Source organism: Eubalaena glacialis, chromosome 9 (assembly GCF_028564815.1).
Source record: "Eubalaena glacialis isolate mEubGla1 chromosome 9, mEubGla1.1.hap2.+ XY, whole genome shotgun sequence".
NCBI classification, from domain to species: domain Eukaryota; kingdom Metazoa; phylum Chordata; class Mammalia; order Artiodactyla; family Balaenidae; genus Eubalaena; species Eubalaena glacialis.
Window position 1 is genome coordinate 94,756,331 of NC_083724.1, and position 71,018 is coordinate 94,827,348.

Consider the following 71,018-nt stretch of genomic DNA (forward strand, 5'->3'; position numbering starts at 1 on the left):
CCTTCACTGTGCCCCTCTGTAGGCCGAGTGAAGCATAACAAACTGCACTCTTTCTTGGGAAAGCTAGATTTCCTCAGCTCACCAGCAGCCTCTGGAACACGGTTCTAGCAAGTCCAGCATACCATGGAAGTCTGCCTCATCGCCCTATTCTGAGCTGTACTGAGCAAAAGTCTCTGCTTTGAAGTCCTTCGAGGACCTCATACCTGAAGTCACCGTATCTCAAGGAGAAAGACGGCTTGCATTCCAACTTCCACTAAAGCACAGTTTTCTGTGTAACACTTCAGGCTTTGGGGACATGCACAGGGCTCTTAGGAGACCTAGGGCAGTCTATTGTCTAGGCACGTCGCTACATGTACAACACCCTGTGCAGAAAACTTGATTCTGGGAAGAGCCAAGTAGCTAGCTAGGTCTCTTTTGTCCTCTTAGAAACCACAGATACTTACGCTACGTGTCAATCTGGAAACAGGACCTGATGGGACTAGCCTTGTTTCCCATCATGAAAGCTCCTTTTATGCGCCTTGAAGCTAAGTGAAAAACACTGTTGGTGTCGGGCTTATACACACGACAGGCATGGCTGTGAGAGGGAAAAAGAGGTGTCACGAAGAAACATGGTATTCCAGTTTCTGAGTCAGAGCTGATCCTGTCCTGTTCTATAGCTAAAGGGAAACTCAAAGTGAGGCCTAACTTCGAAGGAGGGCCCTGATATGCCTTACAGCGGGTTAGGCGTGCAACAGCTTCCATGAGGCCTTAGTCGCTCTCCTGCTTTAGTTGAACGCTAGTAAGCTTTTCAGGCCGCCTAGATCCCTCGCGGCAGCACTCGTTTCCGTACAAGGATACTGAGTACCCGCAGGCTCCCCTGGGCTTGCTGGGCCGCACTCAGACCCGTAGGCCCATCAGGGTGCCCCTGGGTAGGCCGAGTGAAGGGTAACCCGCTGCACTCTTCCTTGGGCGAGCTAGATATCCCCAGCTCACCAACGGCTTCATCAACACGGTTCTAGCAAGGCCAGCATACCATGGAAGTCGTCCTCGTTGCCCTAGTCTGAGCGGTACTGAGAAAAACTCTCTGCTTACAAGTCCTTCTAGGACCTCATCCCTGAAGTCACCGTATCTCTAGGAGAAAGGCAGCTTGCACAGCAACTTCCACTACAGCACAGTTTTGTGTGGAACACTTCAGGTTTTTGGGAGAGGCACAGGACCCTAGGAGACCTAGGGCAGTCTGTCATCGAAGCAGTTCGCTACACGCAGAGCGCCCTATGCAGAAAAGTTGAATCAGGGAAGAGCCAGGGAGGTAGCTAGGTCTCTTTTGACCTGCCAGTACCCACAGACACTTATGCTGCGTGTCAACCTGGTGATGGTGCCTGATGCGACTGGCCTTGTTTTCCCACCTTGAAAGCTCTTCTTCTGCGCCTTGAAGCTCCCTTAAAAACACTGTGGTTGTCAGGCTTATACTCACGGCAGGCATGGCTGTGAGAGGGAAAAAGAGGTTACACGAAGAGACAGGGTATTTCAGTTTCTGAGTCAGAGCTCATCCTGCCTTGTTATGTAGCTAAATGGAAACTCAAAGTGAGCCCTAGCTTCGAAGGAGGGCCCTGATATGCCATGCAGCGGGATAGGCGTACAACAGCTTCTATGAAGCCTTAGTCACTCTTCTGCTTTAGCTGAACGCTAGTAAGCTTTTCTGGACTCCTAGACCCCTCGCGGCAGCACTCGCTTCCCTACAAAGGCACTGAGCACCCCCAGGCTCTCCTGAGTCGAAGATCAACATTCAGACACGTAGACCCTTCGGAGTACCCGTGTCTGTGCCGAGTGAAGGAGAGCATGATGCACACTTCGTCGCGGGACCTAGATTTTCTCAGCTCACCAATAGCCTCAGGAACATGATTCTAGGAGGTGCAGCATGCCATGCAAGTCTGCCTGCTTACAGTAGTCCGAGCTGTACTGAGAAAAACTCTTTGCTTACAATTCCTTCTACCACCTCATAGCTGAAGTCAACCTACCTCTAGGAGAAAGTCGGCTTGTGGTCCAAGTGCAACTAGAGCACACTTTCTGGTATAATGCTACAGGCTTTTGGAAGATGCCCAGGAGCCAGGACACCTAGGGAATTCTTTCATTTAGGCAGTTCGCTACACGCAGAACACCCGGCATAGGAAAGTGGATTCTCCAAGACCCAGGGAGTAGCTAGGTCTCTTTTGACTTGTTAGAAAGCACAGATGCTTCTTCTGCGTGTCAACCTGGAAATGGCGGCCTTAGGAGTCAAGCCCTGTTTTCCCGTCTTGAAAGCTCCATTCAAGCGGCCTTAAAGCTACCTGAAAAACACTGTGGTTGTGGGACTTGTATTCACTCCAGGCATGGCTCTGGAAGAACATGAGTTATCTCGAAAGAAAGCGGGTGCTTCCAGGCTCTGGTTAGGAGCATATCCTGCCCTGCACTAGAGCTAAGGGGAATCTTGACGTGCACTCTACCCTGGCCTACAGCTCTGATTTGCCATCCAGAAGGGTAGTTGTGCAGCCTTTTCCTTGAGTCCTTAGTCACAGTTCTGCATTAGTTTAAAGGTACTAATCTTCTCAGGACTCCAGTCCCACTCGTGCCAGTACCCGTTTCCGTACAAGAACTCTGAGTACCCCAGGGCTCCCCTGGGCTTGCCGGGCCACACTCACACCCGTAGGCCCTTCACTGTGCCCCTCTGTAGGCCGAGTGAAGCATAACAAACTGCACTCTTTCTTGGGAAAGCTAGATTTCCTCAGCTCACCAGCAGCCTCTGGAACACGGTTCTAGCAAGTCCAGCATACCATGGAAGTCTGCCTCATCGCCCTATTCTGAGCTGTACTGAGCAAAACTCTCTGCTTTGAAGTCCTTCGAGGACCTCATACCTGAAGTCACCGTATCTCAAGGAGAAAGACGGCTTGCAGTCCAACTTCCACTAAAGCACAGTTTTCTGTGTAACACTTCAGGCTTTGGGGACATGCACAGGGCTCTTAGGAGACCTAGGGCAGTCTATTGTCTAGGCACATCGCTACATGTACAACACCCTGTGCAGAAAACTTGATTCTGGGAAGAGCCAAGTAGCTAGCTAGGTCTCTTTTGTCCTCTTAGAAACCACAGATACTTACGCTACGTGTCAATCTGGAAACAGGACCTGATGGGACTAGCCTTGTTTCCCATCATGAAAGCTCCTTTTATGCGCCTTGAAGCTAAGTGAAAAACACTGTTGGTGTCGGGCTTATACACACGACAGGCATGGCTGTGAGAGGGAAAAAGAGGTGTCACGAAGAAACATGGTATTCCAGTTTCTGAGTCAGAGCTGATCCTGTCCTGTTCTATAGCTAAAGGGAAACTCAAAGTGAGGCCTAACTTCGAAGGAGGGCCCTGATATGCCTTACAGCGGGTTAGGCGTGCAACAGCTTCCATGAGGCCTTAGTCGCTCTCCTGCTTTAGTTGAACGCTAGTAAGCTTTTCAGGCCGCCTAGATCCCTCGCGGCAGCACTCGTTTCCGTACAAGGATACTGAGTACCCGCAGGCTCCCCTGGGCTTGCTGGGCCGCACTCAGACCCGTAGGCCCATCAGGGTGCCCCTGGGTAGGCCGAGTGAAGGGTAACCCGCTGCACTCTTCCTTGGGCGAGCTAGATATCCCCAGCTCACCAACGGCTTCATCAACACGGTTCTAGCAAGGCCAGCATACCATGGAAGTCGTCCTCGTTGCCCTAGTCTGAGCGGTACTGAGAAAAACTCTCTGCTTACAAGTCCTTCTAGGACCTCATCCCTGAAGTCACCGTATCTCTAGGAGAAAGGCAGCTTGCACAGCAACTTCCACTACAGCACAGTTTTGTGTGGAACACTTCAGGTTTTTGGGAGAGGCACAGGACCCTAGGAGACCTAGGGCAGTCTGTCATCGAAGCAGTTCGCTACACGCAGAGCGCCCTATGCAGAAAAGTTGAATCAGGGAAGAGCCAGGGAGGTAGCTAGGTCTCTTTTGACCTGCCAGTACCCACAGACACTTATGCTGCGTGTCAACCTGGTGATGGTGCCTGATGCGACTGGCCTTGTTTTCCCACCTTGAAAGCTCTTCTTCTGCGCCTTGAAGCTCCCTTAAAAACACTGTGGTTGTCAGGCTTATACTCACGGCAGGCATGGCTGTGAGAGGGAAAAAGAGGTTACACGAAGAGACAGGGTATTTCAGTTTCTGAGTCAGAGCTCATCCTGCCTTGTTATGTAGCTAAATGGAAACTCAAAGTGAGCCCTAGCTTCGAAGGAGGGCCCTGATATGCCATGCAGCGGGATAGGCGTACAACAGCTTCTATGAAGCCTTAGTCACTCTTCTGCTTTAGCTGAAGGCTAGTAAGCTTTTCTGGACTCCTAGACCCCTCGCGGCAGCACTCGCTTCCCTACAAAGGCACTGAGCACCCCCAGGCTCTCCTGAGTCGAAGATCAACATTCAGACACGTAGACCCTTCGGAGTACCCGTGTCTGTGCCGAGTGAAGGAGAGCATGATGCACACTTCGTCGCGGGACCTAGATTTTCTCAGCTCACCAATAGCCTCAGGAACATGATTCTAGGAGGTGCAGCATGCCATGCAAGTCTGCCTGCTTACAGTAGTCCGAGCTGTACTGAGAAAAACTCTTTGCTTACAATTCCTTCTACCACCTCATAGCTGAAGTCAACCTACCTCTAGGAGAAAGTCGGCTTGTGGTCCAAGTGCAACTAGAGCACACTTTCTGGTATAATGCTACAGGCTTTTGGAAGATGCCCAGGAGCCAGGACACCTAGGGAATTCTTTCATTTAGGCAGTTCGCTACACGCAGAACACCCGGCATAGGAAAGTGGATTCTCCAAGACCCAGGGAGTAGCTAGGTCTCTTTTGACTTGTTAGAAAGCACAGATGCTTCTTCTGCGTGTCAACCTGGAAATGGCGGCCTTAGGAGTCAAGCCCTGTTTTCCCGTCTTGAAAGCTCCATTCAAGCGGCCTTAAAGCTACCTGAAAAACACTGTGGTTGTGGGACTTGTATTCACTCCAGGCATGGCTCTGGAAGAACATGAGTTATCTCGAAAGAAAGCGGGTGCTTCCAGGCTCTGGTTAGGAGCATATCCTGCCCTGCACTAGAGCTAAGGGGAATCTTGACGTGCACTCTACCCTGGCCTACAGCTCTGATTTGCCATCCAGAAGGGTAGTTGTGCAGCCTTTTCCTTGAGTCCTTAGTCACAGTTCTGCATTAGTTTAAAGGTACTAATCTTCTCAGGACTCCAGTCCCACTCGTGCCAGTACCCGTTTCCGTACAAGAACTCTGAGTACCCCAGGGCTCCCCTGGGCTTGCCGGGCCACACTCACACCCGTAGGCCCTTCACTGTGCCCCTCTGTAGGCCGAGTGAAGCATAACAAACTGCACTCTTTCTTGGGAAAGCTAGATTTCCTCAGCTCACCAGCAGCCTCTGGAACACGGTTCTAGCAAGTCCAGCATACCATGGAAGTCTGCCTCATCGCCCTATTCTGAGCTGTACTGAGCAAAACTCTCTGCTTTGAAGTCCTTCGAGGACCTCATACCTGAAGTCACCGTATCTCAAGGAGAAAGACGGCTTGCAGTCCAACTTCCACTAAAGCACAGTTTTCTGTGTAACACTTCAGGCTTTGGGGACATGCACAGGGCTCTTAGGAGACCTAGGGCAGTCTATTGTCTAGGCACGTCGCTACATGTACAACACCCTGTGCAGAAAACTTGATTCTGGGAAGAGCCAAGTAGCTAGCTAGGTCTCTTTTGTCCTCTTAGAAACCACAGATACTTAGGCTACGTGTCAATCTGGAAACAGGACCTGATGGGACTAGCCTTGTTTCCCATCATGAAAGCTCCTTTTATGCGCCTTGAAGCTAAGTGAAAAACACTGTTGGTGTCGGGCTTATACACACGACAGGCATGGCTGTGAGAGGGAAAAAGAGGTGTCACGAAGAAACATGGTATTCCAGTTTCTGAGTCAGAGCTGATCCTGTCCTGTTCTATAGCTAAAGGGAAACTCAAAGTGAGGCCTAACTTCGAAGGAGGGCCCTGATATGCCTTACAGCGGGTTAGGCGTGCAACAGCTTCCATGAGGCCTTAGTCGCTCTCCTGCTTTAGTTGAACGCTAGTAAGCTTTTCAGGCCGCCTAGATCCCTCGCGGCAGCACTCGTTTCCGTACAAGGATACTGAGTACCCGCAGGCTCCCCTGGGCTTGCTGGGCCGCACTCAGACCCGTAGGCCCATCAGGGTGCCCCTGGGTAGGCCGAGTGAAGGGTAACCCGCTGCACTCTTCCTTGGGCGAGCTAGATATCCCCAGCTCACCAACGGCTTCATCAACACGGTTCTAGCAAGGCCAGCATACCATGGAAGTCGTCCTCGTTGCCCTAGTCTGAGCGGTACTGAGAAAAACTCTCTGCTTACAAGTCCTTCTAGGACCTCATCCCTGAAGTCACCGTATCTCTAGGAGAAAGGCAGCTTGCACAGCAACTTCCACTACAGCACAGTTTTGTGTGGAACACTTCAGGTTTTTGGGAGAGGCACAGGACCCTAGGAGACCTAGGGCAGTCTGTCATCGAAGCAGTTCGCTACACGCAGAGCGCCCTATGCAGAAAAGTTGAATCAGGGAAGAGCCAGGGAGGTAGCTAGGTCTCTTTTGACCTGCCAGTACCCACAGACACTTATGCTGCGTGTCAACCTGGTGATGGTGCCTGATGCGACTGGCCTTGTTTTCCCACCTTGAAAGCTCTTCTTCTGCGCCTTGAAGCTCCCTTAAAAACACTGTGGTTGTCAGGCTTATACTCACGGCAGGCATGGCTGTGAGAGGGAAAAAGAGGTTACACGAAGAGACAGGGTATTTCATTTTCTGAGTCAGAGCTCATCCTGCCTTGTTATGTAGCTAAATGGAAACTCAAAGTGAGCCCTAGCTTCGAAGGAGGGCCCTGATATGCCATGCAGCGGGATAGGCGTACAACAGCTTCTATGAAGCCTTAGTCACTCTTCTGCTTTAGCTGAACGCTAGTAAGCTTTTCTGGACTCCTAGACCCCTCGCGGCAGCACTCGCTTCCCTACAAAGGCACTGAGCACCCCCAGGCTCTCCTGAGTCGAAGATCAACATTCAGACACGTAGACCCTTCGGAGTACCCGTGTCTGTGCCGAGTGAAGGAGAGCATGATGCACACTTCGTCGCGGGACCTAGATTTTCTCAGCTCACCAATAGCCTCAGGAACATGATTCTAGGAGGTGCAGCATGCCATGCAAGTCTGCCTGCTTACAGTAGTCCGAGCTGTACTGAGAAAAACTCTTTGCTTACAATTCCTTCTACCACCTCATAGCTGAAGTCAACCTACCTCTAGGAGAAAGTCGGCTTGTGGTCCAAGTGCAACTAGAGCACACTTTCTGGTATAATGCTACAGGCTTTTGGAAGATGCCCAGGAGCCAGGACACCTAGGGAATTCTTTCATTTAGGCAGTTCGCTACACGCAGAACACCCGGCATAGGAAAGTGGATTCTCCAAGACCCAGGGAGTAGCTAGGTCTCTTTTGACTTGTTAGAAAGCACAGATGCTTCTTCTGCGTGTCAACCTGGAAATGGCGGCCTTAGGAGTCAAGCCCTGTTTTCCCGTCTTGAAAGCTCCATTCAAGCGGCCTTAAAGCTACCTGAAAAACACTGTGGTTGTGGGACTTGTATTCACTCCAGGCATGGCTCTGGAAGAACATGAGTTATCTCGAAAGAAAGCGGGTGCTTCCAGGCTCTGGTTAGGAGCATATCCTGCCCTGCACTAGAGCTAAGGGGAATCTTGACGTGCACTCTACCCTGGCCTACAGCTCTGATTTGCCATCCAGAAGGGTAGTTGTGCAGCCTTTTCCTTGAGTCCTTAGTCACAGTTCTGCATTAGTTTAAAGGTACTAATCTTCTCAGGACTCCAGTCCCACTCGTGCCAGTACCCGTTTCCGTACAAGAACTCTGAGTACCCCAGGGCTCCCCTGGGCTTGCCGGGCCACACTCACACCCGTAGGCCCTTCACTGTGCCCCTCTGTAGGCCGAGTGAAGCATAACAAACTGCACTCTTTCTTGGGAAAGCTAGATTTCCTCAGCTCACCAGCAGCCTCTGGAACACGGTTCTAGCAAGTCCAGCATACCATGGAAGTCTGCCTCATCGCCCTATTCTGAGCTGTACTGAGCAAAACTCTCTGCTTTGAAGTCCTTCGAGGACCTCATACCTGAAGTCACCGTATCTCAAGGAGAAAGACGGCTTGCAGTCCAACTTCCACTAAAGCACAGTTTTCTGTGTAACACTTCAGGCTTTGGGGACATGCACAGGGCTCTTAGGAGACCTAGGGCAGTCTATTGTCTAGGCACGTCGCTACATGTACAACACCCTGTGCAGAAAACTTGATTCTGGGAAGAGCCAAGTAGCTAGCTAGGTCTCTTTTGTCCTCTTAGAAACCACAGATAGTTAGGCTACGTGTCAATCTGGAAACAGGACCTGATGGGACTAGCCTTGTTTCCCATCATGAAAGCTCCTTTTATGCGCCTTGAAGCTAAGTGAAAAACACTGTTGGTGTCGGGCTTATACACACGACAGGCATGGCTGTGAGAGGGAAAAAGAGGTGTCACGAAGAAACATGGTATTCCAGTTTCTGAGTCAGAGCTGATCCTGTCCTGTTCTATAGCTAAAGGGAAACTCAAAGTGAGGCCTAACTTCGAAGGAGGGCCCTGATATGCCTTACAGCGGGTTAGGCGTGCAACAGCTTCCATGAGGCCTTAGTCGCTCTCCTGCTTTAGTTGAACGCTAGTAAGCTTTTCAGGCCGCCTAGATCCCTCGCGGCAGCACTCGTTTCCGTACAAGGATACTGAGTACCCGCAGGCTCCCCTGGGCTTGCTGGGCCGCACTCAGACCCGTAGGCCCATCAGGGTGCCCCTGGGTAGGCCGAGTGAAGGGTAACCCGCTGCACTCTTCCTTGGGCGAGCTAGATATCCCCAGCTCACCAACGGCTTCATCAACACGGTTCTAGCAAGGCCAGCATACCATGGAAGTCGTCCTCGTTGCCCTAGTCTGAGCGGTACTGAGAAAAACTCTCTGCTTACAAGTCCTTCTAGGACCTCATCCCTGAAGTCACCGTATCTCTAGGAGAAAGGCAGCTTGCACAGCAACTTCCACTACAGCACAGTTTTGTGTGGAACACTTCAGGTTTTTGGGAGAGGCACAGGACCCTAGGAGACCTAGGGCAGTCTGTCATCGAAGCAGTTCGCTACACGCAGAGCGCCCTATGCAGAAAAGTTGAATCAGGGAAGAGCCAGGGAGGTAGCTAGGTCTCTTTTGACCTGCCAGTACCCACAGACACTTATGCTGCGTGTCAACCTGGTGATGGTGCCTGATGCGACTGGCCTTGTTTTCCCACCTTGAAAGCTCTTCTTCTGCGCCTTGAAGCTCCCTTAAAAACACTGTGGTTGTCAGGCATATACTCACGGCAGGCATGGCTGTGAGAGGGAAAAAGAGGTTACACGAAGAGACAGGGTATTTCAGTTTCTGAGTCAGAGCTCATCCTGCCTTGTTATGTAGCTAAATGGAAACTCAAAGTGAGCCCTAGCTTCGAAGGAGGGCCCTGATATGCCATGCAGCGGGATAGGCGTACAACAGCTTCTATGAAGCCTTAGTCACTCTTCTGCTTTAGCTGAACGCTAGTAAGCTTTTCTGGACTCCTAGACCCCTCGCGGCAGCACTCGCTTCCCTACAAAGGCACTGAGCACCCCCAGGCTCTCCTGAGTCGAAGATCAACATTCAGACACGTAGACCCTTCGGAGTACCCGTGTCTGTGCCGAGTGAAGGAGAGCATGATGCACACTTCGTCGCGGGACCTAGATTTTCTCAGCTCACCAATAGCCTCAGGAACATGATTCTAGGAGGTGCAGCATGCCATGCAAGTCTGCCTGCTTACAGTAGTCCGAGCTGTACTGAGAAAAACTCTTTGCTTACAATTCCTTCTACCACCTCATAGCTGAAGTCAACCTACCTCTAGGAGAAAGTCGGCTTGTGGTCCAAGTGCAACTAGAGCACACTTTCTGGTATAATGCTACAGGCTTTTGGAAGATGCCCAGGAGCCAGGACACCTAGGGAATTCTTTCATTTAGGCAGTTCGCTACACGCAGAACACCCGGCATAGGAAAGTGGATTCTCCAAGACCCAGGGAGTAGCTAGGTCTCTTTTGACTTGTTAGAAAGCACAGATGCTTCTTCTGCGTGTCAACCTGGAAATGGCGGCCTTAGGAGTCAAGCCCTGTTTTCCCGTCTTGAAAGCTCCATTCAAGCGGCCTTAAAGCTACCTGAAAAACACTGTGGTTGTGGGACTTGTATTCACTCCAGGCATGGCTCTGGAAGAACATGAGTTATCTCGAAAGAAAGCGGGTGCTTCCAGGCTCTGGTTAGGAGCATATCCTGCCCTGCACTAGAGCTAAGGGGAATCTTGACGTGCACTCTACCCTGGCCTACAGCTCTGATTTGCCATCCAGAAGGGTAGTTGTGCAGCCTTTTCCTTGAGTCCTTAGTCACAGTTCTGCATTAGTTTAAAGGTACTAATCTTCTCAGGACTCCAGTCCCACTCGTGCCAGTACCCGTTTCCGTACAAGAACTCTGAGTACCCCAGGGCTCCCCTGGGCTTGCCGGGCCACACTCACACCCGTAGGCCCTTCACTGTGCCCCTCTGTAGGCCGAGTGAAGCATAACAAACTGCACTCTTTCTTGGGAAAGCTAGATTTCCTCAGCTCACCAGCAGCCTCTGGAACACGGTTCTAGCAAGTCCAGCATACCATGGAAGTCTGCCTCATCGCCCTATTCTGAGCTGTACTGAGCAAAACTCTCTGCTTTGAAGTCCTTCGAGGACCTCATACCTGAAGTCACCGTATCTCAAGGAGAAAGACGGCTTGCATTCCAACTTCCACTAAAGCACAGTTTTCTGTGTAACACTTCAGGCTTTGGGGACATGCACAGGGCTCTTAGGAGACCTAGGGCAGTCTATTGTCTAGGCACGTCGCTACATGTACAACACCCTGTGCAGAAAACTTGATTCTGGGAAGAGCCAAGTAGCTAGCTAGGTCTCTTTTGTCCTCTTAGAAACCACAGATAGTTAGGCTACGTGTCAATCTGGAAACAGGACCTGATGGGACTAGCCTTGTTTCCCATCATGAAAGCTCCTTTTATGCGCCTTGAAGCTAAGTGAAAAACACTGTTGGTGTCGGGCTTATACACACGACAGGCATGGCTGTGAGAGGGAAAAAGAGGTGTCACGAAGAAACATGGTATTCCAGTTTCTGAGTCAGAGCTGATCCTGTCCTGTTCTATAGCTAAAGGGAAACTCAAAGTGAGGCCTAACTTCGAAGGAGGGCCCTGATATGCCTTACAGCGGGTTAGGCGTGCAACAGCTTCCATGAGGCCTTAGTCGCTCTCCTGCTTTAGTTGAACGCTAGTAAGCTTTTCAGGCCGCCTAGATCCCTCGCGGCAGCACTCGTTTCCGTACAAGGATACTGAGTACCCGCAGGCTCCCCTGGGCTTGCTGGGCCGCACTCAGACCCGTAGGCCCATCAGGGTGCCCCTGGGTAGGCCGAGTGAAGGGTAACCCGCTGCACTCTTCCTTGGGCGAGCTAGATATCCCCAGCTCACCAACGGCTTCATGAACACGGTTCTAGCAAGGCCAGCATACCATGGAAGTCGTCCTCGTTGCCCTAGTCTGAGCGGTACTGAGAAAAACTCTCTGCTTACAAGTCCTTCCAGGACCTCATCCCTGAAGTCACCGTATCTCTAGGAGAAAGGCAGCTTGCACAGCAACTTCCACTACAGCACAGTTTTGTGTGGAACACTTCAGGTTTTTGGGAGAGGCACAGGACCCTAGGAGACCTAGGGCAGTCTGTCATCGAAGCAGTTCGCTACACGCAGAGCGCCCTATGCAGAAAAGTTGAATCAGGGAAGAGCCAGGGAGGTAGCTAGGTCTCTTTTGACCTGCCAGTACCCACAGACACTTATGCTGCGTGTCAACCTGGTGATGGTGCCTGATGCGACTGGCCTTGTTTTCCCACCTTGAAAGCTCTTCTTCTGCGCCTTGAAGCTCCCTTAAAAACACTGTGGTTGTCAGGCTTATACTCACGGCAGGCATGGCTGTGAGAGGGAAAAAGAGGTTACACGAAGAGACAGGGTATTTCAGTTTCTGAGTCAGAGCTCATCCTGCCTTGTTATGTAGCTAAATGGAAACTCAAAGTGAGCCCTAGCTTCGAAGGAGGGCCCTGATATGCCATGCAGCGGGATAGGCGTACAACAGCTTCTATGAAGCCTTAGTCACTCTTCTGCTTTAGCTGAACGCTAGTAAGCTTTTCTGGACTCCTAGACCCCTCGCGGCAGCACTCGCTTCCCTACAAAGGCACTGAGCACCCCCAGGCTCTCCTGAGTCGAAGATCAACATTCAGACACGTAGACCCTTCGGAGTACCCGTGTCTGTGCCGAGTGAAGGAGAGCATGATGCACACTTCGTCGCGGGACCTAGATTTTCTCAGCTCACCAATAGCCTCAGGAACATGATTCTAGGAGGTGCAGCATGCCATGCAAGTCTGCCTGCTTACAGTAGTCCGAGCTGTACTGAGAAAAACTCTTTGCTTACAATTCCTTCTACCACCTCATAGCTGAAGTCAACCTACCTCTAGGAGAAAGTCGGCTTGTGGTCCAAGTGCAACTAGAGCACACTTTCTGGTATAATGCTACAGGCTTTTGGAAGATGCCCAGGAGCCAGGACACCTAGGGAATTCTTTCATTTAGGCAGTTCGCTACACGCAGAACACCCGGCATAGGAAAGTGGATTCTCCAAGACCCAGGGAGTAGCTAGGTCTCTTTTGACTTGTTAGAAAGCACAGGTGCTTCTTCTGCGTGTCAACCTGGAAATGGCGGCCTTAGGAGTCAAGCCCTGTTTTCCCGTCTTGAAAGCTCCATTCAAGCGGCCTTAAAGCTACCTGAAAAACACTGTGGTTGTGGGACTTGTATTCACTCCAGGCATGGCTCTGGAAGAACATGAGTTATCTCGAAAGAAAGCGGGTGCTTCCAGGCTCTGGTTAGGAGCATATCCTGCCCTGCACTAGAGCTAAGGGGAATCTTGACGTGCACTCTACCCTGGCCTACAGCTCTGATTTGCCCTCCAGAAGGGTAGTTGTGCAGCCTTTTCCTTGAGTCCTTAGTCACAGTTCTGCATTAGTTTAAAGGTACTAATCTTCTCAGGACTCCAGTCCCACTCGTGCCAGTACCCGTTTCCGTACAAGAACTCTGAGTACCCCAGGGCTCCCCTGGGCTTGCCGGGCCACACTCACACCCGTAGGCCCTTCACTGTGCCCCTCTGTAGGCCGAGTGAAGCATAACAAACTGCACTCTTTCTTGGGAAAGCTAGATTTCCTCAGCTCACCAGCAGCCTCTGGAACACGGTTCTAGCAAGTCCAGCATACCATGGAAGTCTGCCTCATCGCCCTATTCTGAGCTGTACTGAGCAAAACTCTCTGCTTTGAAGTCCTTCGAGGACCTCATACCTGAAGTCACCGTATCTCAAGGAGAAAGACGGCTTGCAGTCCAACTTCCACTAAAGCACAGTTTTCTGTGTAACACTTCAGGCTTTGGGGACATGCACAGGGCTCTTAGGAGACCTAGGGCAGTCTATTGTCTAGGCACGTCGCTACATGTACAACACCCTGTGCAGAAAACTTGATTCTGGGAAGAGCCAAGTAGCTAGCTAGGTCTCTTTTGTCCTCTTAGAAACCACAGATACTTAGGCTACGTGTCAATCTGGAAACAGGACCTGATGGGACTAGCCTTGTTTCCCATCATGAAAGCTCCTTTTATGCGCCTTGAAGCTAAGTGAAAAACACTGTTGGTGTCGGGCTTATACACACGACAGGCATGGCTGTGAGAGGGAAAAAGAGGTGTCACGAAGAAACATGGTATTCCAGTTTCTGAGTCAGAGCTGATCCTGTCCTGTTCTATAGCTAAAGGGAAACTCAAAGTGAGGCCTAACTTCGAAGGAGGGCCCTGATATGCCTTACAGCGGGTTAGGCGTGCAACAGCTTCCATGAGGCCTTAGTCGCTCTCCTGCTTTAGTTGAACGCTAGTAAGCTTTTCAGGCCGCCTAGATCCCTCGCGGCAGCACTCGTTTCCGTACAAGGATACTGAGTACCCGCAGGCTCCCCTGGGCTTACTGGGACGCACTCAGACCCGTAGGCCCATCAGGGTGCCCCTGGGTAGGCCGAGTGAAGGGTAACCCGCTGCACTCTTCCTTGGGCGAGCTAGATATCCCCAGCTCACCAACGGCTTCATCAACACGGTTCTAGCAAGGCCAGCATACCATGGAAGTCGTCCTCGTTGCCCTAGTCTGAGCGGTACTGAGAAAAACTCTCTGCTTACAAGTCCTTCCAGGACCTCATCCCTGAAGTCACCGTATCTCTAGGAGAAAGGCAGCTTGCACAGCAACTTCCACTACAGCACAGTTTTGTGTGGAACACTTCAGGTTTTTGGGAGAGGCACAGGACCCTAGGAGACCTAGGGCAGTCTGTCATCGAAGCAGTTCGCTACACGCAGAGCGCCCTATGCAGAAAAGTTGAATCAGGGAAGAGCCAGGGAGGTAGCTAGGTCTCTTTTGACCTGCCAGTACCCACAGACACTTATGCTGCGTGTCAACCTGGTGATGGTGCCTGATGCGACTGGCCTTGTTTTCCCACCTTGAAAGCTCTTCTTCTGCGCCTTGAAGCTACCTTAAAAACACTGTGGTTGTCAGGCTTATACTCACGGCAGGCATGGCTGTGAGAGGGAAAAAGAGGTTACACGAAGAGACAGGGTATTTCAGTTTCTGAGTCAGAGCTCATCCTGCCTTGTTATGTAGCTAAATGGAAACTCAAAGTGAGCCCTAGCTTCGAAGGAGGGCCCTGATATGCCATGCAGCGGGATAGGCGTACAACAGCTTCTATGAAGCCTTAGTCACTCTTCTGCTTTAGCTGAAGGCTAGTAAGCTTTTCTGGACTCCTAGACCCCTCGCGGCAGCACTCGCTTCCCTACAAAGGCACTGAGCACCCCCAGGCTCTCCTGAGTCGAAGATCAACATTCAGACACGTAGACCCTTCGGAGTACCCGTGTCTGTGCCGAGTGAAGGAGAGCATGATGCACACTTCGTCGCGGGACCTAGATTTTCTCAGCTCACCAATAGCCTCAGGAACATGATTCTAGGAGGTGCAGCATGCCATGCAAGTCTGCCTGCTTACAGTAGTCCGAGCTGTACTGAGAAAAACTCTTTGCTTACAATTCCTTCTACCACCTCATAGCTGAAGTCAACCTACCTCTAGGAGAAAGTCGGCTTGTGGTCCAAGTGCAACTAGAGCACACTTTCTGGTCTAATGCTACAGGCTTTTGGAAGATGCCCAGGAGCCAGGACACCTAGGGAATTCTTTCATTTAGGCAGTTCGCTACACGCAGAACACCCGGCATAGGAAAGTGGATTCTCCAAGACCCAGGGAGTAGCTAGGTCTCTTTTGACTTGTTAGAAAGCACAGGTGCTTCTTCTGCGTGTCAACCTGGAAATGGCGGCCTTAGGAGTCAAGCCCTGTTTTCCCGTCTTGAAAGCTCCATTCAAGCGGCCTTAAAGCTACCTGAAAAACACTGTGGTTGTGGGACTTGTATTCACTCCAGGCATGGCTCTGGAAGAACATGAGTTATCTCGAAAGAAAGCGGGTGCTTCCAGGCTCTGGTTAGGAGCATATCCTGCCCTGCACTAGAGCTAAGGGGAATCTTGACGTGCACTCTACCCTGGCCTACAGCTCTGATTTGCCCTCCAGAAGGGTAGTTGTGCAGCCTTTTCCTTGAGTCCTTAGTCACAGTTCTGCATTAGTTTAAAGGTACTAATCTTCTCAGGACTCCAGTCCCACTCGTGCCAGTACCCGTTTCCGTACAAGAACTCTGAGTACCCCAGGGCTCCCCTGGGCTTGCCGGGCCACACTCACACCCGTAGGCCCTTCACTGTGCCCCTCTGTAGGCCGAGTGAAGCATAACAAACTGCACTCTTTCTTGGGAAAGCTAGATTTCCTCAGCTCACCAGCAGCCTCTGGAACACGGTTCTAGCAAGTCCAGCATACCATGGAAGTCTGCCTCATCGCCCTATTCTGAGCTGTACTGAGCAAAACTCTCTGCTTTGAAGTCCTTCGAGGACCTCATACCTGAAGTCACCGTATCTCAAGGAGAAAGACGGCTTGCAGTCCAACTTCCACTAAAGCACAGTTTTCTGTGTAACACTTCAGGCTTTGGGGACATGCACAGGGCTCTTAGGAGACCTAGGGCAGTCTATTGTCTAGGCACGTCGCTACATGTACAACACCCTGTGCAGAAAACTTGATTCTGGGAAGAGCCAAGTAGCTAGCTAGGTCTCTTTTGTCCTCTTAGAAACCACAGATACTTAGGCTACGTGTCAATCTGGAAACAGGACCTGATGGGACTAGCCTTGTTTCCCATCATGAAAGCTCCTTTTATGCGCCTTGAAGCTAAGTGAAAAACACTGTTGGTGTCGGGCTTATACACACGACAGGCATGGCTGTGAGAGGGAAAAAGAGGTGTCACGAAGAAACATGGTATTCCAGTTTCTGAGTCAGAGCTGATCCTGTCCTGTTCTATAGCTAAAGGGAAACTCAAAGTGAGGCCTAACTTCGAAGGAGGGCCCTGATATGCCTTACAGCGGGTTAGGCGTGCAACAGCTTCCATGAGGCCTTAGTCGCTCTCCTGCTTTAGTTGAACGCTAGTAAGCTTTTCAGGCCGCCTAGATCCCTCGCGGCAGCACTCGTTTCCGTACAAGGATACTGAGTACCCGCAGGCTCCCCTGGGCTTGCTGGGACGCACTCAGACCCGTAGGCCCATCAGGGTGCCCCTGGGTAGGCCGAGTGAAGGGTAACCCGCTGCACTCTTCCTTGGGCGAGCTAGATATCCCCAGCTCACCAACGGCTTCATCAACACGGTTCTAGCAAGGCCAGCATACCATGGAAGTCGTCCTCGTTGCCCTAGTCTGAGCGGTACTGAGAAAAACTCTCTGCTTACAAGTCCTTCCAGGACCTCATCCCTGAAGTCACCGTATCTCTAGGAGAAAGGCAGCTTGCACAGCAACTTCCACTACAGCACAGTTTTGTGTGGAACACTTCAGGTTTTTGGGAGAGGCACAGGACCCTAGGAGACCTAGGGCAGTCTGTCATCGAAGCAGTTCGCTACACGCAGAGCGCCCTATGCAGAAAAGTTGAATCAGGGAAGAGCCAGGGAGGTAGCTAGGTCTCTTTTGACCTGCCAGTACCCACAGACACTTATGCTGCGTGTCAACCTGGTGATGGTGCCTGATGCGACTGGCCTTGTTTTCCCACCTTGAAAGCTCTTCTTCTGCGCCTTGAAGCTCCCTTAAAAACACTGTGGTTGTCAGGCTTATACTCACGGCAGGCATGGCTGTGAGAGGGAAAAAGAGGTTACACGAAGAGACAGGGTATTTCAGTTTCTGAGTCAGAGCTCATCCTGCCTTGTTATGTAGCTAAATGGAAACTCAAAGTGAGCCCTAGCTTCGAAGGAGGGCCCTGATATGCCATGCAGCGGGATAGGCGTACAACAGCTTCTATGAAGCCTTAGTCACTCTTCTGCTTTAGCTGAAGGCTAGTAAGCTTTTCTGGACTCCTAGACCCCTCGCGGCAGCACTCGCTTCCCTACAAAGGCACTGAGCACCCCCAGGCTCTCCTGAGTCGAAGATCAACATTCAGACACGTAGACCCTTCGGAGTACCCGTGTCTGTGCCGAGTGAAGGAGAGCATGATGCACACTTCGTCGCGGGACCTAGATTTTCTCAGCTCACCAATAGCCTCAGGAACATGATTCTAGGAGGTGCAGCATGCCATGCAAGTCTGCCTGCTTACAGTAGTCCGAGCTGTACTGAGAAAAACTCTTTGCTTACAATTCCTTCTACCACCTCATAGCTGAAGTCAACCTACCTCTAGGAGAAAGTCGGCTTGTGGTCCAAGTGCAACTAGAGCACACTTTCTGGTATAATGCTACAGGCTTTTGGAAGATGCCCAGGAGCCAGGACACCTAGGGAATTCTTTCATTTAGGCAGTTCGCTACACGCAGAACACCCGGCATAGGAAAGTGGATTCTCCAAGACCCAGGGAGTAGCTAGGTCTCTTTTGACTTGTTAGAAAGCACAGGTGCTTCTTCTGCGTGTCAACCTGGAAATGGCGGCCTTAGGAGTCAAGCCTTGTTTTCCCGTCTTGAAAGCTCCATTCAAGCGGCCTTAAAGCTACCTGAAAAACACTGTGGTTGTGGGACTTGTATTCACTCCAGGCATGGCTCTGGAAGAACATGAGTTATCTCGAAAGAAAGCGGGTGCTTCCAGGCTCTGGTTAGGAGCATATCCTGCCCTGCACTAGAGCTAAGGGGAATCTTGACGTGCACTCTACCCTGGCCTACAGCTCTGATTTGCCATCCAGAAGGGTAGTTGTGCCGCCTTTTCCTTGAGTCCTTAGTCACAGTTCCGCATTAGTTTAAAGGTACTAATCTTCTCAGGACTCCAGTCCCACTCGTGCCAGTACCCGTTTCCGTACAAGAACTCTGAGTACCCCAGGGCTCCCCTGGGCTTGCCGGGCCACACTCACACCCGTAGGCCCTTCACTGTGCCCCTCTGTAGGCCGAGTGAAGCATAACAAACTGCACTCTTTCTTGGGAAAGCTAGATTTCCTCAGCTCACCAGCAGCCTCTGGAACACGGTTCTAGCAAGTCCAGCATACCATGGAAGTCTGCCTCATCGCCCTATTGTGAGCTGTACTGAGCAAAAGTCTCTGCTTTGAAGTCCTTCGAGGACCTCATACCTGAAGTCACCGTATCTCAAGGAGAAAGACGGCTTGCAGTCCAACTTCCACTAAAGCACAGTTTTCTGTGTAACACTTCAGGCTTTGGGGACATGCACAGGGCTCTTAGGAGACCTAGGGCAGTCTATTGTCTAGGCACGTCGCTACATGTACAACACCCTGTGCAGAAAACTTGATTCTGGGAAGAGCCAAGTAGCTAGCTAGGTCTCTTTTGTCCTCTTAGAAACCACAGATACTTAGGCTACGTGTCAATCTGGAAACAGGACCTGATGGGACTAGCCTTGTTTCCCATCATGAAAGCTCCTTTTATGCGCCTTGAAGCTAAGTGAAAAACACTGTTGGTGTCGGGCTTATACACACGACAGGCATGGCTGTGAGAGGGAAAAAGAGGTGTCACGAAGAAACATGGTATTCCAGTTTCTGAGTCAGAGCTGATCCTGTCCTGTTCTATAGCTAAAGGGAAACTCAAAGTGAGGCCTAACTTCGAAGGAGGGCCCTGATATGCCTTACAGCGGGTTAGGCGTGCAACAGCTTCCATGAGGCCTTAGTCGCTCTCCTGCTTTAGTTGAACGCTAGTAAGCTTTTCAGGCCGCCTAGATCCCTCGCGGCAGCACTCGTTTCCGTACAAGGATACTGAGTACCCGCAGGCTCCCCTGGGCTTGCTGGGACGCACTCAGACCCGTAGGCCCATCAGGGTGCCCCTGGGTAGGCCGAGTGAAGGGTAACCCGCTGCACTCTTCCTTGGGCGAGCTAGATATCCCCAGCTCACCAACGGCTTCATCAACACGGTTCTAGCAAGGCCAGCATACCATGGAAGTCGTCCTCGTTGCCCTAGTCTGAGCGGTACTGAGAAAAACTCTCTGCTTACAAGTCCTTCCAGGACCTCATCCCTGAAGTCACCGTATCTCTAGGAGAAAGGCAGCTTGCACAGCAACTTCCACTACAGCACAGTTTTGTGTGGAACACTTCAGGTTTTTGGGAGAGGCACAGGACCCTAGGAGACCTAGGGCAGTCTGTCATCGAAGCAGTTCGCTACACGCAGAGCGCCCTATGCAGAAAAGTTGAATCAGGGAAGAGCCAGGGAGGTAGCTAGGTCTCTTTTGACCTGCCAGTACCCACAGACACTTATGCTGCGTGTCAACCTGGTGATGGTGCCTGATGCGACTGGCCTTGTTTTCCCACCTTGAAAGCTCTTCTTCTGCGCCTTGAAGCTCCCTTAAAAACACTGTGGTTGTCAGGCTTATACTCACGGCAGGCATGGCTGTGAGAGGGAAAAAGAGGTTACACGAAGAGACAGGGTATTTCAGTTTCTGAGTCAGAGCTCATCCTGCCTTGTTATGTAGCTAAATGGAAACTCAAAGTGAGCCCTAGCTTCGAAGGAGGGCCCTGATATGCCATGCAGCGGGATAGGCGTACAACAGCTTCTATGAAGCCTTAGTCACTCTTCTGCTTTAGCTGAAGGCTAGTAAGCTTTTCTGGACTCCTAGACCCCTCGCGGCAGCACTCGCTTCCCTACAAAGGCACTGAGCACCCCCAGGCTCTCCTGAGTCGAAGATCAACATTCAGACACGTAGACCCTTCGGAGTACCCGTGTCTGTGCCGAGTGAAGGAGAGCATGATGCACACTTCGTCGCGGGACCTAGATTTTCTCAGCTCACCAATAGCCTCAGGAACATGATTCTAGGAGGTGCAGCATGCCATGCAAGTCTGCCTGCTTACAGTAGTCCGAGCTGTACTGAGAAAAACTCTTTGCTTACAATTCCTTCTACCACCTCATAGCTGAAGTCAACCTACCTCTAGGAGAAAGTCGGCTTGTGGTCCAAGTGCAACTAGAGCACACTTTCTGGTATAATGCTACAGGCTTTTGGAAGATGCCCAGGAGCCAGGACACCTAGGGAATTCTTTCATTTAGGCAGTTCGCTACACGCAGAACACCCGGCATAGGAAAGTGGATTCTCCAAGACCCAGGGAGTAGCTAGGTCTCTTTTGACTTGTTAGAAAGCACAGATGCTTCTTCTGCGTGTCAACCTGGAAATGGCGGCCTTAGGAGTCAAGCCCTGTTTTCCCGTCTTGAAAGTTCCATTCAAGCGGCCTTAAAGCTACCTGAAAAACACTGTGGTTGTGGGACTTGTATTCACTCCAGGCATGGCTCTGGAAGAACATGAGTTATCTCGAAAGAAAGCGGGTGCTTCCAGGCTCTGGTTAGGAGCATATCCTGCCCTGCACTAGAGCTAAGGGGAATCTTGACGTGCACTCTACCCTGGCCTACAGCTCTGATTTGCCATCCAGAAGGGTAGTTGTGCCGCCTTTTCCTTGAGTCCTTAGTCACAGTTCTGCATTAGTTTAAAGGTACTAATCTTCTCAGGACTCCAGTCCCACTCGTGCCAGTACCCGTTTCCGTACAAGAACTCTGAGTACCCCAGGGCTCCCCTGGGCTTGCCGGGCCACACTCACACCCGTAGGCCCTTCACTGTGCCCCTCTGTAGGCCGAGTGAAGCATAACAAACTGCACTCTTTCTTGGGAAAGCTAGATTTCCTCAGCTCACCAGCAGCCTCTGGAACACGGTTCTAGCAAGTCCAGCATACCATGGAAGTCTGCCTCATCGCCCTATTCTGAGCTGTACTGAGCAAAACTCTCTGCTTTGAAGTCCTTCGAGGACCTCATACCTGAAGTCACCGTATCTCAAGGAGAAAGACGGCTTGCAGTCCAACTTCCACTAAAGCACAGTTTTCTGTGTAACACTTCAGGCTTTGGGGACATGCACAGGGCTCTTAGGAGACCTAGGGCAGTCTATTGTCTAGGCACGTCGCTACATGTACAACACCCTGTGCAGAAAACTTGATTCTGGGAAGAGCCAAGTAGCTAGCTAGGTCTCTTTTGTCCTCTTAGAAACCACAGATACTTACGCTACGTGTCAATCTGGAAACAGGACCTGATGGGACTAGCCTTGTTTCCCATCATGAAAGCTCCTTTTATGCGCCTTGAAGCTAAGTGAAAAACACTGTTGGTGTCGGGCTTATACACACGACAGGCATGGCTGTGAGAGGGAAAAAGAGGTGTCACGAAGAAACATGGTATTCCAGTTTCTGAGTCAGAGCTGATCCTGTCCTGTTCTATAGCTAAAGGGAAACTCAAAGTGAGGCCTAACTTCGAAGGAGGGCCCTGATATGCCTTACAGCGGGTTAGGCGTGCAACAGCTTCCATGAGGCCTTAGTCGCTCTCCTGCTTTAGTTGAACGCTAGTAAGCTTTTCAGGCCGCCTAGATCCCTCGCGGCAGCACTCGTTTCCGTACAAGGATACTGAGTACCCGCAGGCTCCCCTGGGCTTGCTGGGCCGCACTCAGACCCGTAGGCCCATCAGGGTGCCCCTGGGTAGGCCGAGTGAAGGGTAACCCGCTGCACTCTTCCTTGGGCGAGCTAGATATCCCCAGCTCACCAACGGCTTCATCAACACGGTTCTAGCAAGGCCAGCATACCATGGAAGTCGTCCTCGTTGCCCTAGTCTGAGCGGTACTGAGAAAAACTCTCTGCTTACAAGTCCTTCCAGGACCTCATCCCTGAAGTCACCGTATCTCTAGGAGAAAGGCAGCTTGCACAGCAACTTCCACTACAGCACAGTTTTGTGTGGAACACTTCAGGTTTTTGGGAGAGGCACAGGACCCTAGGAGACCTAGGGCAGTCTGTCATCGAAGCAGTTCGCTACACGCAGAGCGCCCTATGCAGAAAAGTTGAATCAGGGAAGAGCCAGGGAGGTAGCTAGGTCTCTTTTGACCTGCCAGTACCCACAGACACTTATGCTGCGTGTCAACCTGGTGATGGTGCCTGATGCGACTGGCCTTGTTTTCCCACCTTGAAAGCTCTTCTTCTGCGCCTTGAAGCTCCCTTAAAAACACTGTGGTTGTCAGGCTTATACTCACGGCAGGCATGGCTGTGAGAGGGAAAAAGAGGTTACACGAAGAGACAGGGTATTTCAGTTTCTGAGTCAGAGCTCATCCTGCCTTGTTATGTAGCTAAATGGAAACTCAAAGTGAGCCCTAGCTTCGAAGGAGGGCCCTGATATGCCATGCAGCGGGATAGGCGTACAACAGCTTCTATGAAGCCTTAGTCACTCTTCTGCTTTAGCTGAAGGCTAGTAAGCTTTTCTGGACTCCTAGACCCCTCGCGGCAGCACTCGCTTCCCTACAAAGGCACTGAGCACCCCCAGGCTCTCCTGAGTCGAAGATCAACATTCAGACACGTAGACCCTTCGGAGTACCCGTGTCTGTGCCGAGTGAAGGAGAGCATGATGCACACTTCGTCGCGGGACCTAGATTTTCTCAGCTCACCAATAGCCTCAGGAACATGATTCTAGGAGGTGCAGCATGCCATGCAAGTCTGCCTGCTTACAGTAGTCCGAGCTGTACTGAGAAAAACTCTTTGCTTACAATTCCTTCTACCACCTCATAGCTGAAGTCAACCTACCTCTAGGAGAAAGTCGGCTTGTGGTCCAAGTGCAACTAGAGCACACTTTCTGGTATAATGCTACAGGCTTTTGGAAGATGCCCAGGAGCCAGGACACCTAGGGAATTCTTTCATTTAGGCAGTTCGCTACACGCAGAACACCCGGCATAGGAAAGTGGATTCTCCAAGACCCAGGGAGTAGCTAGGTCTCTTTTGACTTGTTAGAAAGCACAGATGCTTCTTCTGCGTGTCAACCTGGAAATGGCGGCCTTAGGAGTCAAGCCCTGTTTTCCCGTCTTGAAAGTTCCATTCAAGCGGCCTTAAAGCTACCTGAAAAACACTGTGGTTGTGGGACTTGTATTCACTCCAGGCATGGCTCTGGAAGAACATGAGTTATCTCGAAAGAAAGCGGGTGCTTCCAGGCTCTGGTTAGGAGCATATCCTGCCCTGCACTAGAGCTAAGGGGAATCTTGACGTGCACTCTACCCTGGCCTACAGCTCTGATTTGCCATCCAGAAGGGTAGTTGTGCCGCCTTTTCCTTGAGTCCTTAGTCACAGTTCCGCATTAGTTTAAAGGTACTAATCTTCTCAGGACTCCAGTCCCACTCGTGCCAGTACCCGTTTCCGTACAAGAACTCTGAGTACCCCAGGGCTCCCCTGGGCTTGCCGGGCCACACTCACACCCGTAGGCCCTTCACTGTGCCCCTCTGTAGGCCGAGTGAAGCATAACAAACTGCACTCTTTCTTGGGAAAGCTAGATTTCCTCAGCTCACCAGCAGCCTCTGGAACACGGTTCTAGCAAGTCCAGCATACCATGGAAGTCTGCCTCATCGCCCTATTCTGAGCTGTACTGAGCAAAACTCTCTGCTTTGAAGTCCTTCGAGGACCTCATACCTGAAGTCACCGTATCTCAAGGAGAAAGACGGCTTGCAGTCCAACTTCCACTAAAGCACAGTTTTCTGTGTAACACTTCAGGCTTTGGGGACATGCACAGGGCTCTTAGGAGACCTAGGGCAGTCTATTGTCTAGGCACGTCGCTACATGTACAACACCCTGTGCAGAAAACTTGATTCTGGGAAGAGCCAAGTAGCTAGCTAGGTCTCTTTTGTCCTCTTAGAAACCACAGATACTTACGCTACGTGTCAATCTGGAAACAGGACCTGATGGGACTAGCCTTGTTTCCCATCATGAAAGCTCCTTTTATGCGCCTTGAAGCTAAGTGAAAAACACTGTTGGTGTCGGGCTTATACACACGACAGGCATGGCTGTGAGAGGGAAAAAGAGGTGTCACGAAGAAACATGGTATTCCAGTTTCTGAGTCAGAGCTGATCCTGTCCTGTTCTATAGCTAAAGGGAAACTCAAAGTGAGGCCTAACTTCGAAGGAGGGCCCTGATATGCCTTACAGCGGGTTAGGCGTGCAACAGCTTCCATGAGGCCTTAGTCGCTCTCCTGCTTTAGTTGAACGCTAGTAAGCTTTTCAGGCCGCCTAGATCCCTCGCGGCAGCACTCGTTTCCGTACAAGGATACTGAGTACCCGCAGGCTCCCCTGGGCTTGCTGGGCCGCACTCAGACCCGTAGGCCCATCAGGGTGCCCCTGGGTAGGCCGAGTGAAGGGTAACCCGCTGCACTCTTCCTTGGGCGAGCTAGATATCCCCAGCTCACCAACGGCTTCATCAACACGGTTCTAGCAAGGCCAGCATACCATGGAAGTCGTCCTCGTTGCCCTAGTCTGAGCGGTACTGAGAAAAACTCTCTGCTTACAAGTCCTTCCAGGACCTCATCCCTGAAGTCACCGTATCTCTAGGAGAAAGGCAGCTTGCACAGCAACTTCCACTACAGCACAGTTTTGTGTGGAACACTTCAGGTTTTTGGGAGAGGCACAGGACCCTAGGAGACCTAGGGCAGTCTGTCATCGAAGCAGTTCGCTACACGCAGAGCGCCCTATGCAGAAAAGTTGAATCAGGGAAGAGCCAGGGAGGTAGCTAGGTCTCTTTTGACCTGCCAGTACCCACAGACACTTATGCTGCGTGTCAACCTGGTGATGGTGCCTGATGCGACTGGCCTTGTTTTCCCACCTTGAAAGCTCTTCTTCTGCGCCTTGAAGCTCCCTTAAAAACACTGTGGTTGTCAGGCTTATACTCACGGCAGGCATGGCTGTGAGAGGGAAAAAGAGGTTACACGAAGAGACAGGGTATTTCAGTTTCTGAGTCAGAGCTCATCCTGCCTTGTTATGTAGCTAAATGGAAACTCAAAGTGAGCCCTAGCTTCGAAGGAGGGCCCTGATATGCCATGCAGCGGGATAGGCGTACAACAGCTTCTATGAAGCCTTAGTCACTCTTCTGCTTTAGCTGAAGGCTAGTAAGCTTTTCTGGACTCCTAGACCCCTCGCGGCAGCACTCGCTTCCCTACAAAGGCACTGAGCACCCCCAGGCTCTCCTGAGTCGAAGATCAACATTCAGACACGTAGACCCTTCGGAGTACCCGTGTCTGTGCCGAGTGAAGGAGAGCATGATGCACACTTCGTCGCGGGACCTAGATTTTCTCAGCTCACCAATAGCCTCAGGAACATGATTCTAGGAGGTGCAGCATGCCATGCAAGTCTGCCTGCTTACAGTAGTCCGAGCTGTACTGAGAAAAACTCTTTGCTTACAATTCCTTCTACCACCTCATAGCTGAAGTCAACCTACCTCTAGGAGAAAGTCGGCTTGTGGTCCAAGTGCAACTAGAGCACACTTTCTGGTATAATGCTACAGGCTTTTGGAAGATGCCCAGGAGCCAGGACACCTAGGGAATTCTTTCATTTAGGCAGTTCGCTACACGCAGAACACCCGGCATAGGAAAGTGGATTCTCCAAGACCCAGGGAGTAGCTAGGTCTCTTTTGACTTGTTAGAAAGCACAGATGCTTCTTCTGCGTGTCAACCTGGAAATGGCGGCCTTAGGAGTCAAGCCCTGTTTTCCCGTCTTGAAAGTTCCATTCAAGCGGCCTTAAAGCTACCTGAAAAACACTGTGGTTGTGGGACTTGTATTCACTCCAGGCATGGCTCTGGAAGAACATGAGTTATCTCGAAAGAAAGCGGGTGCTTCCAGGCTCTGGTTAGGAGCATATCCTGCCCTGCACTAGAGCTAAGGGGAATCTTGACGTGCACTCTACCCTGGCCTACAGCTCTGATTTGCCATCCAGAAGGGTAGTTGTGCCGCCTTTTCCTTGAGTCCTTAGTCACAGTTCTGCATTAGTTTAAAGGTACTAATCTTCTCAGGACTCCAGTCCCACTCGTGCCAGTACCCGTTTCCGTACAAGAACTCTGAGTACCCCAGGGCTCCCCTGGGCTTGCCGGGCCACACTCACACCCGTAGGCCCTTCACTGTGCCCCTCTGTAGGCCGAGTGAAGCATAACAAACTGCACTCTTTCTTGGGAAAGCTAGATTTCCTCAGCTCACCAGCAGCCTCTGGAACACGGTTCTAGCAAGTCCAGCATACCATGGAAGTCTGCCTCATCGCCCTATTCTGAGCTGTACTGAGCAAAACTCTCTGCTTTGAAGTCCTTCGAGGACCTCATACCTGAAGTCACCGTATCTCAAGGAGAAAGACGGCTTGCAGTCCAACTTCCACTAAAGCACAGTTTTCTGTGTAACACTTCAGGCTTTGGGGACATGCACAGGGCTCTTAGGAGACCTAGGGCAGTCTATTGTCTAGGCACGTCGCTACATGTACAACACCCTGTGCAGAAAACTTGATTCTGGGAAGAGCCAAGTAGCTAGCTAGGTCTCTTTTGTCCTCTTAGAAACCACAGATACTTACGCTACGTGTCAGTCTGGAAACAGGACCTGATGGGACTAGCCTTGTTTCCCATCATGAAAGCTCCTTTTATGCGCCTTGAAGCTAAGTGAAAAACACTGTTGGTGTCGGGCTTATACACACGACAGGCATGGCTGTGAGAGGGAAAAAGAGGTGTCACGAAGAAACATGGTATTCCAGTTTCTGAGTCAGAGCTGATCCTGTCCTGTTCTATAGCTAAAGGGAAACTCAAAGTGAGGCCTAACTTCGAAGGAGGGCCCTGATATGCCTTACAGCGGGTTAGGCGTGCAACAGCTTCCATGAGGCCTTAGTCGCTCTCCTGCTTTAGTTGAACGCTAGTAAGCTTTTCAGGCCGCCTAGATCCCTCGCGGCAGCACTCGTTTCCGTACAAGGATACTGAGTACCCGCAGGCTCCCCTGGGCTTGCTGGGCCGCACTCAGACCCGTAGGCCCATCAGGGTGCCCCTGGGTAGGCCGAGTGAAGGGTAACCCGCTGCACTCTTCCTTGGGCGAGCTAGATATCCCCAGCTCACCAACGGCTTCATCAACACGGTTCTAGCAAGGCCAGCATACCATGGAAGTCGTCCTCGTTGCCCTAGTCTGAGCGGTACTGAGAAAAACTCTCTGCTTACAAGTCCTTCCAGGACCTCATCCCTGAAGTCACCGTATCTCTAGGAGAAAGGCAGCTTGCACAGCAACTTCCACTACAGCACAGTTTTGTGTGGAACACTTCAGGTTTTTGGGAGAGGCACAGGACCCTAGGAGACCTAGGGCAGTCTGTCATCGAAGCAGTTCGCTACACGCAGAGCGCCCTATGCAGAAAAGTTGAATCAGGGAAGAGCCAGGGAGGTAGCTAGGTCTCTTTTGACCTGCCAGTACCCACAGACACTTATGCTGCGTGTCAACCTGGTGATGGTGCCTGATGCGACTGGCCTTGTTTTCCCACCTTGAAAGCTCTTCTTCTGCGCCTTGAAGCTCCCTTAAAAACACTGTGGTTGTCAGGCTTATACTCACGGCAGGCATGGCTGTGAGAGGGAAAAAGAGGTTACACGAAGAGACAGGGTATTTCAGTTTCTGAGTCAGAGCTCATCCTGCCTTGTTATGTAGCTAAATGGAAACTCAAAGTGAGCCCTAGCTTCGAAGGAGGGCCCTGATATGCCATGCAGCGGGATAGGCGTACAACAGCTTCTATGAAGCCTTAGTCACTCTTCTGCTTTAGCTGAACGCTAGTAAGCTTTTCTGGACTCCTAGACCCCTCGCGGCAGCACTCGCTTCCCTACAAAGGCACTGAGCACCCCCAGGCTCTCCTGAGTCGAAGATCAACATTCAGACACGTAGACCCTTCGGAGTACCCGTGTCTGTGCCGAGTGAAGGAGAGCATGATGCACACTTCGTCGCGGGACCTAGATTTTCTCAGCTCACCAATAGCCTCAGGAACATGATTCTAGGAGGTGCAGCATGCCATGCAAGTCTGCCTGCTTACAGTAGTCCGAGCTGTACTGAGAAAAACTCTTTGCTTACAATTCCTTCTACCACCTCATAGCTGAAGTCAACCTACCTCTAGGAGAAAGTCGGCTTGTGGTCCAAGTGCAACTAGAGCACACTTTCTGGTATAATGCTACAGGCTTTTGGAAGATGCCCAGGAGCCAGGACACCTAGGGAATTCTTTCATTTAGGCAGTTCGCTACACGCAGAACACCCGGCATAGGAAAGTGGATTCTCCAAGACCCAGGGAGTAGCTAGGTCTCTTTTGACTTGTTAGAAAGCACAGATGCTTCTTCTGCGTGTCAACCTGGAAATGGCGGCCTTAGGAGTCAAGCCCTGTTTTCCCGTCTTGAAAGTTCCATTCAAGCGGCCTTAAAGCTACCTGAAAAACACTGTGGTTGTGGGACTTGTATTCACTCCAGGCATGGCTCTGGAAGAACATGAGTTATCTCGAAAGAAAGCGGGTGCTTCCAGGCTCTGGTTAGGAGCATATCCTGCCCTGCACTAGAGCTAAGGGGAATCTTGACGTGCACTCTACCCTGGCCTACAGCTCTGATTTGCCATCCAGAAGGGTAGTTGTGCCGCCTTTTCCTTGAGTCCTTAGTCACAGTTCTGCATTAGTTTAAAGGTACTAATCTTCTCAGGACTCCAGTCCCACTCGTGCCAGTACCCGTTTCCGTACAAGAACTCTGAGTACCCCAGGGCTCCCCTGGGCTTGCCGGGCCACACTCACACCCGTAGGCCCTTCACTGTGCCCCTCTGTAGGCCGAGTGAAGCATAACAAACTGCACTCTTTCTTGGGAAAGCTAGATTTCCTCAGCTCACCAGCAGCCTCTGGAACACGGTTCTAGCAAGTCCAGCATACCATGGAAGTCTGCCTCATCGCCCTATTCTGAGCTGTACTGAGCAAAACTCTCTGCTTTGAAGTCCTTCGAGGACCTCATACCTGAAGTCACCGTATCTCAAGGAGAAAGACGGCTTGCAGTCCAACTTCCACTAAAGCACAGTTTTCTGTGTAACACTTCAGGCTTTGGGGACATGCACAGGGCTCTTAGGAGACCTAGGGCAGTCTATTGTCTAGGCACGTCGCTACATGTACAACACCCTGTGCAGAAAACTTGATTCTGGGAAGAGCCAAGTAGCTAGCTAGGTCTCTTTTGTCCTCTTAGAAACCACAGATACTTACGCTACGTGTCAGTCTGGAAACAGGACCTGATGGGACTAGCCTTGTTTCCCATCATGAAAGCTCCTTTTATGCGCCTTGAAGCTAAGTGAAAAACACTGTTGGTGTCGGGCTTATACACACGACAGGCATGGCTGTGAGAGGGAAAAAGAGGTGTCACGAAGAAACATGGTATTCCAGTTTCTGAGTCAGAGCTGATCCTGTCCTGTTCTATAGCTAAAGGGAAACTCAAAGTGAGGCCTAACTTCGAAGGAGGGCCCTGATATGCCTTACAGCGGGTTAGGCGTGCAACAGCTTCCATGAGGCCTTAGTCGCTCTCCTGCTTTAGTTGAACGCTAGTAAGCTTTTCAGGCCGCCTAGATCCCTCGCGGCAGCACTCGTTTCCGTACAAGGATACTGAGTACCCGCAGGCTCCCCTGGGCTTGCTGGGCCGCACTCAGACCCGTAGGCCCATCAGGGTGCCCCTGGGTAGGCCGAGTGAAGGGTAACCCGCTGCACTCTTCCTTGGGCGAGCTAGATATCCCCAGCTCACCAACGGCTTCATCAACACGGTTCTAGCAAGGCCAGCATACCATGGAAGTCGTCCTCGTTGCCCTAGTCTGAGCGGTACTGAGAAAAACTCTCTGCTTACAAGTCCTTCCAGGACCTCATCCCTGAAGTCACCGTATCTCTAGGAGAAAGGCAGCTTGCACAGCAACTTCCACTACAGCACAGTTTTGTGTGGAACACTTCAGGTTTTTGGGAGAGGCACAGGACCCTAGGAGACCTAGGGCAGTCTGTCATCGAAGCAGTTCGCTACACGCAGAGCGCCCTATGCAGAAAAGTTGAATCAGGGAAGAGCCAGGGAGGTAGCTAGGTCTCTTTTGACCTGCCAGTACCCACAGACACTTATGCTGCGTGTCAACCTGGTGATGGTGCCTGATGCGACTGGCCTTGTTTTCCCACCTTGAAAGCTCTTCTTCTGCGCCTTGAAGCTCCCTTAAAAACACTGTGGTTGTCAGGCTTATACTCACGGCAGGCATGGCTGTGAGAGGGAAAAAGAGGTTACACGAAGAGACAGGGTATTTCAGTTTCTGAGTCAGAGCTCATCCTGCCTTGTTATGTAGCTAAATGGAAACTCAAAGTGAGCCCTAGCTTCGAAGGAGGGCCCTGATATGCCATGCAGCGGGATAGGCGTACAACAGCTTCTATGAAGCCTTAGTCACTCTTCTGCTTTAGCTGAAGGCTAGTAAGCTTTTCTGGACTCCTAGACCCCTCGCGGCAGCACTCGCTTCCCTACAAAGGCACTGAGCACCCCCAGGCTCTCCTGAGTCGAAGATCAACATTCAGACACGTAGACCCTTCGGAGTACCCGTGTCTGTGCCGAGTGAAGGAGAGCATGATGCACACTTCGTCGCGGGACCTAGATTTTCTCAGCTCACCAATAGCCTCAGGAACATGATTCTAGGAGGTGCAGCATGCCATGCAAGTCTGCCTGCTTACAGTAGTCCGAGCTGTACTGAGAAAAACTCTTTGCTTACAATTCCTTCTACCACCTCATAGCTGAAGTCAACCTACCTCTAGGAGAAAGTCGGCTTGTGGTCCAAGTGCAACTAGAGCACACTTTCTGGTATAATGCTACAGGCTTTTGGAAGATGCCCAGGAGCCAGGACACCTAGGGAATTCTTTCATTTAGGCAGTTCGCTACACGCAGAACACCCGGCATAGGAAAGTGGATTCTCCAAGACCCAGGGAGTAGCTAGGTCTCTTTTGACTTGTTAGAAAGCACAGATGCTTCTTCTGCGTGTCAACCTGGAAATGGCGGCCTTAGGAGTCAAGCCCTGTTTTCCCGTCTTGAAAGCTCCATTCAAGCGGCCTTAAAGCTACCTGAAAAACACTGTGGTTGTGGGACTTGTATTCACTCCAGGCATGGCTCTGGAAGAACATGAGTTATCTCGAAAGAAAGCGGGTGCTTCCAGGCTCTGGTTAGGAGCATATCCTGCCCTGCACTAGAGCTAAGGGGAATCTTGACGTGCACTCTACCCTGGCCTACAGCTCTGATTTGCCATCCAGAAGGGTAGTTGTGCCGCCTTTTCCTTGAGTCCTTAGTCACAGTTCTGCATTAGTTTAAAGGTACTAATCTTCTCAGGACTCCAGTCCCACTCGTGCCAGTACCCGTTTCCGTACAAGAACTCTGAGTACCCCAGGGCTCCCCTGGGCTTGCCGGGCCACACTCACACCCGTAGGCCCTTCACTGTGCCCCTCTGTAGGCCGAGTGAAGCATAACAAACTGCACTCTTTCTTGGGAAAGCTAGATTTCCTCAGCTCACCAGCAGCCTCTGGAACACGGTTCTAGCAAGTCCAGCATACCATGGAAGTCTGCCTCATCGCCCTATTCTGAGCTGTACTGAGCAAAACTCTCTGCTTTGAAGTCCTTCGAGGACCTCATACCTGAAGTCACCGTATCTCAAGGAGAAAGACGGCTTGCAGTCCAACTTCCACTAAAGCACAGTTTTCTGTGTAACACTTCAGGCTTTGGGGACATGCACAGGGCTCTTAGGAGACCTAGGGCAGTCTATTGTCTAGGCACGTCGCTACATGTACAACACCCTGTGCAGAAAACTTGATTCTGGGAAGAGCCAAGTAGCTAGCTAGGTCTCTTTTGTCCTCTTAGAAACCACAGATACTTAGGCTACGTGTCAATCTGGAAACAGGACCTGATGGGACTAGCCTTGTTTCCCATCATGAAAGCTCCTTTTATGCGCCTTGAAGCTAAGTGAAAAACACTGTTGGTGTCGGGCTTATACACACGACAGGCATGGCTGTGAGAGGGAAAAAGAGGTGTCACGAAGAAACATGGTATTCCAGTTTCTGAGTCAGAGCTGATCCTGTCCTGTTCTATAGCTAAAGGGAAACTCAAAGTGAGGCCTAACTTCGAAGGAGGGCCCTGATATGCCTTACAGCGGGTTAGGCGTGCAACAGCTTCCATGAGGCCTTAGTCGCTCTCCTGCTTTAGTTGAACGCTAGTAAGCTTTTCAGGCCGCCTAGATCCCTCGCGGCAGCACTCGTTTCCGTACAAGGATACTGAGTACCCGCAGGCTCCCCTGGGCTTGCTGGGCCGCACTCAGACCCGTAGGCCCATCAGGGTGCCCCTGGGTAGGCCGAGTGAAGGGTAACCCGCTGCACTCTTCCTTGGGCGAGCTAGATATCCCCAGCTCACCAACGGCTTCATCAACACGGTTCTAGCAAGGCCAGCATACCATGGAAGTCGTCCTCGTTGCCCTAGTCTGAGCGGTACTGAGAAAAACTCTCTGCTTACAAGTCCTTCCAGGACCTCATCCCTGAAGTCACCGTATCTCTAGGAGAAAGGCAGCTTGCACTGCAACTTCCACTACAGCACAGTTTTGTGTGGAACACTTCAGGTTTTTGGGAGAGGCACAGGACCCTAGGAGACCTAGGGCAGTCTGTCATCGAAGCAGTTCGCTACACGCAGAGCGCCCTATGCAGAAAAGTTGAATCAGGGAAGAGCCAGGGAGGTAGCTAGGTCTCTTTTGACCTGCCAGTACCCACGGACACTTATGCTGCGTGTCAACCTGGTGATGGTGCCTGATGCGACTGGCCTTGTTTTCCCACCTTGAAAGCTCTTCTTCTGCGCCTTGAAGCTCCCTTAAAAACACTGTGGTTGTCAGGCTTATACTCACGGCAGGCATGGCTGTGAGAGGGAAAAAGAGGTTACACGAAGAGACAGGGTATTTCAGTTTCTGAGTCAGAGCTCATCCTGCCTTGTTATGTAGCTAAATGGAAACTCAAAGTGAGCCCTAGCTTCGAAGGAGGGCCCTGATATGCCATGCAGCGGGATAGGCGTACAACAGCTTCTATGAAGCCTTAGTCACTCTTCTGCTTTAGCTGAAGGCTAGTAAGCTTTTCTGGACTCCTAGACCCCTCGCGGCAGCACTCGCTTCCCTACAAAGGCACTGAGCACCCCCAGGCTCTCCTGAGTCGAAGATCAACATTCAGACACGTAGACCCTTCGGAGTACCCGTGTCTGTGCCGAGTGAAGGAGAGCATGATGCACACTTCGTCGCGGGACCTAGATTTTCTCAGCTCACCAATAGCCTCAGGAACATGATTCTAGGAGGTGCAGCATGCCATGCAAGTCTGCCTGCTTACAGTAGTCCGAGCTGTACTGAGAAAAACTCTTTGCTTACAATTCCTTCTACCACCTCATAGCTGAAGTCAACCTACCTCTAGGAGAAAGTCGGCTTGTGGTCCAAGTGCAACTAGAGCACACTTTCTGGTATAATGCTACAGGCTTTTGGAAGATGCCCAGGAGCCAGGACACCTAGGGAATTCTTTCATTTAGGCAGTTCGCTACACGCAGAACACCCGGCATAGGAAAGTGGATTCTCCAAGACCCAGGGAGTAGCTAGGTCTCTTTTGACTTGTTAGAAAGCACAGATGCTTCTTCTGCGTGTCAACCTGGAAATGGCGGCCTTAGGAGTCAAGCCCTGTTTTCCCGTCTTGAAAGCTCCATTCAAGCGGCCTTAAAGCTACCTGAAAAACACTGTGGTTGTGGGACTTGTATTCACTCCAGGCATGGCTCTGGAAGAACATGAGTTATCTCGAAAGAAAGCGGGTGCTTCCAGGCTCTGGTTAGGAGCATATCCTGCCCTGCACTAGAGCTAAGGGGAATCTTGACGTGCACTCTACCCTGGCCTACAGCTCTGATTTGCCATCCAGAAGGGTAGCTGTGCCGCCTTTTCCTTGAGTCCTTAGTCACAGTTCTGCATTAGTTTAAAGGTACTAATCTTCTCAGGACTCCAGTCCCACTCGTGCCAGTACCCGTTTCCGTACAAGAACTCTGAGTACCCCAGGGCTCCCCTGGGCTTGCCGGGCCACACTCACACCCGTAGGCCCTTCACTGTGCCCCTCTGTAGGCCGAGTGAAGCATAACAAACTGCACTCTTTCTTGGGAAAGCTAGATTTCCTCAGCTCACCAGCAGCCTCTGGAACACGGTTCTAGCAAGTCCAGCATACCATGGAAGTCTGCCTCATCGCCCTATTCTGAGCTGTACTGAGCAAAACTCTCTGCTTTGAAGTCCTTCGAGGACCTCATACCTGAAGTCACCGTATCTCAAGGAGAAAGACGGCTTGCAGTCCAACTTCCACTAAAGCACAGTTTTCTGTGTAACACTTCAGGCTTTGGGGACATGCACAGGGCTCTTAGGAGACCTAGGGCAGTCTATTGTCTAGGCACGTCGCTACATGTACAACACCCTGTGCAGAAAACTTGATTCTGGGAAGAGCCAAGTAGCTAGCTAGGTCTCTTTTGTCCTCTTAGAAACCACAGATACTTAGGCTACGTGTCAATCTGGAAACAGGACCTGATGGGACTAGCCTTGTTTCCCATCATGAAAGCTCCTTTTATGCGCCTTGAAGCTAAGTGAAAAACACTGTTGGTGTCGGGCTTATACACACGACAGGCATGGCTGTGAGAGGGAAAAAGAGGTGTCACGAAGAAACATGGTATTCCAGTTTCTGAGTCAGAGCTGATCCTGTCCTGTTCTATAGCTAAAGGGAAACTCAAAGTGAGGCCTAACTTCGAAGGAGGGCCCTGATATGCCTTACAGCGGGTTAGGCGTGCAACAGCTTCCATGAGGCCTTAGTCGCTCTCCTGCTTTAGTTGAACGCTAGTAAGCTTTTCAGGCCGCCTAGATCCCTCGCGGCAGCACTCGTTTCCGTACAAGGATACTGAGTACCCGCAGGCTCCCCTGGGCTTGCTGGGCCGCACTCAGACCCGTAGGCCCATCAGGGTGCCCCTGGGTAGGCCGAGTGAAGGGTAACCCGCTGCACTCTTCCTTGGGCGAGCTAGATATCCCCAGCTCACCAACGGCTTCATCAACACGGTTCTAGCAAGGCCAGCATACCATGGAAGTCGTCCTCGTTGCCCTAGTCTGAGCGGTACTGAGAAAAACTCTCTGCTTACAAGTCCTTCCAGGACCTCATCCCTGAAGTCACCGTATCTCTAGGAGAAAGGCAGCTTGCACTGCAACTTCCACTACAGCACAGTTTTGTGTGGAACACTTCAGGTTTTTGGGAGAGGCACAGGACCCTAGGAGACCTAGGGCAGTCTGTCATCGAAGCAGTTCGCTACACGCAGAGCGCCCTATGCAGAAAAGTTGAATCAGGGAAGAGCCAGGGAGGTAGCTAGGTCTCTTTTGACCTGCCAGTACCCACGGACACTTATGCTGCGTGTCAACCTGGTGATGGTGCCTGATGCGACTGGCCTTGTTTTCCCACCTTGAAAGCTCTTCTTCTGCGCCTTGAAGCTCCCTTAAAAACACTGTGGTTGTCAGGCTTATACTCACGGCAGGCATGGCTGTGAGAGGGAAAAAGAGGTTACACGAAGAGACAGGGTATTTCAGTTTCTGAGTCAGAGCTCATCCTGCCTTGTTATGTAGCTAAATGGAAACTCAAAGTGAGCCCTAGCTTCGAAGGAGGGCCCTGATATGCCATGCAGCGGGATAGGCGTACAACAGCTTCTATGAAGCCTTAGTCACTCTTCTGCTTTAGCTGAAGGCTAGTAAGCTTTTCTGGACTCCTAGACCCCTCGCGGCAGCACTCGCTTCCCTACAAAGGCACTGAGCACCCCCAGGCTCTCCTGAGTCGAAGATCAACATTCAGACACGTAGACCCTTCGGAGTACCCGTGTCTGTGCCGAGTGAAGGAGAGCATGATGCACACTTCGTCGCGGGACCTAGATTTTCTCAGCTCACCAATAGCCTCAGGAACATGATTCTAGGAGGTGCAGCATGCCATGCAAGTCTGCCTGCTTACAGTAGTCCGAGCTGTACTGAGAAAAACTCTTTGCTTACAATTCCTTCTACCACCTCATAGCTGAAGTCAACCTACCTCTAGGAGAAAGTCGGCTTGTGGTCCAAGTGCAACTAGAGCACACTTTCTGGTATAATGCTACAGGCTTTTGGAAGATGCCCAGGAGCCAGGACACCTAGGGAATTCTTTCATTTAGGCAGTTCGCTACACGCAGAACACCCGGCATAGGAAAGTGGATTCTCCAAGACCCAGGGAGTAGCTAGGTCTCTTTTGACTTGTTAGAAAGCACAGATGCTTCTTCTGCGTGTCAACCTGGAAATGGCGGCCTTAGGAGTCAAGCCTTGTTTTCCCGTCTTGAAAGCTCCATTCAAGCGGCCTTAAAGCTACCTGAAAAACACTGTGGTTGTGGGACTTGTATTCACTCCAGGCATGGCTCTGGAAGAACATGAGTTATCTCGAAAGAAAGCGGGTGCTTCCAGGCTCTGGTTAGGAGCATATCCTGCCCTGCACTAGAGCTAAGGGGAATCTTGACGTGCACTCTACCCTGGCCTACAGCTCTGATTTGCCCTCCAGAAGGGTAGTTGTGCCGCCTTTTCCTTGAGTCCTTAGTCACAGTTCTGCATTAGTTTAAAGGTACTAATCTTCTCAGGACTCCAGTCCCACTCGTGCCAGTACCCGTTTCCGTACAAGAACTCTGAGTACCCCAGGGCTCCCCTGGGCTTGCCGGGCCACACTCACACCCGTAGGCCCTTCACTGTGCCCCTCTGTAGGCCGAGTGAAGCATAACAAACTGCACTCTTTCTTGGGAAAGCTAGATTTCCTCAGCTCACCAGCAGCCTCTGGAACACGGTTCTAGCAAGTCCAGCATACCATGGAAGTCTGCCTCATCGCCCTATTCTGAGCTGTACTGAGCAAAACTCTCTGCTTTGAAGTCCTTCGAGGACCTCATACCTGAAGTCACCGTATCTCAAGGAGAAAGACGGCTTGCAGTCCAACTTCCACTAAAGCACAGTTTTCTGTGTAACACTTCAGGCTTTGGGGACATGCACAGGGCTCTTAGGAGACCTAGGGCAGTCTATTGTCTAGGCACGTCGCTACATGTACAACACCCTGTGCAGAAAACTTGATTCTGGGAAGAGCCAAGTAGCTAGCTAGGTCTCTTTTGTCCTCTTAGAAACCACAGATACTTAGGCTACGTGTCAATCTGGAAACAGGACCTGATGGGACTAGCCTTGTTTCCCATCATGAAAGCTCCTTTTATGCGCCTTGAAGCTAAGTGAAAAACACTGTTGGTGTCGGGCTTATACACACGACAGGCATGGCTGTGAGAGGGAAAAAGAGGTGTCACGAAGAAACATGGTATTCCAGTTTCTGAGTCAGAGCTGATCCTGTCCTGTTCTATAGCTAAAGGGAAACTCAAAGTGAGGCCTAACTTCGAAGGAGGGCCCTGATATGCCTTACAGCGGGTTAGGCGTGCAACAGCTTCCATGAGGCCTTAGTCGCTCTCCTGCTTTAGTTGAACGCTAGTAAGCTTTTCAGGCCGCCTAGATCCCTCGCGGCAGCACTCGTTTCCGTACAAGGATACTGAGTACCCGCAGGCTCCCCTGGGCTTGCTGGGCCGCACTCAGACCCGTAGGCCCATCAGGGTGCCCCTGGGTAGGCCGAGTGAAGGGTAACCCGCTGCACTCTTCCTTGGGCGAGCTAGATATCCCCAGCTCACCAACGGCTTCATCAACACGGTTCTAGCAAGGCCAGCATACCATGGAAGTCGTCCTCGTTGCCCTAGTCTGAGCGGTACTGAGAAAAACTCTCTGCTTACAAGTCCTTCCAGGACCTCATCCCTGAAGTCACCGTATCTCTAGGAGAAAGGCAGCTTGCACTGCAACTTCCACTACAGCACAGTTTTGTGTGGAACACTTCAGGTTTTTGGGAGAGGCACAGGACCCTAGGAGACCTAGGGCAGTCTGTCATCGAAGCAGTTCGCTACACGCAGAGCGCCCTATGCAGAAAAGTTGAATCAGGGAAGAGCCAGGGAGGTAGCTAGGTCTCTTTTGACCTGCCAGTACCCACGGACACTTATGCTGCGTGTCAACCTGGTGATGGTGCCTGATGCGACTGGCCTTGTTTTCCCACCTTGAAAGCTCTTCTTCTGCGCCTTGAAGCTCCCTTAAAAACACTGTGGTTGTCAGGCTTATACTCACGGCAGGCATGGCTGTGAGAGGGAAAAAGAGGTTACACGAAGAGACAGGGTATTTCAGTTTCTGAGTCAGAGCTCATCCTGCCTTGTTATGTAGCTAAATGGAAACTCAAAGTGAGCCCTAGCTTCGAAGGAGGGCCCTGATATGCCATGCAGCGGGATAGGCGTACAACAGCTTCTATGAAGCCTTAGTCACTCTTCTGCTTTAGCTGAAGGCTAGTAAGCTTTTCTGGACTCCTAGACCCCTCGCGGCAGCACTCGCTTCCCTACAAAGGCACTGAGCACCCCCAGGCTCTCCTGAGTCGAAGATCAACATCCAGACACGTAGACCCTTCGGAGTACCCGTGTCTGTGCCGAGTGAAGGAGAGCATGATGCACACTTCGTCGCGGGACCTAGATTTTCTCAGCTCACCAATAGCCTCAGGAACATGATTCTAGGAGGTGCAGCATGCCATGCAAGTCTGCCTGCTTACAGTAGTCCGAGCTGTACTGAGAAAAACTCTTTGCTTACAATTCCTTCTACCACCTCATAGCTGAAGTCAACCTACCTCTAGGAGAAAGTCGGCTTGTGGTCCAAGTGCAACTAGAGCACACTTTCTGGTATAATGCTACAGGCTTTTGGAAGATGCCCAGGAGCCAGGACACCTAGGGAATTCTTTCATTTAGGCAGTTCGCTACACGCAGAACACCCGGCATAGGAAAGTGGATTCTCCAAGACCCAGGGAGTAGCTAGGTCTCTTTTGACTTGTTAGAAAGCACAGATGCTTCTTCTGCGTGTCAACCTGGAAATGGCGGCCTTAGGAGTCAAGCCTTGTTTTCCCGTCTTGAAAGCTCCATTCAAGCGGCCTTAAAGCTACCTGAAAAACACTGTGGTTGTGGGACTTGTATTCACTCCAGGCATGGCTCTGGAAGAACATGAGTTATCTCGAAAGAAAGCGGGTGCTTCCAGGCTCTGGTTAGGAGCATATCCTGCCCTGCACTAGAGCTAAGGGGAATCTTGACGTGCACTCTACCCTGGCCTACAGCTCTGATTTGCCCTCCAGAAGGGTAGTTGTGCCGCCTTTTCCTTGAGTCCTTAGTCACAGTTCTGCATTAGTTTAAAGGTACTAATCTTCTCAGGACTCCAGTCCCACTCGTGCCAGTACCCGTTTCCGTACAAGAACTCTGAGTACCCCAGGGCTCCCCTGGGCTTGCCGGGCCACACTCACACCCGTAGGCCCTTCACTGTGCCCCTCTGTAGGCCGAGTGAAGCATAACAAACTGCACTCTTTCTTGGGAAAGCTAGATTTCCTCAGCTCACCAGCAGCCTCTGGAACACGGTTCTAGCAAGTCCAGCATACCATGGAAGTCTGCCTCATCGCCCTATTCTGAGCTGTACTGAGCAAAACTCTCTGCTTTGAAGTCCTTCGAGGACCTCATACCTGAAGTCACCGTATCTCAAGGAGAAAGACGGCTTGCAGTCCAACTTCCACTAAAGCACAGTTTTCTGTGTAACACTTCAGGCTTTGGGGACATGCACAGGGCTCTTAGGAGACCTAGGGCAGTCTATTGTCTAGGCACGTCGCTACATGTACAACACCCTGTGCAGAAAACTTGATTCTGGGAAGAGCCAAGTAGCTAGCTAGGTCTCTTTTGTCCTCTTAGAAACCACAGATACTTAGGCTACGTGTCAATCTGGAAACAGGACCTGATGGGACTAGCCTTGTTTCCCATCATGAAAGCTCCTTTTATGCGCCTTGAAGCTAAGTGAAAAACACTGTTGGTGTCGGGCTTATACACACGACAGGCATGGCTGTGAGAGGGAAAAAGAGGTGTCACGAAGAAACATGGTATTCCAGTTTCTGAGTCAGAGCTGATCCTGTCCTGTTCTATAGCTAAAGGGAAACTCAAAGTGAGGCCTAACTTCGAAGGAGGGCCCTGATATGCCTTACAGCGGGTTAGGCGTGCAACAGCTTCCATGAGGCCTTAGTCGCTCTCCTGCTTTAGTTGAACGCTAGTAAGCTTTTCAGGCCGCCTAGATCCCTCGCGGCAGCACTCGTTTCCGTACAAGGATACTGAGTACCCGCAGGCTCCCCTGGGCTTGCTGGGCCGCACTCAGACCCGTAGGCCCATCAGGGTGCCCCTGGGTAGGCCGAGTGAAGGGTAACCCGCTGCACTCTTCCTTGGGCGAGCTAGATATCCCCAGCTCACCAACGGCTTCATCAACACGGTTCTAGCAAGGCCAGCATACCATGGAAGTCGTCCTCGTTGCCCTAGTCTGAGCGGTACTGAGAAAAACTCTCTGCTTACAAGTCCTTCCAGGACCTCATCCCTGAAGTCACCGTATCTCTAGGAGAAAGGCAGCTTGCACTGCAACTTCCACTACAGCACAGTTTTGTGTGGAACACTTCAGGTTTTTGGGAGAGGCACAGGACCCTAGGAGACCTAGGGCAGTCTGTCATCGAAGCAGTTCGCTACACGCAGAGCGCCCTATGCAGAAAAGTTGAATCAGGGAAGAGCCAGGGAGGTAGCTAGGTCTCTTTTGACCTGCCAGTACCCACGGACACTTATGCTGCGTGTCAACCTGGTGATGGTGCCTGATGCGACTGGCCTTGTTTTCCCACCTTGAAAGCTCTTCTTCTGCGCCTTGAAGCTCCCTTAAAAACACTGTGGTTGTCAGGCTTATACTCACGGCAGGCATGGCTGTGAGAGGGAAAAAGAGGTTACACGAAGAGACAGGGTATTTCAGTTTCTGAGTCAGAGCTCATCCTGCCTTGTTATGTAGCTAAATGGAAACTCAAAGTGAGCCCTAGCTTCGAAGGAGGGCCCTGATATGCCATGCAGCGGGATAGGCGTACAACAGCTTCTATGAAGCCTTAGTCACTCTTCTGCTTTAGCTGAAGGCTAGTAAGCTTTTCTGGACTCCTAGACCCCTCGCGGCAGCACTCGCTTCCCTACAAAGGCACTGAGCACCCCCAGGCTCTCCTGAGTCGAAGATCAACATTCAGACACGTAGACCCTTCGGAGTACCCGTGTCTGTGCCGAGTGAAGGAGAGCATGATGCACACTTCGTCGCGGGACCTAGATTTTCTCAGCTCACCAATAGCCTCAGGAACATGATTCTAGGAGGTGCAGCATGCCATGCAAGTCTGCCTGCTTACAGTAGTCCGAGCTGTACTGAGAAAAACTCTTTGCTTACAATTCCTTCTACCACCTCATAGCTGAAGTCAACCTACCTCTAGGAGAAAGTCGGCTTGTGGTCCAAGTGCAACTAGAGCACACTTTCTGGTATAATGCTACAGGCTTTTGGAAGATGCCCAGGAGCCAGGACACCTAGGGAATTCTTTCATTTAGGCAGTTCGCTACACGCAGAACACCCGGCATAGGAAAGTGGATTCTCCAAGACCCAGGGAGTAGCTAGGTCTCTTTTGACTTGTTAGAAAGCACAGATGCTTCTTCTGCGTGTCAACCTGGAAATGGCGGCCTTAGGAGTCAAGCCTTGTTTTCCCGTCTTGAAAGCTCCATTCAAGCGGCCTTAAAGCTACCTGAAAAACACTGTGGTTGTGGGACTTGTATTCACTCCAGGCATGGCTCTGGAAGAACATGAGTTATCTCGAAAGAAAGCGGGTGCTTCCAGGCTCTGGTTAGGAGCATATCCTGCCCTGCACTAGAGCTAAGGGGAATCTTGACGTGCACTCTACCCTGGCCTACAGCTCTGATTTGCCATCCAGAAGGGTAGTTGTGCCGCCTTTTCCTTGAGTCCTTAGTCACAGTTCTGCATTAGTTTAAAGGTACTAATCTTCTCAGGACTCCAGTCCCACTCGTGCCAGTACCCGTTTCCGTACAAGAACTCTGAGTACCCCAGGGCTCCCCTGGGCTTGCCGGGCCACACTCACACCCGTAGGCCCTTCACTGTGCCCCTCTGTAGGCCGAGTGAAGCATAACAAACTGCACTCTTTCTTGGGAAAGCTAGATTTCCTCAGCTCACCAGCAGCCTCTGGAACACGGTTCTAGCAAGTCCAGCATACCATGGAAGTCTGCCTCATCGCCCTATTCTGAGCTGTACTGAGCAAAACTCTCTGCTTTGAAGTCCTTCGAGGACCTCATACCTGAAGTCACCGTATCTCAAGGAGAAAGACGGCTTGCAGTCCAACTTCCACTAAAGCACAGTTTTCTGTGTAACACTTCAGGCTTTGGGGACATGCACAGGGCTCTTAGGAGACCTAGGGCAGTCTATTGTCTAGGCACGTCGCTACATGTACAACACCCTGTGCAGAAAACTTGATTCTGGGAAGAGCCAAGTAGCTAGCTAGGTCTCTTTTGTCCTCTTAGAAACCACAGATACTTAGGCTACGTGTCAATCTGGAAACAGGACCTGATGGGACTAGCCTTGTTTCCCATCATGAAAGCTCCTTTTATGCGCCTTGAAGCTAAGTGAAAAACACTGTTGGTGTCGGGCTTATACACACGACAGGCATGGCTGTGAGAGGGAAAAAGAGGTGTCACGAAGAAACATGGTATTCCAGTTTCTGAGTCAGAGCTGATCCTGTCCTGTTCTATAGCTAAAGGGAAACTCAAAGTGAGGCCTAACTTCGAAGGAGGGCCCTGATATGCCTTACAGCGGGTTAGGCGTGCAACAGCTTCCATGAGGCCTTAGTCGCTCTCCTGCTTTAGTTGAACGCTAGTAAGCTTTTCAGGCCTCCTAGATCCCTCGCGGCAGCACTCGTTTCCGTACAAGGATACTGAGTACCCGCAGGCTCCCCTGGGCTTGCTGGGCCGCACTCAGACCCGTAGGCCCATCAGGGTGCCCCTGGGTAGGCCGAGTGAAGGGTAACCCGCTGCACTCTTCCTTGGGCGAGCTAGATATCCCCAGCTCACCAACGGCTTCATCAACACGGTTCTAGCAAGGCCAGCATACCATGGAAGTCGTCCTCGTTGCCCTAGTCTGAGCGGTACTGAGAAAAACTCTCTGCTTACAAGTCCTTCCAGGACCTCATCCCTGAAGTCACCGTATCTCTAGGAGAAAGGCAGCTTGCACTGCAACTTCCACTACAGCACAGTTTTGTGTGGAACACTTCAGGTTTTTGGGAGAGGCACAGGACCCTAGGAGACCTAGGGCAGTCTGTCATCGAAGCAGTTCGCTACACGCAGAGCGCCCTATGCAGAAAAGTTGAATCAGGGAAGAGCCAGGGAGGTAGCTAGGTCTCTTTTGACCTGCCAGTACCCACGGACACTTATGCTGCGTGTCAACCTGGTGATGGTGCCTGATGCGACTGGCCTTGTTTTCCCACCTTGAAAGCTCTTCTTCTGCGCCTTGAAGCTCCCTTAAAAACACTGTGGTTGTCAGGCTTATACTCACGGCAGGCATGACTGTGAGAGGGAAAAAGAGGTTACACGAAGAGACAGGGTATTTCAGTTTCTGAGTCAGAGCTCATCCTGCCTTGTTATGTAGCTAAATGGAAACTCAAAGTGAGCCCTAGCTTCGAAGGAGGGCCCTGATATGCCATGCAGCGGGATAGGCGTACAACAGCTTCTATGAAGCCTTAGTCACTCTTCTGCTTTAGCTGAAGGCTAGTAAGCTTTTCTGGACTCCTAGACCCCTCGCGGCAGCACTCGCTTCCCTACAAAGGCACTGAGCACCCCCAGGCTCTCCTGAGTCGAAGATCAACATTCAGACACGTAGACCCTTCGGAGTACCCGTGTCTGTGCCGAGTGAAGGAGAGCATGATGCACACTTCGTCGCGGGACCTAGATTTTCTCAGCTCACCAATAGCCTCAGGAACATGATTCTAGGAGGTGCAGCATGCCATGCAAGTCTGCCTGCTTACAGTAGTCCGAGCTGTACTGAGAAAAACTCTTTGCTTACAATTCCTTCTACCACCTCATAGCTGAAGTCAACCTACCTCTAGGAGAAAGTCGGCTTGTGGTCCAAGTGCAACTAGAGCACACTTTCTGGTATAATGCTACAGGCTTTTGGAAGATGCCCAGGAGCCAGGACACCTAGGGAATTCTTTCATTTAGGCAGTTCGCTACACGCAGAACACCCGGCATAGGAAAGTGGATTCTCCAAGACCCAGGGAGTAGCTAGGTCTCTTTTGACTTGTTAGAAAGCACAGATGCTTCTTCTGCGTGTCAACCTGGAAATGGCGGCCTTAGGAGTCAAGCCTTGTTTTCCCGTCTTGAAAGCTCCATTCAAGCGGCCTTAAAGCTACCTGAAAAACACTGTGGTTGTGGGACTTGTATTCACTCCAGGCATGGCTCTGGAAGAACATGAGTTATCTCGAAAGAAAGCGGGTGCTTCCAGGCTCTGGTTAGGAGCATATCCTGCCCTGCACTAGAGCTAAGGGGAATCTTGACGTGCACTCTACCCTGGCCTACAGCTCTGATTTGCCATCCAGAAGGGTAGTTGTGCCGCCTTTTCCTTGAGTCCTTAGTCACAGTTCTGCATTAGTTTAAAGGTACTAATCTTCTCAGGACTCCAGTCCCACTCGTGCCAGTACCCGTTTCCGTACAAGAACTCTGAGTACCCCAGGGCTCCCCTGGGCTTGCCGGGCCACACTCACACCCGTAGGCCCTTCACTGTGCCCCTCTGTAGGCCGAGTGAAGCATAACAAACTGCACTCTTTCTTGGGAAAGCTAGATTTCCTCAGCTCACCAGCAGCCTCTGGAACACGGTTCTAGCAAGTCCAGCATACCATGGAAGTCTGCCTCATCGCCCTATTCTGAGCTGTACTGAGCAAAACTCTCTGCTTTGAAGTCCTTCGAGGACCTCATACCTGAAGTCACCGTATCTCAAGGAGAAAGACGGCTTGCAGTCCAACTTCCACTAAAGCACAGTTTTCTGTGTAACACTTCAGGCTTTGGGGACATGCACAGGGCTCTTAGGAGACCTAGGGCAGTCTATTGTCTAGGCACGTCGCTACATGTACAACACCCTGTGCAGAAAACTTGATTCTGGGAAGAGCCAAGTAGCTAGCTAGGTCTCTTTTGTCCTCTTAGAAACCACAGATACTTAGGCTACGTGTCAATCTGGAAACAGGACCTGATGGGACTAGCCTTGTTTCCCATCATGAAAGCTCCTTTTATGCGCCTTGAAGCTAAGTGAAAAACACTGTTGGTGTCGGGCTTATACACACGACAGGCATGGCTGTGAGAGGGAAAAAGAGGTGTCACGAAGAAACATGGTATTCCAGTTTCTGAGTCAGAGCTGATCCTGTCCTGTTCTATAGCTAAAGGGAAACTCAAAGTGAGGCCTAACTTCGAAGGAGGGCCCTGATATGCCTTACAGCGGGTTAGGCGTGCAACAGCTTCCATGAGGCCTTAGTCGCTCTCCTGCTTTAGTTGAACGCTAGTAAGCTTTTCAGGCCGCCTAGATCCCTCGCGGCAGCACTCGTTTCCGTACAAGGATACTGAGTACCCGCAGGCTCCCCTGGGCTTGCTGGGCCGCACTCAGACCCGTAGGCCCATCAGGGTGCCCCTGGGTAGGCCGAGTGAAGGGTAACCCGCTGCACTCTTCCTTGGGCGAGCTAGATATCCCCAGCTCACCAACGGCTTCATCAACACGGTTCTAGCAAGGCCAGCATACCATGGAAGTCGTCCTCGTTGCCCTAGTCTGAGCGGTACTGAGAAAAACTCTCTGCTTACAAGTCCTTCCAGGACCTCATCCCTGAAGTCACCGTATCTCTAGGAGAAAGGCAGCTTGCACTGCAACTTCCACTACAGCACAGTTTTGTGTGGAACACTTCAGGTTTTTGGGAGAGGCACAGGACCCTAGGAGACCTAGGGCAGTCTGTCATCGAAGCAGTTCGCTACACGCAGAGCGCCCTATGCAGAAAAGTTGAATCAGGGAAGAGCCAGGGAGGTAGCTAGGTCTCTTTTGACCTGCCAGTACCCACGGACACTTATGCTGCGTGTCAACCTGGTGATGGTGCCTGATGCGACTGGCCTTGTTTTCCCACCTTGAAAGCTCTTCTTCTGCGCCTTGAAGCTCCCTTAAAAACACTGTGGTTGTCAGGCTTATAGTCACGGCAGGCATGGCTGTGAGAGGGAAAAAGAGGTTACACGAAGAGACAGGGTATTTCAGTTTCTGAGTCAGAGCTCATCCTGCCTTGTTATGTAGCTAAATGGAAACTCAAAGTGAGCCCTAGCTTCGAAGGAGGGCCCTGATATGCCATGCAGCGGGATAGGCGTACAACAGCTTCTATGAAGCCTTAGTCACTCTTCTGCTTTAGCTGAAGGCTAGTAAGCTTTTCTGGACTCCTAGACCCCTCGCGGCAGCACTCGCTTCCCTACAAAGGCACTGAGCACCCCCAGGCTCTCCTGAGTCGAAGATCAACATTCAGACACGTAGACCCTTCGGAGTACCCGTGTCTGTGCCGAGTGAAGGAGAGCATGATGCACACTTCGTCGCGGGACCTAGATTTTCTCAGCTCACCAATAGCCTCAGGAACATGATTCTAGGAGGTGCAGCATGCCATGCAAGTCTGCCTGCTTACAGTAGTCCGAGCTGTACTGAGAAAAACTCTTTGCTTACAATTCCTTCTACCACCTCATAGCTGAAGTCAACCTACCTCTAGGAGAAAGTCGGCTTGTGGTCCAAGTGCAACTAGAGCACACTTTCTGGTATAATGCTACAGGCTTTTGGAAGATGCCCAGGAGCCAGGACACCTAGGGAATTCTTTCATTTAGGCAGTTCGCTACACGCAGAACACCCGGCATAGGAAAGTGGATTCTCCAAGACCCAGGGAGTAGCTAGGTCTCTTTTGACTTGTTAGAAAGCACAGATGCTTCTTCTGCGTGTCAACCTGGAAATGGCGGCCTTAGGAGTCAAGCCTTGTTTTCCCGTCTTGAAAGCTCCATTCAAGCGGCCTTAAAGCTACCTGAAAAACACTGTGGTTGTGGGACTTGTATTCACTCCAGGCATGGCTCTGGAAGAACATGAGTTATCTCGAAAGAAAGCGGGTGCTTCCAGGCTCTGGTTAGGAGCATATCCTGCCCTGCACTAGAGCTAAGGGGAATCTTGACGTGCACTCTACCCTGGCCTACAGCTCTGATTTGCCATCCAGAAGGGTAGTTGTGCCGCCTTTTCCTTGAGTCCTTAGTCACAGTTCTGCATTAGTTTAAAGGTACTAATCTTCTCAGGACTCCAGTCCCACTCGTGCCAGTACCCGTTTCCGTACAAGAACTCTGAGTACCCCAGGGCTCCCCTGGGCTTGCCGGGCCACACTCACACCCGTAGGCCCTTCACTGTGCCCCTCTGTAGGCCGAGTGAAGCATAACAAACTGCACTCTTTCTTGGGAAAGCTAGATTTCCTCAGCTCACCAGCAGCCTCTGGAACACGGTTCTAGCAAGTCCAGCATACCATGGAAGTCTGCCTCATCGCCCTATTCTGAGCTGTACTGAGCAAAACTCTCTGCTTTGAAGTCCTTCGAGGACCTCATACCTGAAGTCACCGTATCTCAAGGAGAAAGACGGCTTGCAGTCCAACTTCCACTAAAGCACAGTTTTCTGTGTAACACTTCAGGCTTTGGGGACATGCACAGGGCTCTTAGGAGACCTAGGGCAGTCTATTGTCTAGGCACGTCGCTACATGTACAACACCCTGTGCAGAAAACTTGATTCTGGGAAGAGCCAAGTAGCTAGCTAGGTCTCTTTTGTCCTCTTAGAAACCACAGATACTTAGGCTACGTGTCAATCTGGAAACAGGACCTGATGGGACTAGCCTTGTTTCCCATCATGAAAGCTCCTTTTATGCGCCTTGAAGCTAAGTGAAAAACACTGTTGGTGTCGGGCTTATACACACGACAGGCATGGCTGTGAGAGGGAAAAAGAGGTGTCACGAAGAAACATGGTATTCCAGTTTCTGAGTCAGAGCTGATCCTGTCCTGTTCTATAGCTAAAGGGAAACTCAAAGTGAGGCCTAACTTCGAAGGAGGGCCCTGATATGCCTTACAGCGGGTTAGGCGTGCAACAGCTTCCATGAGGCCTTAGTCGCTCTCCTGCTTTAGTTGAACGCTAGTAAGCTTTTCAGGCCGCCTAGATCCCTCGCGGCAGCACTCGTTTCCGTACAAGGATACTGAGTACCCGCAGGCTCCCCTGGGCTTGCTGGGCCGCACTCAGACCCGTAGGCCCATCAGGGTGCCCCTGGGTAGGCCGAGTGAAGGGTAACCCGCTGCACTCTTCCTTGGGCGAGCTAGATATCCCCAGCTCACCAACGGCTTCATCAACACGGTTCTAGCAAGGCCAGCATACCATGGAAGTCGTCCTCGTTGCCCTAGTCTGAGCGGTACTGAGAAAAACTCTCTGCTTACAAGTCCTTCCAGGACCTCATCCCTGAAGTCACCGTATCTCTAGGAGAAAGGCAGCTTGCACTGCAACTTCCACTACAGCACAGTTTTGTGTGGAACACTTCAGGTTTTTGGGAGAGGCACAGGACCCTAGGAGACCTAGGGCAGTCTGTCATCGAAGCAGTTCGCTACACGCAGAGCGCCCTATGCAGAAAAGTTGAATCAGGGAAGAGCCAGGGAGGTAGCTAGGTCTCTTTTGACCTGCCAGTACCCACGGACACTTATGCTGCGTGTCAACCTGGTGATGGTGCCTGATGCGACTGGCCTTGTTTTCCCACCTTGAAAGCTCTTCTTCTGCGCCTTGAAGCTCCCTTAAAAACACTGTGGTTGTCAGGCTTATAGTCACGGCAGGCATGGCTGTGAGAGGGAAAAAGAGGTTACACGAAGAGACAGGGTATTTCAGTTTCTGAGTCAGAGCTCATCCTGCCTTGTTATGTAGCTAAATGGAAACTCAAAGTGAGCCCTAGCTTCGAAGGAGGGCCCTGATATGCCATGCAGCGGGATAGGCGTACAACAGCTTCTATGAAGCCTTAGTCACTCTTCTGCTTTAGCTGAAGGCTAGTAAGCTTTTCTGGACTCCTAGACCCCTCGCGGCAGCACTCGCTTCCCTACAAAGGCACTGAGCACCCCCAGGCTCTCCTGAGTCGAAGATCAACATTCAGACACGTAGACCCTTCGGAGTACCCGTGTCTGTGCCGAGTGAAGGAGAGCATGATGCACACTTCGTCGCGGGACCTAGATTTTCTCAGCTCACCAATAGCCTCAGGAACATGATTCTAGGAGGTGCAGCATGCCATGCAAGTCTGCCTGCTTACAGTAGTCCGAGCTGTACTGAGAAAAACTCTTTGCTTACAATTCCTTCTACCACCTCATAGCTGAAGTCAACCTACCTCTAGGAGAAAGTCGGCTTGTGGTCCAAGTGCAACTAGAGCACACTTTCTGGTATAATGCTACAGGCTTTTGGAAGATGCCCAGGAGCCAGGACACCTAGGGAATTCTTTCATTTAGGCAGTTCGCTACACGCAGAACACCCGGCATAGGAAAGTGGATTCTCCAAGACCCAGGGAGTAGCTAGGTCTCTTTTGACTTGTTAGAAAGCACAGATGCTTCTTCTGCGTGTCAACCTGGAAATGGCGGCCTTAGGAGTCAAGCCTTGTTTTCCCGTCTTGAAAGCTCCATTCAAGCGGCCTTAAAGCTACCTGAAAAACACTGTGGTTGTGGGACTTGTATTCACTCCAGGCATGGCTCTGGAAGAACATGAGTTATCTCGAAAGAAAGCGGGTGCTTCCAGGCTCTGGTTAGGAGCATATCCTGCCCTGCACTAGAGCTAAGGGGAATCTTGACGTGCACTCTACCCTGGCCTACAGCTCTGATTTGCCATCCAGAAGGGTAGTTGTGCCGCCTTTTCCTTGAGTCCTTAGTCACAGTTCTGCATTAGTTTAAAGGTACTAATCTTCTCAGGACTCCAGTCCCACTCGTGCCAGTACCCGTTTCCGTACAAGAACTCTGAGTACCCCAGGGCTCCCCTGGGCTTGCCGGGCCACACTCACACCCGTAGGCCCTTCACTGTGCCCCTCTGTAGGCCGAGTGAAGCATAACAAACTGCACTCTTTCTTGGGAAAGCTAGATTTCCTCAGCTCACCAGCAGCCTCTGGAACACGGTTCTAGCAAGTCCAGCATACCATGGAAGTCTGCCTCATCGCCCTATTCTGAGCTGTACTGAGCAAAACTCTCTGCTTTGAAGTCCTTCGAGGACCTCATACCTGAAGTCACCGTATCTCAAGGAGAAAGACGGCTTGCAGTCCAACTTCCACTAAAGCACAGTTTTCTGTGTAACACTTCAGGCTTTGGGGACATGCACAGGGCTCTTAGGAGACCTAGGGCAGTCTATTGTCTAGGCACGTCGCTACATGTACAACACCCTGTGCAGAAAACTTGATTCTGGGAAGAGCCAAGTAGCTAGCTAGGTCTCTTTTGTCCTCTTAGAAACCACAGATACTTAGGCTACGTGTCAATCTGGAAACAGGACCTGATGGGACTAGCCTTGTTTCCCATCATGAAAGCTCCTTTTATGCGCCTTGAAGCTAAGTGAAAAACACTGTTGGTGTCGGGCTTATACACACGACAGGCATGGCTGTGAGAGGGAAAAAGAGGTGTCACGAAGAAACATGGTATTCCAGTTTCTGAGTCAGAGCTGATCCTGTCCTGTTCTATAGCTAAAGGGAAACTCAAAGTGAGGCCTAACTTCGAAGGAGGGCCCTGATATGCCTTACAGCGGGTTAGGCGTGCAACAGCTTCCATGAGGCCTTAGTCGCTCTCCTGCTTTAGTTGAACGCTAGTAAGCTTTTCAGGCCGCCTAGATCCCTCGCGGCAGCACTCGTTTCCGTACAAGGATACTGAGTACCCGCAGGCTCCCCTGGGCTTGCTGGGCCGCACTCAGACCCGTAGGCCCATCAGGGTGCCCCTGGGTAGGCCGAGTGAAGGGTAACCCGCTGCACTCTTCCTTGGGCGAGCTAGATATCCCCAGCTCACCAACGGCTTCATCAACACGGTTCTAGCAAGGCCAGCATACCATGGAAGTCGTCCTCGTTGCCCTAGTCTGAGCGGTACTGAGAAAAACTCTCTGCTTACAAGTCCTTCCAGGACCTCATCCCTGAAGTCACCGTATCTCTAGGAGAAAGGCAGCTTGCACTGCAACTTCCACTACAGCACAGTTTTGTGTGGAACACTTCAGGTTTTTGGGAGAGGCACAGGACCCTAGGAGACCTAGGGCAGTCTGTCATCGAAGCAGTTCGCTACACGCAGAGCGCCCTATGCAGAAAAGTTGAATCAGGGAAGAGCCAGGGAGGTAGCTAGGTCTCTTTTGACCTGCCAGTACCCACGGACACTTATGCTGCGTGTCAACCTGGTGATGGTGCCTGATGCGACTGGCCTTGTTTTCCCACCTTGAAAGCTCTTCTTCTGCGCCTTGAAGCTCCCTTAAAAACACTGTGGTTGTCAGGCTTATAGTCACGGCAGGCATGGCTGTGAGAGGGCAAAAGAGGTTACACGAAGAGACAGGGTATTTCAGTTTCTGAGTCAGAGCTCATCCTGCCTTGTTATGTAGCTAAATGGAAACTCAAAGTGAGCCCTAGCTTCGAAGGAGGGCCCTGATATGCCATGCAGCGGGATAGGCGTACAACAGCTTCTATGAAGCCTTAGTCACTCTTCTGCTTTAGCTGAAGGCTAGTAAGCTTTTCTGGACTCCTAGACCCCTCGCGGCAGCACTCGCTTCCCTACAAAGGCACTGAGCACCCCCAGGCTCTCCTGAGTCGAAGATCAACATTCAGACACGTAGACCCTTCGGAGTACCCGTGTCTGTGCCGAGTGAAGGAGAGCATGATGCACACTTCGTCGCGGGACCTAGATTTTCTCAGCTCACCAATAGCCTCAGGAACATGATTCTAGGAGGTGCAGCATGCCATGCAAGTCTGCCTGCTTACAGTAGTCCGAGCTGTACTGAGAAAAACTCTTTGCTTACAATTCCTTCTACCACCTCATAGCTGAAGTCAACCTACCTCTAGGAGAAAGTCGGCTTGTGGTCCAAGTGCAACTAGAGCACACTTTCTGGTATAATGCTACAGGCTTTTGGAAGATGCCCAGGAGCCAGGACACCTAGGGAATTCTTTCATTTAGGCAGTTCGCTACACGCAGAACACCCGGCATAGGAAAGTGGATTCTCCAAGACCCAGGGAGTAGCTAGGTCTCTTTTGACTTGTTAGAAAGCACAGATGCTTCTTCTGCGTGTCAACCTGGAAATGGCGGCCTTAGGAGTCAAGCCTTGTTTTCCCGTCTTGAAAGCTCCATTCAAGCGGCCTTAAAGCTACCTGAAAAACACTGTGGTTGTGGGACTTGTATTCACTCCAGGCATGGCTCTGGAAGAACATGAGTTATCTCGAAAGAAAGCGGGTGCTTCCAGGCTCTGGTTAGGAGCATATCCTGCCCTGCACTAGAGCTAAGGGGAATCTTGACGTGCACTCTACCCTGGCCTACAGCTCTGATTTGCCATCCAGAAGGGTAGTTGTGCCGCCTTTTCCTTGAGTCCTTAGTCACAGTTCTGCATTAGTTTAAAGGTACTAATCTTCTCAGGACTCCAGTCCCACTCGTGCCAGTACCCGTTTCCGTACAAGAACTCTGAGTACCCCAGGGCTCCCCTGGGCTTGCCGGGCCACACTCACACCCGTAGGCCCTTCACTGTGCCCCTCTGTAGGCCGAGTGAAGCATAACAAACTGCACTCTTTCTTGGGAAAGCTAGATTTCCTCAGCTCACCAGCAGCCTCTGGAACACGGTTCTAGCAAGTCCAGCATACCATGGAAGTCTGCCTCATCGCCCTATTCTGAGCTGTACTGAGCAAAACTCTCTGCTTTGAAGTCCTTCGAGGACCTCATACCTGAAGTCACCGTATCTCAAGGAGAAAGACGGCTTGCAGTCCAACTTCCACTAAAGCACAGTTTTCTGTGTAACACTTCAGGCTTTGGGGACATGCACAGGGCTCTTAGGAGACCTAGGGCAGTCTATTGTCTAGGCACGTCGCTACATGTACAACACCCTGTGCAGAAAACTTGATTCTGGGAAGAGCCAAGTAGCTAGCTAGGTCTCTTTTGTCCTCTTAGAAACCACAGATACTTAGGCTACGTGTCAATCTGGAAACAGGACCTGATGGGACTAGCCTTGTTTCCCATCATGAAAGCTCCTTTTATGCGCCTTGAAGCTAAGTGAAAAACACTGTTGGTGTCGGGCTTATACACACGACAGGCATGGCTGTGAGAGGGAAAAAGAGGTGTCACGAAGAAACATGGTATTCCAGTTTCTGAGTCAGAGCTGATCCTGTCCTGTTCTATAGCTAAAGGGAAACTCAAAGTGAGGCCTAACTTCGAAGGAGGGCCCTGATATGCCTTACAGCGGGTTAGGCGTGCAACAGCTTCCATGAGGCCTTAGTCGCTCTCCTGCTTTAGTTGAACGCTAGTAAGCTTTTCAGGCCGCCTAGATCCCTCGCGGCAGCACTCGTTTCCGTACAAGGATACTGAGTACCCGCAGGCTCCCCTGGGCTTGCTGGGCCGCACTCAGACCCGTAGGCCCATCAGGGTGCCCCTGGGTAGGCCGAGTGAAGGGTAACCCGCTGCACTCTTCCTTGGGCGAGCTAGATATCCCCAGCTCACCAACGGCTTCATCAACACGGTTCTAGCAAGGCCAGCATACCATGGAAGTCGTCCTCGTTGCCCTAGTCTGAGCGGTACTGAGAAAAACTCTCTGCTTACAAGTCCTTCCAGGACCTCATCCCTGAAGTCACCGTATCTCTAGGAGAAAGGCAGCTTGCACTGCAACTTCCACTACAGCACAGTTTTGTGTGGAACACTTCAGGTTTTTGGGAGAGGCACAGGACCCTAGGAGACCTAGGGCAGTCTGTCATCGAAGCAGTTCGCTACACGCAGAGCGCCCTATGCAGAAAAGTTGAATCAGGGAAGAGCCAGGGAGGTAGCTAGGTCTCTTTTGACCTGCCAGTACCCACGGACACTTATGCTGCGTGTCAACCTGGTGATGGTGCCTGATGCGACTGGCCTTGTTTTCCCACCTTGAAAGCTCTTCTTCTGCGCCTTGAAGCTCCCTTAAAAACACTGTGGTTGTCAGGCTTATACTCACGGCAGGCATGGCTGTGAGAGGGCAAAAGAGGTTACACGAAGAGACAGGGTATTTCAGTTTCTGAGTCAGAGCTCATCCTGCCTTGTTATGTAGCTAAATGGAAACTCAAAGTGAGCCCTAGCTTCGAAGGAGGGCCCTGATATGCCATGCAGCGGGATAGGCGTACAACAGCTTCTATGAAGCCTTAGTCACTCTTCTGCTTTAGCTGAACGCTAGTAAGCTTTTCTGGACTCCTAGACCCCTCGCGGCAGCACTCGCTTCCCTACAAAGGCACTGAGCACCCCCAGGCTCTCCTGAGTCGAAGATCAACATTCAGACACGTAGACCCTTCGGAGTACCCGTGTCTGTGCCGAGTGAAGGAGAGCATGATGCACACTTCGTCGCGGGACCTAGATTTTCTCAGCTCACCAATAGCCTCAGGAACATGATTCTAGGAGGTGCAGCATGCCATGCAAGTCTGCCTGCTTACAGTAGTCCGAGCTGTACTGAGAAAAACTCTTTGCTTACAATTCCTTCTACCACCTCATAGCTGAAGTCAACCTACCTCTAGGAGAAAGTCGGCTTGTGGTCCAAGTGCAACTAGAGCACACTTTCTGGTATAATGCTACAGGCTTTTGGAAGATGCCCAGGAGCCAGGACACCTAGGGAATTCTTTCATTTAGGCAGTTCGCTACACGCAGAACACCCGGCATAGGAAAGTGGATTCTCCAAGACCCAGGGAGTAGCTAGGTCTCTTTTGACTTGTTAGAAAGCACAGATGCTTCTTCTGCGTGTCAACCTGGAAATGGCGGCCTTAGGAGTCAAGCCTTGTTTTCCCGTCTTGAAAGCTCCATTCAAGCGGCCTTAAAGCTACCTGAAAAACACTGTGGTTGTGGGACTTGTATTCACTCCAGGCATGGCTCTGGAAGAACATGAGTTATCTCGAAAGAAAGCGGGTGCTTCCAGGCTCTGGTTAGGAGCATATCCTGCCCTGCACTAGAGCTAAGGGGAATCTTGACGTGCACTCTACCCTGGCCTACAGCTCTGATTTGCCATCCAGAAGGGTAGTTGTGCCGCCTTTTCCTTGAGTCCTTAGTCACAGTTCTGCATTAGTTTAAAGGTACTAATCTTCTCAGGACTCCAGTCCCACTCGTGCCAGTACCCGTTTCCGTACAAGAACTCTGAGTACCCCAGGGCTCCCCTGGGCTTGCCGGGCCACACTCACACCCGTAGGCCCTTCACTGTGCCCCTCTGTAGGCCGAGTGAAGCATAACAAACTGCACTCTTTCTTGGGAAAGCTAGATTTCCTCAGCTCACCAGCAGCCTCTGGAACACGGTTCTAGCAAGTCCAGCATACCATGGAAGTCTGCCTCATCGCCCTATTCTGAGCTGTACTGAGCAAAACTCTCTGCTTTGAAGTCCTTCGAGGACCTCATACCTGAAGTCACCGTATCTCAAGGAGAAAGACGGCTTGCAGTCCAACTTCCACTAAAGCACAGTTTTCTGTGTAACACTTCAGGCTTTGGGGACATGCACAGGGCTCTTAGGAGACCTAGGGCAGTCTATTGTCTAGGCACGTCGCTACATGTACAACACCCTGTGCAGAAAACTTGATTCTGGGAAGAGCCAAGTAGCTAGCTAGGTCTCTTTTGTCCTCTTAGAAACCACAGATACTTAGGCTACGTGTCAATCTGGAAACAGGACCTGATGGGACTAGCCTTGTTTCCCATCATGAAAGCTCCTTTTATGCGCCTTGAAGCTAAGTGAAAAACACTGTTGGTGTCGGGCTTATACACACGACAGGCATGGCTGTGAGAGGGAAAAAGAGGTGTCACGAAGAAACATGGTATTCCAGTTTCTGAGTCAGAGCTGATCCTGTCCTGTTCTATAGCTAAAGGGAAACTCAAAGTGAGGCCTAACTTCGAAGGAGGGCCCTGATATGCCTTACAGCGGGTTAGGCGTGCAACAGCTTCCATGAGGCCTTAGTCGCTCTCCTGCTTTAGTTGAACGCTAGTAAGCTTTTCAGGCCGCCTAGATCCCTCGCGGCAGCACTCGTTTCCGTACAAGGATACTGAGTACCCGCAGGCTCCCCTGGGCTTGCTGGGCCGCACTCAGACCCGTAGGCCCATCAGGGTGCCCCTGGGTAGGCCGAGTGAAGGGTAACCCGCTGCACTCTTCCTTGGGCGAGCTAGATATCCCCAGCTCACCAACGGCTTCATCAACACGGTTCTAGCAAGGCCAGCATACCATGGAAGTCGTCCTCGTTGCCCTAGTCTGAGCGGTACTGAGAAAAACTCTCTGCTTACAAGTCCTTCCAGGACCTCATCCCTGAAGTCACCGTATCTCTAGGAGAAAGGCAGCTTGCACTGCAACTTCCACTACAGCACAGTTTTGTGTGGAACACTTCAGGTTTTTGGGAGAGGCACAGGACCCTAGGAGACCTAGGGCAGTCTGTCATCGAAGCAGTTCGCTACACGCAGAGCGCCCTATGCAGAAAAGTTGAATCAGGGAAGAGCCAGGGAGGTAGCTAGGTCTCTTTTGACCTGCCAGTACCCACGGACACTTATGCTGCGTGTCAACCTGGTGATGGTGCCTGATGCGACTGGCCTTGTTTTCCCACCTTGAAAGCTCTTCTTCTGCGCCTTGAAGCTCCCTTAAAAACACTGTGGTTGTCAGGCTTATACTCACGGCAGGCATGGCTGTGAGAGGGAAAAAGAGGTTACACGAAGAGACAGGGTATTTCAGTTTCTGAGTCAGAGCTCATCCGGCCTTGTTATGTAGCTAAATGGAAACTCAAAGTGAGCCCTAGCTTCGAAGGAGGGCCCTGATATGCCATGCAGCGGGATAGGCGTACAACAGCTTCTATGAAGCCTTAGTCACTCTTCTGCTTTAGCTGAACGCTAGTAAGCTTTTCTGGACTCCTAGACCCCTCGCGGCAGCACTCGCTTCCCTACAAAGGCACTGAGCACCCCCAGGCTCTCCTGAGTCGAAGATCAACATTCAGACACGTAGACCCTTCGGAGTACCCGTGTCTGTGCCGAGTGAAGGAGAGCATGATGCACACTTCGTCGCGGGACCTAGATTTTCTCAGCTCACCAATAGCCTCAGGAACATGATTCTAGGAGGTGCAGCATGCCATGCAAGTCTGCCTGCTTACAGTAGTCCGAGCTGTACTGAGAAAAACTCTTTGCTTACAATTCCTTCTACCACCTCATAGCTGAAGTCAACCTACCTCTAGGAGAAAGTCGGCTTGTGGTCCAAGTGCAACTAGAGCACACTTTCTGGTATAATGCTACAGGCTTTTGGAAGATGCCCAGGAGCCAGGACACCTAGGGAATTCTTTCATTTAGGCAGTTCGCTACACGCAGAACACCCGGCATAGGAAAGTGGATTCTCCAAGACCCAGGGAGTAGCTAGGTCTCTTTTGACTTGTTAGAAAGCACAGATGCTTCTTCTGCGTGTCAACCTGGAAATGGCGGCCTTAGGAGTCAAGCCTTGTTTTCCCGTCTTGAAAGCTCCATTCAAGCGGCCTTAAAGCTACCTGAAAAACACTGTGGTTGTGGGACTTGTATTCACTCCAGGCATGGCTCTGGAAGAACATGAGTTATCTCGAAAGAAAGCGGGTGCTTCCAGGCTCTGGTTAGGAGCATATCCTGCCCTGCACTAGAGCTAAGGGGAATCTTGACGTGCACTCTACCCTGGCCTACAGCTCTGATTTGCCATCCAGAAGGGTAGTTGTGCCGCCTTTTCCTTGAGTCCTTAGTCACAGTTCTGCATTAGTTTAAAGGTACTAATCTTCTCAGGACTCCAGTCCCACTCGTGCCAGTACCCGTTTCCGTACAAGAACTCTGAGTACCCCAGGGCTCCCCTGGGCTTGCCGGGCCACACTCACACCCGTAGGCCCTTCACTGTGCCCCTCTGTAGGCCGAGTGAAGCATAACAAACTGCACTCTTTCTTGGGAAAGCTAGATTTCCTCAGCTCACCAGCAGCCTCTGGAACACGGTTCTAGCAAGTCCAGCATACCATGGAAGTCTGCCTCATCGCCCTATTCTGAGCTGTACTGAGCAAAACTCTCTGCTTTGAAGTCCTTCGAGGACCTCATACCTGAAGTCACCGTATCTCAAGGAGAAAGACGGCTTGCAGTCCAACTTCCACTAAAGCACAGTTTTCTGTGTAACACTTCAGGCTTTGGGGACATGCACAGGGCTCTTAGGAGACCTAGGGCAGTCTATTGTCTAGGCACGTCGCTACATGTACAACACCCTGTGCAGAAAACTTGATTCTGGGAAGAGCCAAGTAGCTAGCTAGGTCTCTTTTGTCCTCTTAGAAACCACAGATACTTAGGCTACGTGTCAATCTGGAAACAGGACCTGATGGGACTAGCCTTGTTTCCCATCATGAAAGCTCCTTTTATGCGCCTTGAAGCTAAGTGAAAAACACTGTTGGTGTCGGGCTTATACACACGACAGGCATGGCTGTGAGAGGGAAAAAGAGGTGTCACGAAGAAACATGGTATTCCAGTTTCTGAGTCAGAGCTGATCCTGTCCTGTTCTATAGCTAAAGGGAAACTCAAAGTGAGGCCTAACTTCGAAGGAGGGCCCTGATATGCCTTACAGCGGGTTAGGCGTGCAACAGCTTCCATGAGGCCTTAGTCGCTCTCCTGCTTTAGTTGAACGCTAGTAAGCTTTTCAGGCCGCCTAGATCCCTCGCGGCAGCACTCGTTTCCGTACAAGGATACTGAGTACCCGCAGGCTCCCCTGGGCTTGCTGGGCCGCACTCAGACCCGTAGGCCCATCAGGGTGCCCCTGGGTAGGCCGAGTGAAGGGTAACCCGCTGCACTCTTCCTTGGGCGAGCTAGATATCCCCAGCTCACCAACGGCTTCATCAACACGGTTCTAGCAAGGCCAGCATACCATGGAAGTCGTCCTCGTTGCCCTAGTCTGAGCGGTACTGAGAAAAACTCTCTGCTTACAAGTCCTTCCAGGACCTCATCCCTGAAGTCACCGTATCTCTAGGAGAAAGGCAGCTTGCACTGCAACTTCCACTACAGCACAGTTTTGTGTGGAACACTTCAGGTTTTTGGGAGAGGCACAGGACCCTAGGAGACCTAGGGCAGTCTGTCATCGAAGCAGTTCGCTACACGCAGAGCGCCCTATGCAGAAAAGTTGAATCAGGGAAGAGCCAGGGAGGTAGCTAGGTCTCTTTTGACCTGCCAGTACCCACGGACACTTATGCTGCGTGTCAACCTGGTGATGGTGCCTGATGCGACTGGCCTTGTTTTCCCACCTTGAAAGCTCTTCTTCTGCGCCTTGAAGCTCCCTTAAAAACACTGTGGTTGTCAGGCTTATACTCACGGCAGGCATGGCTGTGAGAGGGCAAAAGAGGTTACACGAAGAGACAGGGTATTTCAGTTTCTGAGTCAGAGCTCATCCTGCCTTGTTATGTAGCTAAATGGAAACTCAAAGTGAGCCCTAGCTTCGAAGGAGGGCCCTGATATGCCATGCAGCGGGATAGGCGTACAACAGCTTCTATGAAGCCTTAGTCACTCTTCTGCTTTAGCTGAACGCTAGTAAGCTTTTCTGGACTCCTAGACCCCTCGCGGCAGCACTCGCTTCCCTACAAAGGCACTGAGCACCCCCAGGCTCTCCTGAGTCGAAGATCAACATTCAGACACGTAGACCCTTCGGAGTACCCGTGTCTGTGCCGAGTGAAGGAGAGCATGATGCACACTTCGTCGCGGGACCTAGATTTTCTCAGCTCACCAATAGCCTCAGGAACATGATTCTAGGAGGTGCAGCATGCCATGCAAGTCTGCCTGCTTACAGTAGTCCGAGCTGTACTGAGAAAAACTCTTTGCTTACAATTCCTTCTACCACCTCATAGCTGAAGTCAACCTACCTCTAGGAGAAAGTCGGCTTGTGGTCCAAGTGCAACTAGAGCACACTTTCTGGTCTAATGCTACAGGCTTTTGGAAGATGCCCAGGAGCCAGGACACCTAGGGAATTCTTTCATTTAGGCAGTTCGCTACACGCAGAACACCCGGCATAGGAAAGTGGATTCTCCAAGACCCAGGGAGTAGCTAGGTCTCTTTTGACTTGTTAGAAAGCACAGATGCTTCTTCTGCGTGTCAACCTGGAAATGGCGGCCTTAGGAGTCAAGCCCTGTTTTCCCGTCTTGAAAGCTCCATTCAAGCGGCCTTAAAGCTACCTGAAAAACACTGTGGTTGTGGGACTTGTATTCACTCCAGGCATGGCTCTGGAAGAACATGAGTTATCTCGAAAGAAAGCGGGTGCTTCCAGGCTCTGGTTAGGAGCATATCCTGCCCTGCACTAGCGCTAAGGGGAATCTTGACGTGCACTCTACCCTGGCCTACAGCTCTGATTTGCCATCCAGAAGGGTAGTTGTGCCGCCTTTTCCTTGAGTCCTTAGTCACAGTTCTGCATTAGTTTAAAGGTACTAATCTTCTCAGGACTCCAGTCCCACTCGTGCCAGTACCCGTTTCCGTACAAGAACTCTGAGTACCCCAGGGCTCCCCTGGGCTTGCCGGGCCACACTCACACCCGTAGGCCCTTCACTGTGCCCCTCTGTAGGCCGAGTGAAGCATAACAAACTGCACTCTTTCTTGGGAAAGCTAGATTTCCTCAGCTCACCAGCAGCCTCTGGAACACGGTTCTAGCAAGGCCAGCATACCATGGAAGTCTGCCTCATCGCCCTATTCTGAGCTGTACTGAGCAAAACTCTCTGCTTTGAAGTCCTTCGAGGACCTCATACCTGAAGTCACCGTATCTCAAGGAGAAAGACGGCTTGCAGTCCAACTTCCACTAAAGCACAGTTTTCTGTGTAACACTTCAGGCTTTGGGGACATGCACAGGGCTCTTAGGAGACCTAGGGCAGTCTATTGTCTAGGCACGTCGCTACATGTACAACACCCTGTGCAGAAAACTTGATTCTGGGAAGAGCCAAGTAGCTAGCTAGGTCTCTTTTGTCCTCTTAGAAACCACAGATACTTAGGCTACGTGTCAATCTGGAAACAGGACCTGATGGGTCTAGCCTTGTTTCCCATCATGAAAGCTCCTTTTATGCGCCTTGAAGCTAAGTGAAAAACACTGTTGGTGTCGGGCTTATACACACGACAGGCATGGCTGTGAGAGGGAAAAAGAGGTGTCACGAAGAAACATGGTATTCCAGTTTCTGAGTCAGAGCTGATCCTGTCCTGTTCTATAGCTAAAGGGAAACTCAAAGTGAGGCCTAACTTCGAAGGAGGGCCCTGATATGCCTTACAGCGGGTTAGGCGTGCAACAGCTTCCATGAGGCCTTAGTCGCTCTCCTGCTTTAGTTGAACGCTAGTAAGCTTTTCAGGCCGCCTAGATCCCTCGCGGCAGCACTCGTTTCCGTACAAGGATACTGAGTACCCGCAGGCTCCCCTGGGCTTGCTGGGCCGCACTCAGACCCGTAGGCCCATCAGGGTGCCCCTGGGTAGGCCGAGTGAAGGGTAACCCGCTGCACTCTTCCTTGGGCGAGCTAGATATCCCCAGCTCACCAACGGCTTCATCAACACGGTTCTAGCAAGGCCAGCATACCATGGAAGTCGTCCTCGTTGCCCTAGTCTGAGCGGTACTGAGAAAAACTCTCTGCTTACAAGTCCTTCCAGGACCTCATCCCTGAAGTCACCGTATCTCTAGGAGAAAGGCAGCTTGCACTGCAACTTCCACTACAGCACAGTTTTGTGTGGAACACTTCAGGTTTTTGGGAGAGGCACAGGACCCTAGGAGACCTAGGGCAGTCTGTCATCGAAGCAGTTCGCTACACGCAGAGCGCCCTATGCAGAAAAGTTGAATCAGGGAAGAGCCAGGGAGGTAGCTAGGTCTCTTTTGACCTGCCAGTACCCACGGACACTTATGCTGCGTGTCAACCTGGTGATGGTGCCTGATGCGACTGGCCTTGTTTTCCCACCTTGAAAGCTCTTCTTCTGCGCCTTGAAGCTCCCTTAAAAACACTGTGGTTGTCAGGCTTATACTCACGGCAGGCATGGCTGTGAGAGGGCAAAAGAGGTTACACGAAGAGACAGGGTATTTCAGTTTCTGAGTCAGAGCTCATCCTGCCTTGTTATGTAGCTAAATGGAAACTCAAAGTGAGCCCTAGCTTCGAAGGAGGGCCCTGATATGCCATGCAGCGGGATAGGCGTACAACAGCTTCTATGAAGCCTTAGTCACTCTTCTGCTTTAGCTGAACGCTAGTAAGCTTTTCTGGACTCCTAGACCCCTCGCGGCAGCACTCGCTTCCCTACAAAGGCACTGAGCACCCCCAGGCTCTCCTGAGTCGAAGATCAACATTCAGACACGTAGACCCTTCGGAGTACCCGTGTCTGTGCCGAGTGAAGGAGAGCATGATGCACACTTCGTCGCGGGACCTAGATTTTCTCAGCTCACCAATAGCCTCAGGAACATGATTCTAGGAGGTGCAGCATGCCATGCAAGTCTGCCTGCTTACAGTAGTCCGAGCTGTACTGAGAAAAACTCTTTGCTTACAATTCCTTCTACCACCTCATAGCTGAAGTCAACCTACCTCTAGGAGAAAGTCGGCTTGTGGTCCAAGTGCAACTAGAGCACACTTTCTGGTCTAATGCTACAGGCTTTTGGAAGATGCCCAGGAGCCAGGACACCTAGGGAATTCTTTCATTTAGGCAGTTCGCTACACGCAGAACACCCGGCATAGGAAAGTGGATTCTCCAAGACCCAGGGAGTAGCTAGGTCTCTTTTGACTTGTTAGAAAGCACAGATGCTTCTTCTGCGTGTCAACCTGGAAATGGCGGCCTTAGGAGTCAAGCCCTGTTTTCCCGTCTTGAAAGCTCCATTCAAGCGGCCTTAAAGCTACCTGAAAAACACTGTGGTTGTGGGACTTGTATTCACTCCAGGCATGGCTCTGGAAGAACATGAGTTATCTCGAAAGAAAGCGGGTGCTTCCAGGCTCTGGTTAGGAGCATATCCTGCCCTGCACTAGCGCTAAGGGGAATCTTGACGTGCACTCTACCCTGGCCTACAGCTCTGATTTGCCATCCAGAAGGGTAGTTGTGCAGCCTTTTCCTTGAGTCCTTAGTCACAGTTCTGCATTAGTTTAAAGGTACTAATCTTCTCAGGACTCCAGTCCCACTCGTGCCAGTACCCGTTTCCGTACAAGAACTCTGAGTACCCCAGGGCTCCCCTGGGCTTGCCGGGCCACACTCACACCCGTAGGCCCTTCACTGTGCCCCTCTGTAGGCCGAGTGAAGCATAACAAACTGCACTCTTTCTTGGGAAAGCTAGATTTCCTCAGCTCACCAGCAGCCTCTGGAACACGGTTCTAGCAAGGCCAGCATACCATGGAAGTCTGCCTCATCGCCCTATTCTGAGCTGTACTGAGCAAAACTCTCTGCTTTGAAGTCCTTCGAGGACCTCATACCTGAAGTCACCGTATCTCAAGGAGAAAGACGGCTTGCAGTCCAACTTCCACTAAAGCACAGTTTTCTCTGTAACACTTCAGGCTTTGGGGACATGCACAGGGCTCTTAGGAGACCTAGGGCAGTCTATTGTCTAGGCACGTCGCTACATGTACAACACCCTGTGCAGAAAACTTGATTCTGGGAAGAGCCAAGTAGCTAGCTAGGTCTCTTTTGTCCTCTTAGAAACCACAGATACTTAGGCTACGTGTCAATCTGGAAACAGGACCTGATGGGTCTAGCCTTGTTTCCCATCATGAAAGCTCCTTTTATGCGCCTTGAAGCTAAGTGAAAAACACTGTTGGTGTCGGGCTTATACACACGACAGGCATGGCTGTGAGAGGGAAAAAGAGGTGTCACGAAGAAACATGGTATTCCAGTTTCTGAGTCAGAGCTGATCCTGTCCTGTTCTATAGCTAAAGGGAAACTCAAAGTGAGGCCTAACTTCGAAGGAGGGCCCTGATATGCCTTACAGCGGGTTAGGCGTGCAACAGCTTCCATGAGGCCTTAGTCGCTCTCCTGCTTTAGTTGAACGCTAGTAAGCTTTTCAGGCCGCCTAGATCCCTCGCGGCAGCACTCGTTTCCGTACAAGGATACTGAGTACCCGCAGGCTCCCCTGGGCTTGCTGGGCCGCACTCAGACCCGTAGGCCCATCAGGGTGCCCCTGGGTAGGCCGAGTGAAGGGTAACCCGCTGCACTCTTCCTTGGGCGAGCTAGATATCCCCAGCTCACCAACGGCTTCATCAACACGGTTCTAGCAAGGCCAGCATACCATGGAAGTCGTCCTCGTTGCCCTAGTCTGAGCGGTACTGAGAAAAACTCTCTGCTTACAAGTCCTTCCAGGACCTCATCCCTGAAGTCACCGTATCTCTAGGAGAAAGGCAGCTTGCACTGCAACTTCCACTACAGCACAGTTTTGTGTGGAACACTTCAGGTTTTTGGGAGAGGCACAGGACCCTAGGAGACCTAGGGCAGTCTGTCATCGAAGCAGTTCGCTACACGCAGAGCGCCCTATGCAGAAAAGTTGAATCAGGGAAGAGCCAGGGAGGTAGCTAGGTCTCTTTTGACCTGCCAGTACCCACGGACACTTATGCTGCGTGTCAACCTGGTGATGGTGCCTGATGCGACTGGCCTTGTTTTCCCACCTTGAAAGCTCTTCTTCTGCGCCTTGAAGCTCCCTTAAAAACACTGTGGTTGTCAGGCTTATACTCACGGCAGGCATGGCTGTGAGAGGGCAAAAGAGGTTACACGAAGAGACAGGGTATTTCAGTTTCTGAGTCAGAGCTCATCCTGCCTTGTTATGTAGCTAAATGGAAACTCAAAGTGAGCCCTAGCTTCGAAGGAGGGCCCTGATATGCCATGCAGCGGGATAGGCGTACAACAGCTTCTATGAAGCCTTAGTCACTCTTCTGCTTTAGCTGAAGGCTAGTAAGCTTTTCTGGACTCCTAGACCCCTCGCGGCAGCACTCGCTTCCCTACAAAGGCACTGAGCACCCCCAGGCTCTCCTGAGTCGAAGATCAACATTCAGACACGTAGACCCTTCGGAGTACCCGTGTCTGTGCCGAGTGAAGGAGAGCATGATGCACACTTCGTCGCGGGACCTAGATTTTCTCAGCTCACCAATAGCCTCAGGAACATGATTCTAGGAGGTGCAGCATGCCATGCAAGTCTGCCTGCTTACAGTAGTCCGAGCTGTACTGAGAAAAACTCTTTGCTTACAATTCCTTCTACCACCTCATAGCTGAAGTCAACCTACCTCTAGGAGAAAGTCGGCTTGTGGTCCAAGTGCAACTAGAGCACACTTTCTGGTATAATGCTACAGGCTTTTGGAAGATGCCCAGGAGCCAGGACACCTAGGGAATTCTTTCATTTAGGCAGTTCGCTACACGCAGAACACCCGGCATAGGAAAGTGGATTCTCCAAGACCCAGGGAGTAGCTAGGTCTCTTTTGACTTGTTAGAAAGCACAGATGCTTCTTCTGCGTGTCAACCTGGAAATGGCGGCCTTAGGAGTCAAGCCTTGTTTTCCCGTCTTGAAAGCTCCATTCAAGCGGCCTTAAAGCTACCTGAAAAACACTGTGGTTGTGGGACTTGTATTCACTCCAGGCATGGCTCTGGAAGAACATGAGTTATCTCGAAAGAAAGCGGGTGCTTCCAGGCTCTGGTTAGGAGCATATCCTGCCCTGCACTAGAGCTAAGGGGAATCTTGACGTGCACTCTACCCTGGCCTACAGCTCTGATTTGCCATCCAGAAGGGTAGTTGTGCAGCCTTTTCCTTGAGTCCTTAGTCACAGTTCTGCATTAGTTTAAAGGTACTAATCTTCTCAGGACTCCAGTCCCACTCGTGCCAGTACCCGTTTCCGTACAAGAACTCTGAGTACCCCAGGGCTCCCCTGGGCTTGCCGGGCCACACTCACACCCGTAGGCCCTTCACTGTGCCCCTCTGTAGGCCGAGTGAAGCATAACAAACTGCACTCTTTCTTGGGAAAGCTAGATTTCCTCAGCTCACCAGCAGCCTCTGGAACACGGTTCTAGCAAGTCCAGCATACCATGGAAGTCTGCCTCATCGCCCTATTCTGAGCTGTACTGAGCAAAAGTCTCTGCTTTGAAGTCCTTCGAGGACCTCATACCTGAAGTCACCGTATCTCAAGGAGAAAGACGGCTTGCAGTCCAACTTCCACTAAAGCACAGTTTTCTGTGTAACACTTCAGGCTTTGGGGACATGCACAGGGTTCTTAGGAGACCTAGGGCAGTCTATTGTCTAGGCACGTCGCTACATGTACAACACCCTGTGCAGAAAACTTGATTCTGGGAAGAGCCAAGTAGCTAGCTAGGTCTCTTTTGTCCTCTTAGAAACCACAGATACTTACGCTACGTGTCAATCTGGAAACAGGACCTGATGGGACTAGCCTTGTTTCCCATCATGAAAGCTCCTTTTATGCGCCTTGAAGCTAAGTGAAAAACACTGTTGGTGTCGGGCTTATACACACGACAGGCATGGCTGTGAGAGGGAAAAAGAGGTGTCACGAAGAAACATGGTATTCCAGTTTCTGAGTCAGAGCTGATCCTGTCCTGTTCTATAGCTAAAGGGAAACTCAAAGTGAGGCCTAACTTCGAAGGAGGGCCCTGATATGCCTTACAGCGGGTTAGGCGTGCAACAGCTTCCATGAGGCCTTAGTCGCTCTCCTGCTTTAGTTGAACGCTAGTAAGCTTTTCAGGCCGCCTAGATCCCTCGCGGCAGCACTCGTTTCCGTACAAGGATACTGAGTACCCGCAGGCTCCCCTGGGCTTGCTGGGCCGCACTCAGACCCGTAGGCCCATCAGGGTGCCCCTGGGTAGGCCGAGTGAAGGGTAACCCGCTGCACTCTTCCTTGGGCGAGCTAGATATCCCCAGCTCACCAACGGCTTCATCAACACGGTTCTAGCAAGGCCAGCATACCATGGAAGTCGTCCTCGTTGCCCTAGTCTGAGCGGTACTGAGAAAAACTCTCTGCTTACAAGTCCTTCTAGGACCTCATCCCTGAAGTCACCGTATCTCTAGGAGAAAGGCAGCTTGCACAGCAACTTCCACTACAGCACAGTTTTGTGTGGAACACTTCAGGTTTTTGGGAGAGGCACAGGACCCTAGGAGACCTAGGGCAGTCTGTCATCGAAGCAGTTCGCTACACGCAGAGCGCCCTATGCAGAAAAGTTCAATCAGGGAAGAGCCAGGGAGGTAGCTAGGTCTCTTTTGACCTGCCAGTACCCACAGACACTTATGCTGCATGTCAATCTGGTGATGGTGCCTGATGCGACTGGCCTTGTTTTCCCACCTTGAAAGCTCTTCTTATGCGCCTTGAAGCTCCCTTAAAAACACTGTGGTTGTCAGGCTTATACTCACGGCAGGCATGGCTGTGAGAGGGAAAAAGAGGTTACACGAAGAGACAGGGTATTTCAGTTTCTGAGTCAGAGCTCATCCTGCCTTGTTATGTAGCTAAATGGAAACTCAAAGTGAGCCCTAGCTTCGAAGGAGGGCCCTGATATGCCATGCAGCGGGATAGGCGTACAACAGCTTCTATGAAGCCTTAGTCACTCTTCTGCTTTAGCTGAAGGCTAGTAAGCTTTTCTGGACTCCTAGACCCCTCGCGGCAGCACTCGCTTCCCTACAAAGGCACTGAGCACCCCCAGGCTCTCCTGAGTCGAAGATCAACATTCAGACACGTAGACCCTTCGGAGTACCCGTGTCTGTGCCGAGTGAAGGAGAGCATGATGCACACTTCGTCGCGGGACCTAGATTTTCTCAGCTCACCAATAGCCTCAGGAACATGATTCTAGGAGGTGCAGCATGCCATGCAAGTCTGCCTGCTTACAGTAGTCCGAGCTGTACTGAGAAAAACTCTTTGCTTACAATTCCTTCTACCACCTCATAGCTGAAGTCAACCTACCTCTAGGAGAAAGTCGGCTTGTGGTCCAAGTGCAACTAGAGCACACTTTCTGGTATAATGCTACAGGCTTTTGGAAGATGCCCAGGAGCCAGGACACCTAGGGAATTCTTTCATTTAGGCAGTTCGCTACACGCAGAACACCCGGCATAGGAAAGTGGATTCTCCAAGACCCAGGGAGTAGCTAGGTCTCTTTTGACTTGTTAGAAAGCACAGATGCTTCTTCTGCGTGTCAACCTGGAAATGGCGGCCTTAGGAGTCAAGCCTTGTTTTCCCGTCTTGAAAGCTCCATTCAAGCGGCCTTAAAGCTACCTGAAAAACACTGTGGTTGTGGGACTTGTATTCACTCCAGGCATGGCTCTGGAAGAACATGAGTTATCTCGAAAGAAAGCGGGTGCTTCCAGGCTCTGGTTAGGAGCATATCCTGCCCTGCACTAGAGCTAAGGGGAATCTTGACGTGCACTCTACCCTGGCCTACAGCTCTGATTTGCCCTCCAGAAGGGTAGTTGTGCAGCCTTTTCCTTGAGTCCTTAGTCACAGTTCTGCATTAGTTTAAAGGTACTAATCTTCTCAGGACTCCAGTCCCACTCGTGCCAGTACCCGTTTCCGTACAAGAACTCTGAGTACCCCAGGGCTCCCCTGGGCTTGCCGGGCCACACTCACACCCATAGGCCCTTCACTGTGCCCCTCTGTAGGCCGAGTGAAGCATAACAAACTGCACTCTTTCTTGGGAAAGCTAGATTTCCTCAGCTCACCAGCAGCCTCTGGAACACGGTTCTAGCAAGTCCAGCATACCATGGAAGTCTGCCTCATCGCCCTATTCTGAGCTGTACTGAGCAAAAGTCTCTGCTTTGAAGTCCTTCGAGGACCTCATACCTGAAGTCACCGTATCTCAAGGAGAAAGACGGCTTGCATTCCAACTTCCACTAAAGCACAGTTTTCTGTGTAACACTTCAGGCTTTGGGGACATGCACAGGGCTCTTAGGAGACCTAGGGCAGTCTATTGTCTAGGCACGTCGCTACATGTACAACACCCTGTGCAGAAAACTTGATTCTGGGAAGAGCCAAGTAGCTAGCTAGGTCTCTTTTGTCCTCTTAGAAACCACAGATACTTACGCTACGTGTCAATCTGGAAACAGGACCTGATGGGACTAGCCTTGTTTCCCATCATGAAAGCTCCTTTTATGCGCCTTGAAGCTAAGTGAAAAACACTGTTGGTGTCGGGCTTATACACACGACAGGCATGGCTGTGAGAGGGAAAAAGAGGTGTCACGAAGAAACATGGTATTCCAGTTTCTGAGTCAGAGCTGATCCTGTCCTGTTCTATAGCTAAAGGGAAACTCAAAGTGAGGCCTAACTTCGAAGGAGGGCCCTGATATGCCTTACAGCGGGTTAGGCGTGCAACAGCTTCCATGAGGCCTTAGTCGCTCTCCTGCTTTAGTTGAACGCTAGTAAGCTTTTCAGGCCGCCTAGATCCCTCGCGGCAGCACTCGTTTCCGTACAAGGATACTGAGTACCCGCAGGCTCCCCTGGGCTTGCTGGGCCGCACTCAGACCCGTAGGCCCATCAGGGTGCCCCTGGGTAGGCCGAGTGAAGGGTAACCCGCTGCACTCTTCCTTGGGCGAGCTAGATATCCCCAGCTCACCAACGGCTTCATCAACACGGTTCTAGCAAGGCCAGCATACCATGGAAGTCGTCCTCGTTGCCCTAGTCTGAGCGGTACTGAGAAAAACTCTCTGCTTACAAGTCCTTCTAGGACCTCATCCCTGAAGTCACCGTATCTCTAGGAGAAAGGCAGCTTGCACAGCAACTTCCACTACAGCACAGTATTGTGTGGAACACTTCAGGTTTTTGGGAGAGGCACAGGACCCTAGGAGACCTAGGGCAGTCTGTCATCGAAGCAGTTCGCTACACGCAGAGCGCCCTATGCAGAAAAGTTCAATCAGGGAAGAGCCAGGGAGGTAGCTAGGTCTCTTTTGACCTGCCAGTACCCACAGACACTTATGCTGCATGTCAATCTGGTGATGGTGCCTGATGCGACTGGCCTTGTTTTCCCACCTTGAAAGCTCTTCTTCTGCGCCTTGAAGCTCCCTTAAAAACACTGTGGTTGTCAGGCTTATACTCACGGCAGGCATGGCTGTGAGAGGGAAAAAGAGGTTACACGAAGAGACAGGGTATTTCAGTTTCTGAGTCAGAGCTCATCCTGCCTTGTTATGTAGCTAAATGGAAACTCAAAGTGAGCCCTAGCTTCGAAGGAGGGCCCTGATATGCCATGCAGCGGGATAGGCGTACAACAGCTTCTATGAAGCCTTAGTCACTCTTCTGCTTTAGCTGAACGCTAGTAAGCTT